The sequence below is a fragment of the Moschus berezovskii genome, chromosome 22 (genome assembly GCF_049115385.1).
Source record: "Moschus berezovskii isolate FMDL1 chromosome 22, NW_MosBer_1.0, whole genome shotgun sequence".
Classification (NCBI taxonomy): Eukaryota; Metazoa; Chordata; class Mammalia; order Artiodactyla; family Moschidae; genus Moschus; species Moschus berezovskii.
In genome coordinates, this window is record NC_142481.1 from 10,869,718 (window position 1) to 10,940,725 (window position 71,008).

Consider the following 71,008-nt stretch of genomic DNA (forward strand, 5'->3'; position numbering starts at 1 on the left):
AACAGGTTTTAGGATTTAAGGATTTCTTTTTCGGGTGGTGAAAATGCTTCCTTGTGAATATACCAAAAACCATTGACACGTGCTTTAAAAGGGTGAATTTTATGGCATAAGAATTATAGCTCAATAAAAAATTAAGTTAAAAAAGAGAGAGCGATCCAACAGTGTCCATGGCCCATGACAGATGCTTGGTTCCAGCCCGGTCTGCCTTCTCATTATCTTGGGTCCACACTGACTTGGGGGGGACAGAGCCTGTTTCTCCCCTTGCCCTCTCAGCCACCACATCAGCCCCTTCCCTGGGGCCCTCTGCTGACAAATCCAATCCTTGAATGGAGGCCCTCAGACCTTGGAATCTTAACCCCTGATGCAGTGATCCCAGCCGAATGTCCACAGAGCCCTCTCTGGGGCCGGGGGAGAAGGAGTGATCCCTGAGTCCAGCTCCTGTCCCTAATGTCAGCCCTACCTCACCCCAACCCCAATCGAGCTGCCACAAGTGACCATTCTCTCAGGCCAATCACCTGCGATACTATGCCTGGGAACGCGAAGGGCCACCTAAGCCTAAAAGCCAGCCTTGCAAGTAACCCTAATCCTGCATCTCACTCCATCCACCGCAACCCATTTCTAGCCCCAACCCACCTGCCATCCTCATCCACAATGTCCCATCCTTAGCGCTGCTCTATCCCCACTGGTGCGTTCCCTTAACAGATCTTTGCTGAGCACCTACTGTGTGCCAGGCATGTGTTTAGAGTTATCACGGTGAACAAGGTAAGCAAAATCTGCACTGAATTTACGTTTGATTGGGACAGTCAGAAAATCCACCAGGGAGACAGGGATTTGATCGTTTCAGATTGTAGAAAGTGCTCTAAGGAACTGACAAATCTGAGCAATGTCTCCGAGGGAGAGAGGAGAGTACAGGACGGGCAAAAGTGCTTTTGCTGGTAGGAACCTCTCCTTGGAGGAAAGGAGCTGAGACCTGGGTAATAACGAGAAGGCAGGCATATGGAGACCTGGGGACAGGGGCTTTTAGGCAGAAAGAACCACCAAAGCAAAGCCCTGCCCAGGGCCACCCCCTGAGGCCTCCAACCAGCCCCTGGTCCCCGCAGAACCTTCCTCTATGTCTTTACCCCAGAGCGGGGAACCCAGGAGAGAACCAGCCAGCATGGGGTGTCTGGGGGGTACCCAGGATGGTGTTGTCACCTTGGGAGGTGTGAAGAGAAGCATGGGCGGGGTTGCCAGTTCCGGTCGGGGTGGATGAAGGTGGGGCCTGACTGCAGCCTTGTCCCTCTTCCCAGCCCAACCACAGCCTGGCCTAAAAGGGCAGACAGATAACAAGTCCTTCCCGCCCCTGGCCCCAGAGAGGGAGGGGTTTCCTGGCAGGAAATTGACCTCCTCTAACCCCCCCTCCTCAGATCCAAGCTCTTGGCAGTCCTGGCTGAAGTAGCCTCAACACAGGACAGCAGCGGAGACAGAGGGACACCGACAAGGAGGTGAGTGTGCAGGAGGAGGGGAGTCTCATGCCCCCAGCACCTCTGAATTGGGGGCTGGACCAGAATTTGGGAGAACATGTGCCCTGAGGCCAGGAGAGGCTAGGGGCAAAGAGAAACTCTAGGGCCTGACCTGGTGGGGGGGTGTCAGCCAGCAAGAGGCTGGAGGGAGGAGAGGGGCAGCAGGAGGAGGAGGGTGCAGGGCACGCCGTGGGGACTCTGATGATCCAGGCTGCCAGGGAGTCATGGAGAGCTTGGAAGCACCAAGGGAGAAGAGAGACACGATGTCACTGGGTCGGAAGCTCTCTGAGTTCAGGTGGGAAGGCTGAGGCCAGAGAGGGATGGGCGGTCTGCTCCGTCCCCAAGAGGTGGGGTCCCAGAGGTGGGAGAGGTGACCAGGGTTGGGATGGAGCTAGAACAGGAGGTGGGACTAGGCTGGGATTGAAGATGTAGGTGAACCTGGAACAGGCAGGGCTGGTGACGGAGTTGTTTGCGGGCAGGGTCTGGATTGGGGTTGTGTAGGACACAGTGTTCTTGCCTGGAGAATCCCAGGGATGGGAGCCTGGTGGGCTGCTGTCTATGGGGTCGCACAGAGTCGGACACGACTGAAATGATTTAGCAGCAGCAGGACACAGCTGGTCAGGGCAGTTCCCTGATCATGGGCATGGGACTGGAGGTGATAACTTCTGCAAACAGGCCGGCTGGCCTGCAAAAGGTTCAGGGCACTGGGGAAAGGCTGGCAGCAAGGAAGAGGAGGAGGAGCCCAAAGAGGGAAGCTCTGGTGGCCAAGACATCCTGCAGGGGCCCAGAGGCTGGGGGGCTTGAGGGATCCCTCGGAAGTGAGTCAGGGGCCGGGCACCCGGAGGCCGACAAGGGGGCTGGAGGGCGCAGGAGGGGCCAGGATGTCGGAGTCAGGTTGCAGAGGTAGGCGCTGGAGCCAGGAAGGGGAAGGACGTCGGGGTCAGTTTTGGGAAAATGTTGCAGACAGGTCTGAGGATGTTGGAAATGATCTGGGGGGAGAGGGGTCCCAGTTTAGGGGTGGATGTGGGAGCTGGCGTAGGAATGTCAAATCTCGTTTGAGTGAAAAAAGATCTAGTTTGAGTGGTGTTGACTACTGTTGGAGGGAAATCAAAGGCCCGTGTTTTGAGGGGGAGGGGAAGTTTTTGCGGGGGAGGAATGATGGAGCCAGTTCTAGGGGATGATGGAGCCATTTTGGAGATGAGGCCTGTGGAGCCCTGGTTGGAAGATGCCAGAGAATCAGTATGTGGGGTGTGTGTGTGTGTGTGTGTGTGTGGAGGGGCTGGCACCAATTGCCCACAGCCACAGGGGTTCCAGGCAAGGGTTGCCATGGTGACTGCCTCCCGGGGGGATCGGAGAACATGGAGACTAGAGAGAGGCTAGGATGGTGTTTTGAGGAACAGGAGGCTTGAGAGACAACGGCTAAGGTCTGGAGACTGAAGTCAGGGAGGAAAGAAGTGGGGTCACCACCAGCAAAGGAGAGGCTTGTGCCCACAGCCCAGCCAGCTCAGGGCCCCTTCAGCATTGGCTTCCTCCCAGTGCCCCCATGCACCCCTACCCCCAGTGCCCCATCTTGCCCCTGTCCCTAACCTGCTCCGACCCTGTCCCGGTTGAAAACAGCCTATGTGTCTGGCCAGAGGAGGATGTGGGGACATCTGAAACTTCACACATTTTGTCAGAGTTGCACAGTGAAATACAGCATGCAGTATTAGAGCCACAGAGACAGGCACGAACAAGTCTCACACGAAAAATGTGAGGAAAGGAAAAGCAAGCTGCAGGGGATACATGTAGTCAGGTAGTGTTTACAGAGAGTTTGGAAACCACGCGAAACAATGTGGTATTTCTGGGTACTAGTCTAGGTAGGCAAAGGGATGGCGTTCCTTGGGAGAGGGCTAGAGCAGGCGGGATCGGGGAGGGGTGTGGGAGGCTCCAGTGCATTTGCAGCACTTGAGTCTTAGTTCCCTGACCTGTGTCTAACCTGTGCCCTTGGCGGTGAAAGCGCAGAGTCCTAACCACTGGTGCATGCTAAGGCACTTCAGTTGTGTCCAACGCTTTGCAACCCTTATGGACTGTATAGCCTGTTAGGCTCCTCTATCCATGGGATTCTCCAGGCATAATACTGGATGCAGTGGGTTGCCATGCCCTCCTCCAGGGGATCTTCCCGACCCAGGGATCAAACCTGCGTCACTCACATCTCCTGTGTTGTCAAGCGGGTTCTTTACCACTAGCGCCACCTGGGAAGCCCCCTAACCACTGGACCACCAGGAAATGCTCTGCAATGCTTATTTCTTTAGAAAACAAAAAACTGAAGCCAAGAGAGCATATAATTGCGTTAGATGCAGCTAGGATCGTTAAGCACAAGGGTGTTTATTTGTTTTCTATACTTTTCTGAATGTTTGGACAACATTCAGAATGTTTCATTGTTTTCAAAGTTCCCTTCCAGAACTTCCCCAGCGTTTCAGCAGTTAAGACTCTGCCTTCCAATGCAGGGGGTGTGGGTTCAATCCCTGGTTGGGGAACTGAGGTTCCACACATGGCCAAAAGTTAAAATAAAGGAAAAAGAGCCCTTCACAGCTCCCCAGTGCCCTCGGGAGAAAGCTCAGGCCCTTCCTTATGATTTTTGAGGCCCTGCCTAGCCTACTTCTTGCTGACCTCTCCAGTTTGACTTATCATTCTTCCTCCCCCATGAGAAATGAAGTCCTTGCCCCATTCCTTTGTTTCCTGTTTGGCCCCCATTCATTCCGAGTGCCTGCCCTGGGAGCTGAGGACGCAGTGGTGACCCAGACAGTCCTGACTCAGCCCTCTCGAGGCTCACAGACCCATCCCGAGACAGTGATGACCCAGAGTGGGAATATCAAGGAGGGGAGCACCTGATTTAGCCTGGGTATCCTGGAGAGCTTCCTGGAGGTGGCAGCATCTGAGCTGGGTCCCAAAGCCTGAATGGACCATGGAGAACAGAGTTCCATGGACAGAAGCAGATGTTGAAGCCCAGAGGGGCCTGGAGGAAGAAGGAGGAAAATGTGGGATAGTGCTGATGAGGGATACAGCTGGCCAGCCTGAATTTTGTCCTGAGGGCACTGGGGAGCCATGGAGGGTTAAGAGAAGGGGAGGGGGGGTTTGAGCCCTAACGAGGTCCTCAAAGGTGCACTGGAGGACTAGAGGCTGGAGATCAGGGAGGAGGCTGAAGTAGAGAAGCAGGAGGGGGCTTGGACTAGGGTAGGAGCCATGAAGAGGGAGGAGACAGGGATATAGGAGATGGAATGGGCCAGACTCTGGAAGTTTCCAGTCCCACAGGGGCAGAGACTGGGTCTGCCTTGTCCACTGCTGTGTCCTCAGTGCCTGCACAAGGCTGGACTGATACAAATACCTAAGAAGTGTGTATGTGTGTGTGTGGTAAAATCTGTACAGCATTAAATGTACCATATTAGCTGTTTTAAAGTGTACAGTTCAGTGGCACCTCATGTATTCACAAGGGTGGTCAAACATTACCACAAATTCCAGAGCATCTCCATCCCTCTAAGAGGAAACCCTGTACCCATTAGGTGGTCAGGCCCCGTCCCTTTCTCCCAGTCACTGGCAACCACTAATCTTTCTGTCTGTATGGATTTGCTTGTTCTGGATCTTTCCCAGTAAAAGCTGGAGGAATGAATAGGGTAGAGGCGACAGGAGTACTGACTGGATGGAGAGGAGACGAAGGCGCCCGAGAGTGTGAGCAGGATGCCTGGCTAGATGGTGGGGTGCGGTCAGGGTCCCCACGTAGGAGGGGACCTTCCCCTCTCAGCCTGTCTTCTCCTGGAATAGGAGGGTCCCAGGGCAGGAGTGAGGAAGGGGAAGGGGCTGAACGCCAGTGCTCCAGGGAACGAGCCCAGGATGTAGAATCAGACAGGGCTGGCTCTGGATCCCAGCTTCGTCCCTGAATCACCGTGGCATGTTAGGCTCTCATGAGCCTCAGTTTCCTCATCTGCAAAATGGGCATAGTGACAGCGCTCACCTCGTGAGGTTGTGCAGGTTCCAGGGGTGTGTAAGTGCTCAGGCCAGTGCTTGGCACACATGCTCCAAAATGCTGGGGACACAAAGGCACTGTCATCAGTGCCACCTGTCACCATCAATACCGACGGTCCACTCCCCCCTCCCCCAGGTCCTCTCCTGTCAAAATGCCCATCCTGAAGAGTCTAGGGGTGGCAGACTCTAAGGTGCCCCGGGCAGGGACGCTGCCTCTGAGGTCCTCTCAGAACCCCTTTGAGGAAGTCTCAGGACTGGAAGAAGAGGAGGCTGGGGAGCTGGGGGCTCTGCCCAACGGAACGTCATGTCGTCGTCGAGCCACCCTGGAGAAGCTGGCAGGCCTGTCCCCCTTCCGGCTGGGCAAAACCCCCGGCCGGCGGGCAGGCAGCCCCGGGGATGGGCAGCCTCGCTCTTTCCTGGGCCGGGTGCTGTCGCCAGGGATTCGCAGGAGCTCAGCAGATTTCGGCCTCCTGGCCAGACTTCAGGGGATCCGAGCCCAGGGCGACGAGGAGGCGGCTGGAGAGGCTGCAGGGAGACTGGCCTTCCTGAGGCTGGGGCGTGCGCCCAAGCCCCGGCGGGCGTCCCTGGCTGAGAGGGTGGTGCCCGCGGGTGAGGCGGCTCCCGAGCCCCCGCCCAAGGTCCCAGAGCCCCCAAAGGTGAAAGAGCCCTTGTCAGGTGAGTTGGGAGCCCTGGCTAAAGACCTGGAGAATCACGGTGTCTCTACCTGTGACATCATTGCCATTCCCATCTCCAATTTCCATCCGCCCACCTCCATGGACAGGGCCAGCCCGTCCCTCCTGCAGTCCTAATCTCCATCATCAAGCTCCAGCTTCAGCCCCATCTCCACCCCCAGGCCCTTTCTGTCCCTTTCTCCACCTGCCGCCTTCAACCTTGCCCCGTGGTCCAACGACAATCAAATCACCAACTCTGGTCTCATCTCCTCCAACCCCATCCCTGTCTCCATTTTCAATCCTCTTTCCCTTACTCCCCTCAAATTCAGCCTCAATACCATCTCCTTTCAAAGTATCCACATTTGACCTTGACCTTAGACCCCTCCCTAACCTCCACAGTCCACCCCGTTCCCATTCTTAGCCCTAATTCTGGCCCCAAACTCCAACCCTCACTTCAACCTCCTCCATCATCAATCTCTTCTCTTCTTCCATTCCACTCTGAACCCCAACCCTAACTCCACCCCAATCCTAAACCCCCAGCCTCAGCCTCCACCTTCAACTTCATCCCTACTTCCACTTATGCCCAAGTTTCATCTTCAAGGTCACCCCCATGCCTGATGTCTCCCTCCATCTCCCGGCTACATCCCCCCAAACCCATCACCACCTGGGTTAGTTTCCTGTTAGTACACAAACTGGCTGACTTAAGACCAGACGTTTATTCTCTTGCAGTTGAAAAGGTCTGAAATCAAGGTGTTGGCAGGGCCACGCCCACTCTGAGACCTGCCTGGCCCCTGCCAACCTCTGGCACTCCGCTGGGTGTTTCCGGCTTTGTAGCTGCATCCCTCCCGCTTCCATCGGCTGTGGCCTTCTCGATCTTCACCTCGTCTTCTCCTCTGTGCCTATCGGTCTTGGTGTCCAAATTTCCCTTCTTACAAAGACAACAGTCACACTGGATCGGGGCCCACCCTGTTATCCCATTTTAACTTGATGACCTCTGCAAATGACTTATTTCCAAATAAGATCCCATTCTGAGGTCGTAAGGGTTAGGGCTTCACATATCTTTTTTTTTTTTGAGGTTGGGGGGACAAACACAATTCAACTCACAATGCCACTCTGGCTGTATCCTCAACACCAGCTGTACCCCAAACCCCAGTGTCTTCCTCGGAGCCTTTCTGATTTCCAGTCACACTTATTCCAACACCATCATCTGTCTCATCCACACGCTTATTCTCAACCCATCCCTTTTTCCAAATGCCATCTTTAACCTGAGAGCTATGCCCAACACCATGACAACTGCCAAGCGGTCCAGTCCCGGGCCGAGGCCCGTTCCTTTCCTCTCATCCCAGCCTCAATCCCGCCCCTGTGTGCAACTCTTTCCCCTCTTCCATCTCACTCCCAACCCCCAACCCCAGGTCTATCTCAGTGTCCCCCCCCCACACCGCAACCCCACTCACCTACCCAACTTCCTCGTTCAGGTCGAGTCACATTCCCAGCCCCCATTTTCACCCTTAACCCAAATGCACCCTCTCAGTCCCAATCCTAACCACCCACTTCCAACCTCCAACTTCAACTCTCCACATTGCTAACCCCAGCTCACCTCCAGGCTTCTTCAAACTCACCTCCTTCTTTCCAAACTCTGCTTTCACCTAAACCCATCTCCAACCCCATCCTTACCCCAAAGCCCAGACGTCATCAATTCCTTCCCCACCTCCCTCTTCAGATTTTAGTACTAACCTCGCTCTCATCCTAAATTCCTGCACCCCAGCCCCCACCTTCACCCCATCCTCATCTCCAGCCACAATCCTGACACTCCATCCCAGCCCCAACCCTGTCCCAACCCCCAGCTTCATCCGACCCCGCCTCCAGCCCTGTCTCTGTTCCCCGACCCCCACCCCTGGCCTCCCCCCACGGACAGCCCTTGCTGCCCCAGCACGGGAGTCCCCTTTCTTCATCCTCTGATGCCTTCCACATCCTGCATCAGAGGCTATTTCAGCCTGGCGCCCTAGGGACTGGGAGGGCACTGCAGGGAGGTGCAAAGCGGGTGAGTGGAGCCCCCGCCTTCTGGAAACGGATGGGCAGAAATAGCACTAGCCAGGAAATAGTTTCTCTGCCAGGGAGGAAGGGGGGTGGGGGGAGGTGTTGGGGGTAACCCTGGGCCACTGGGACCCTGATTCTGCCTTCACTCAGAGGCCTCTCAGCCCCTCAGAGGACTCCCCTCTCCTGGGGGAGTGTGAAATCACCAGAGAGCCAGATCACCCCCACAGTTGCCCACACCCCAAAAGCCCCACCTCTGGTCCTCACCTCCTCCTCCCACCTCCAAGCCCCCATCTCTTCCCTCACCTGGACCTGACTGTCGTCCCTCAGCCTCTCCACTTTCTCTGATGCCTTTTTAAAAAATCTTGATGCATGTTTTCTATCCTCTCCGCCCTCAGCTCCCCGACCCCTCCCCATATCCTAACCCACCCCCTGATACTCTCTTCCCAGCCCTGACCCCTTACCCAAGCTCTAATCCTTTCCTTCTTCCTCAACCCCTACCCCCATCTTACTCTGACTCTCCCATCTTATCCTCTTCCTGAGTAGACACCCTCTGGTCTTTTGACCTTCCCATATCCAGAGTCCCTCTCCCATCACCAAACCCCCTCTTCCCTCCCCAGCCCTCTCCCGTCTCCTCCTCGTCCTGACCCTCTCCCTCCCTTCTTCATCCCCTCTCCCCCATCCTCCCCTCCCCAAGTCCTGACCCCCCTCCTTATTCTCTCCATTCTCCTCACCTTCCTCCCCAGACCTCCTCCTCCACCTCTGCCCCGCCCCCTCACCACCCTGAACCTTCTCCCCTTCGCCTCCCACCCTTGCCCATTCTTCGCCCCCTTCCGCCCCGTTTTCCAGCCCCTGATCGCCCGCTTTGCGCCCACAGTGTTGGAGATCCTGAGCTTGATCCAGCAGCGTGAGCTCGCGCGGGCCGACGAGCACATCTTGGAGCTGGAGGCCGAAGAGCTGGCGTCTTCGGGGGGCGGCGCGCCCGGGCCGCCCAAGGCCGAGGGCACGGGCGGCGGCCGCCGGGCGCGGGACGTGGCTCTGCTCTACGAGGCCCTGCAGCGCGAGATGTGGGCGCTGGTGCGCGAGACGCTGGCGGGCCCCGGGCTGGGCGCGGGCTCTGGGGCGGGCGCCGTGGCGCAGCTGGGCCAGGTGTTGGTGCAGGAGGAGGCGGCCGACGGGCGCCGGGGACCCGAGGCTGCCCGCAAGCTGCGCGCCCGCTGGGCCGAGGCGGTGGCGCGTGCGGCCCGGGAGCGCTTAGAGGCGGCGGCGCCGGGGGCGCCGGGGGGCCTGGCCGGGCAGCTGGAGGCGCTGCGGGGACGGCTGCTGGAAGACATGGGCGTCGTGCGGGGCCGCCTGGCGCCCTCCTACCCAGCCGGCCTGGGCGCCTTCGGCATCTACCTGCGCGGCTACCACGACGCGCTGGCCGAGTGGATCGGGGCCGCCGCCCGCCGGAGGCTGCCGCTGGCCGACCGCTACGCGCTGCTGCACTGGCACAACCAGGTGTACCCCAGGTGAGCCGGGACCAGCGGTCAGCGGCCGAGGCCGCGCAGGACGCGCCTCCCTGCACCCCGTCCAGTCCCGGCCTTTTCAGACCCTAAGGACCCTGGACTCTCGATCCTAGAACTTGAACTTCTTTGACCCTTCCAGACTGGGCGCTGGTGACATTGACAGTCCGAGGACCTTATGGCTCAGCACGCTTTCCACCTAGAGCTCAGCAACAGGAAGCCTTCTGATCCTAGAACCTTAGCACCATCCACCTTAGAATCCTCAACACTTGCACTCTTAGAATTCTAGCACTGCCCACCCTTCTAATCCGAGAATCTTAGCACCAGTGACCCTTGTCCTCCTGAAATCTTGGCACTGTTGACCCTTAAATTCTAGAACTCATACAGCGCTCTAGCCGTCAACCCTAGGGCACCAGCCCCAGTGACTCTTCCAGTCTTAGAACTTTAGAACTGATGACGTTTTCAATTCTAGAACCTTGGCAGTGATGAGCCTTTTGAGTCCTATACCTTAGCTTTTTTTCTGGTCTGCCATGTAAGGCTTGTGGAATCTTAATTCCCCGACCAGGGACTGAACCCACCCTCAGCAGTAAAAGCTCAGAGTCCTAACCACTAGACCACCAGGAAATTCCCTATCCCCTCTTTGGATCCTAGAACTTTGACACTGTTGATCCTTCACAGTTTTAGCCTCTTGAATTCTATAATCTTAGCATCTAGAACCTGAGTACCATTGACACTTCCAGTCCTAGAATTTTATAACCATCGAGCCTTTGGACCTTAAAACATTCCATTCTTGTGGCCAGAGGATGGAATACCATGATTAGCAATAACTGGGTCACTATGGGCTCCAGGGAAAAGGGATCAGCCACACCCAAACCACACACTGGAAGGAGAGGGAGTGGGTGGTTCCTCCTCAAAATCAGGGTGCTGACACCAGAAGAATAGTAAGGCAACAGTTACCCCCAACCCACATCCCATTTGGGAATATCTGCTCATGACACTCACATGCCGACTATCAGAGGGGGAGGCAGAATAGGGAGCCTAGGATGTGAGAAGTTAAGTCTGACTTTCAGGGAGATGGGGCTTCTGGCTGAGGGGATGCCATGAGCCAAAGGCTGGTGTCGGGGTCGGGGGGTAGTGGGGAAGTGTGGGGAAAGTGATGGCATGGTACAGGCCGGGGCACGCAGAAGGGCAGGAGCCAGGGATGAGGGCTGATGGAAGAGGCCTACCAGGCGAGGCGAGGCCCTAGGGACTAGGGGCGGAGGTGGAAGGGAGCTTCTGTCCTGTGAACCTCTGGTGGGTGAGACCTTGCGTGCCAGATCGTTACGTCTGGACTTGATCCCACCAAGTCTTGCCCGGACACCATCCATCAGGGAGCTGACTCAGAGAGTTGGAGCCAAGGGAGCAACAGTTCCAGAGACTTCCTTTGAGGGATGAGCAAAGCTGGCCCCGAGGGAGGAAGGGAGCGGCTCAGGTCACAGACACGGACAGCGTGGAGGGAGGGGCTCAGTCGTCCAGCCCCGGCTCTCACAGACCCCTGTCTCTTTCCCCCACCCCTAGAGAGGTCCTAGGTCTGGTGGACATGGTTGCTCTGGAGAATGGGGAGCTGGGGCCCCTTCTGTCGCCCGGCACCCTTCGTGGCTTGGAGGATGAATGTGTCACAGACGTGAAGGTACCCAGAACTTGGCATTGGTGATCAGGAAGTGGGAGGCACTCTGCAGAGAGGGAGGGGTTACACCGGGCTTGGGGGGCCTCTCCCCTCCCCCTTTCCCTATTTCCATCTCCCTTTTCCCTTTATGGACTTCTGAGTTTTGTCCAAAAGAGAGAAATGTAAGCCCATACTGATCAATTCTGTCTCATGTTCAGTGTATCTCAAGCACCCAGCCAGGCATAGGGACACTCGGTAAACGTTCAATATATTCAGACACTTCAAATCTTACAGCAAGACAGAGTCGGTCCAAGACCTCAGCTCACAGACCCAGGGACTCACAGAAAGAGGGCATCAAAACATCTTTGCATATAAGCAGGGTTGATAGTAAATAAACATGCTTAATAACTGGCCGGGCATAGTTACCACTAAGCAGAATGGCCCTGCTGTAAACACCCATCCCAGCCGTGGCCGTGTTTCTGGTCTAAAAGCCAGTCCTGCCTCAGCCACAGAAATCAGAATAGTTGCAATTCTGATTCTAATTAGTTTGGTTCTAAACTTGAAGCTTTGAGGTTTAGACTCCAACAAGTCTAGATTGTCAGACTCACTGAACTGAAGACAGGGCAGGACTGGATAATCAGAGATGTGTAAACCTGGGAACCTCAGAGTCTTGGAATTCTTGACTCACAGAATTTGGAAACCCTGAGTGAACTGTTTTGTGGAACCTGAGAGCAGTCTTAGAATCATCAGATAATGAGAGAATAAACCCTCAAGCCCTCTGGCTATCAGATGGAGGTGCCTTAAAACCACAGACTCTTAATATCAGGCGTCAAATTGAAGGCTTAGGAATGGGAAGGACTGGGGCAGTTTTCTGGGCCAGCCCCTCTCCGGTGTCACCTTGATGAGCTCACAGGTAGACTCCAGACCTGCTGGGGCCTAAAGTATGGGGATTGTGGTAGGAGAGGCTCCAGGGGTTCTGACTCCTGCCTCTACCCTCCTCCAGGCTCAGACTCGGGCAGCCCTGCTTCGAGTGCTGCAGGAGGATGGGGAGCACTGGGGGAGCACGGAGGACTGGTCCAGCAACCTGGCCCAGGATGTGTGTGAGGTATGGGGCGGGGAAGAGGAGGGAGAATCAGCTGGGGTGGGAAATGGGACCTGGCTCCCTCCTCACCCCCTCCTCACCCCCCTGGACCACGCAGCTGCTGGAGGAACACACAGAGCGAGCGCCCCGCATCAGCCAGGAGTTTGGGGAGCGGATGGCCCACTGCTGCCTAGGAGGGCTGGCAGAGTTTCTGCAGAGGTACGGAGGACGGGGGCTGGCGGGGTGGGCTTCTGGACCCGGGATCCAACAGAGAGAGGACAGATGAAAGTGAATCGAGTCAAGATGGGCAGCGGCGCCTCTGTAGGGATCACAGGTTTTGCAGGACTGACTGCCCAGCCGGGGACCCTTATCCTGCGGTGCTTCCAGCTGTCTGCCATTTCCCCTTTCTCCTCCCACCAGCTTCCAGCAGCGCGTGGAGCGATTCCATGAGAACCCAGGAGTCCGCGAACTGCCACCCGACACCTACATCAGCAGGACCATCTCCCTGGTCAACTGTGGCCCCCCTCTGAGGTGAGAGCATCCACAGGGTATGGGGGAGACGCCAGTCCAGGGTGACAAGCTCAACTGGGCTGCCTGGATCCCAGGTGGGGACTGCACACCTGGCCCCGAGAGGCATATACAGGAGACCTGAGAATCCTAAAACCTGGGAGTCTTAGAACCACAGCATCACTAGATTATAGACTAATGAAAACCTGGGGGTGTTGGAATTACAGGAACCTAGGAGCCAGGCTCTAGGAGTTACATTTTTTAATGTTTTTATCTTACTTGCATAGTTGATTTACAATGTTGTGTTAATTTCTGCTGTACAGCAAAGTGATTCAGCTATATCACTTCCCTTTTTTTTGACTTATTTTTAACTGAATTTTTAAAGATGGGAATGCCTTCCAGATACAATAGGGCATACAGTGAAAAGCTTCCCTCCATTACTCCTCTGGTCCATTTATTACTAATGTCTCCCATATCTTTGCAGGGTTATTTGATACATTTACCAGTAAACATGCAGAGGCACAGTTCATGCATATGCAGAGATGTCATGCATATGCATATTTCATACATACACAAGTAAATATATTACTATGTACATACATATTATTTCTTCCCTTAAAAAAAAAAAAAAGAAATACAGGGACTTCCCTGGCAGTTAAGACTCTGTGCTGCCACTGCAGGGGACGAAGTTTCAATCCCTGGTGGGGAAATAAGATCCCACATGCACATGCCTTGCATCATAGCCAAAAAAAGGGGGGGATGACTCCCCCCAAAATACAAATGGTAAAATATTGAACACACCCTGTCCTTTCCCCTTTTACACCTTGGCCGTCTTTCTGGGAGCACCTGAAGAGTTCTCATATTCCTCTTTCATATCTGAACTGTTGTCCACTGTCCGGATCTGCCATCATTCATTTAATCTGTCTGCAGTGGATGAACAGTGGCCTCCACTCTCCTGTAGAGAAAAACCTGGCACAAGTGTGGGGACTCAGGGATATGTTCTCAGAAGGGGGTCCGCCGGAATTTGGGCAGAAAGTGCCAAGTGCCATCCAAACCAGGTTATTCTCCTTTCAGTGATGGAGATGGTCATCAACTGTTGCAAGGACAGAAGATGAGAAAGGCAGAAATTTTAGAATTATAGTCCCTTAGAGTCACAGACTTTTAGGATGGAGGCATCCCCACTCTCACCCCGAAAGCACCAAGAGAAACAGACCGAGAGAGACCGCTTCCTCCCCACTATATTCCCCTAGACCCCCAGACAGTCCACAGAGCCCCCAAATCCCCAACCCAACAGACATCCCCTGATATTTCTCACCCCAGGCCCTCCCCAGAGCCCCTGACTCCCGCCAGCTCCCCCCTCTGACCTGTCACCCCTGTGACCCACAAAATAGGGCCCGTCTAAGGGGAGACAGGTCCAGACAGTTGGGCTGAGATGTTGGGGTCCATGACTTTTGATTCCATGGACCCCCGCAGGGCTCTGGCGGAGCGCCTGGCCCGAGTGGGGCCCCCTGAGAGTGAGCCAGCCCGGGAAGCGGCCGCCAGCGCTCTGGACCGCGTGACCCGACTCTGCCACCGCATCCTGACCGACCTGCTGTTCCAGGAGCTGCAGGTGAGAGGCGGTGGGCTGGGGTAGGGCCAGGGTAAGGGGGCGCCCCCACCTCATCCTGCAGCTCCTTTTAGCCCATGACTCAGTGTTCGGGAAGCAGAGCGGGTGGGGTGGGGTAACGGCTCTATCTGGGTGGTTTAGTGGGGTGGGGGTGCAGGAAGGAAGAGGCAAGAGGACACGGTCGGGGGAGGATAGCCATCAGCGGGAAGGGGCCTTGGGGACTGGGTGGAGCTCCTCCTCCCTGAGGTCCCCCAAATCCCTGCCCAGCCTCTCCTAACCCCAAGAGCCCCCTTTACTCATCTCTGGGCTCCTGCACATGCGCAGAGGGCACAAGGTTCAGAGGCAGGAATGGGGCTGCTGGGAACACCGGGGAGCAGAGCTGAGAGTTGTGTGTGGCCCTGGTTGCACTTTGTGCTCAGTCCATGCATATGTCAGGTTATGTCCCACCTCTGCTTAGAACCCTCCATGGCTCTCAGCTCACTCTGGGCAAAAGCCAAGGTCCTCGCTGTGGCCCCCCAAGGGCCTAGATGGTCTGCCCTTTCCCTCTCTGACCTCATCTCCTCCCAGTCCCCTCCGTGCTCATTCCGCTCCAGCCATATCCACCCGCCAGCTGCTCATTCCAACTGCAGTACCTTTGCACCTCCCGGTCCCTCTGCCGGACTTCTCTTCCCTCAATAGCCCCAGAGCTCCCTCTCTCACCTCTTTCAAGTTTTGACTCAAATGTCACCTTCTCAGAAGGACCTCCTCTGACAGTCCTATTTAAAATAGAAGCCCCCTGAGACTCCCCCTCCCCCCCAGGCTCTGTTTGTCTCCAAAGTACTTATCACTACCTGCCATGCTGTATCCTTTGCTTTTTTTTTTTTTTTTCCCAATCTGTCTCCTCCCATTGGAATGTTAGCTTCTCAAGGGCAAGGATTTGTTGGAATGCTTCTAAAATAACTTTCTTGTAATGGAAAATTTCAAACATACACAAAAGTCGACAGAATGACCTCTCCAGCAAGTATCAGCTCCACCTCTCCTGCCCACTGGTTTCTTTTAAAGCACATCCTTGACATCCTGTCATCATCCATCAGCACTTCAACCTGTATCTCCAAAAAGATAAGGAATCCGGCCTTTTTAAAAAAACACAATTCACTACCACTCTCCTACCTAACAAATGGAACAATCAGTCCTCAATATCATCACATATCAGATCAGAATTCAGATTCCCCCCAAAGGCTTATGATGATCACGCACTTGGAGTTTTATCTCATTTTGTGCTGTGTCCCCAAGAGTTCTCTGATGTGTTCCCAGTGATCCACACAGGGCTGGGCCAAGCAGGAAAGGTTCAGAGAATGTTTGTTGAATGACTAAATGGACAAGTATGGGAATGAAAGTGAGTGAGTGTGGTGGGGGAATTAGGTACAGTGTTTATTCCAGGCCTGGTGGTACCACTTCCAGGTAGGGGGTCCTGGGCAAATGGCTTTCCCTTTGGGGTCGCTGTTTGCCCATCTGGAAAATGAGCACAGCCTTCGCAGATGGCTGTGAGGAAGCAATGGGCTTGCGGCCATAAAGTGTTTAGCTCTCGGGTACTGATCATTGTGATCTTCGTAAATGTACAGAGTTCATAGCAACAGCAACACTTTCCGAGTCGAGTGCTGTGCTAAGAATAGCGGCTTGTTTGAGTCACACCTGTTTCTAACAAAAGCCCGCAGGCCTCATTTTTGGAGGATCAGAAAACTGGGCTACTGTGGAATGAGAAAGCAGGAAGGGGGTGCAGGGCCGAATGGGATAGGATCCTGCTTCGGGCCCCCATGGACACCAACCTCAAAGGTGTCTGGGGACCTCCTGCTCCCACTGTCCACCCAACAGCAGCATCTCCCCTCGCTCCTCCCAGCCTCCATCTCAGGGACAGACCCACTCCCCGTCCCACCTCCGGGATCCAGATGCCTCCCGCCCCTCCCCCGACAGCTGACCACCCGCTGCATCCTATGTGTCTACTACCTGTATTCTTCTTGCCTTCTCCTCATCCCTTCCCCCTCCGTCCAGACCCCCATTTCTGCCTCAGTCTTGCCCCCTCCCAGCCATCTCGGTGAAGAACAAAGCTGATCTGCTCCCTCTCCTGCTCAGAACCTTCCATGGCTCCCCAGTACCCTCAGGAGAAATCTAGAGATCCTCACACAGCCCAGGAGGCTGGTGTGCTCTGCTCCGTTCACCTGACCAGCCCCATCTGTTCACTGGGCAGTCACACATGACCTTCCCCCTCATTGCTAACCCTAACTCCTTTCCCTGCTTAGATTGGCCCTTAGCTTGGTTTAACACTCTGCTGCCTCTTAAGTAACTATTTTTGAACAAAGGTCTCCCATTTTCACTTTGCTTGTGAATTATCTAGATCGTTTTGCTGTCCACACTGACCTTTCTGGCCCTCTGACCTGCAGGCCCGTCTGAAATCTGAATCTTCTTCAGAGTGGCTTTCCCCTGGATTCAGTCACTCCCTCTTCCGCTCCTCACTTGGCTAAGAGTGACCATCTTCTGGGCCTCAGCTCTGGGGACCCCTCCTCCAGGAAACCCTCCTTGACTCTCTATGCTGACTCAGCCATTCCCCTCTGGATTTCCTAACCCCCTGGGAATGGGTCCGTCTCCCCTTCTGGACTGTGAGCCCCCAGGGAGGCAGGGCTGGACTGTCTCTCGCACTGCTGTGTCCCCAGCACTGTGCGGGAACAGAGTTTGGGGAACAAATATTGAATTGCTAAGTGAAAAAAGAGGGTGGAAAGGAGGCGAGCCTCAAACCTCTGCTCACTCTGTCCCACCCAGCCGCACTTTAGCAAGCTGATGCGCAGGAAGTGGCTGAGCAGCTCGGAGGCCCTGGATGGCATCGTGGGCACGCTGGGCGCTAAGGCCCTGGCGCTGCGCAGAATGCAGGATGAGCCTTACCAGGTGCGTCTGCTTGGGCAGGGGAGGGGTGTGGGATGGAACCCGGGCGGCCGTGGGGCGAGGGCGGAGGGGAGCCAGAGTGTTCGGCCGGGAGAGACCTCTTCTAGGTGGGGAGCAACTCTATCAGGGAGAGATAGGTGGCGCTCAATCTGGGGTCTGCCCGGAGGGTGCCCACGGGTATCGGGGTGTAGCGGGGGAGGGGGTTGCCGGCAAGGTTGGGGCCTCTGGGAGGTGGAGCTCCGGAGAAAGCCGAGAGGGCTGGGATGGGGCATCATTTGGGGGCCGGTGGGCTTGCGGGCTGATTAGGGAGCAATCAGGGGTTCGCCATAAGGAGTCAGGAGAACTGGCAGGGGACTGGGGGCGGGGAGGGGTTCCCGTTGGGTACCCGGAGTGGGCACGGGCGGGTGGGAAGCGCGGAGAGAGGGCCATCGGCGGCTCACACCCCCTCGCGGCTTGCCCGGTCCCCAGGCGCTGGTGGCCGAGCTGCACCGGCGGGCGCTCGTCGAGTACGTGCGGCCCCTGTTTCGCGGGCGCCTGCGCTGTGGCTCGGCGCGGACCCGCAGCCGCGTGGCCGGGAGGCTCCGGGAGGACGCCGCGCAGTTGGAGAGACTGTTCCGACGGCTGGTCAGTGCGGTCAGAGGGCGGCGGGAGGGCGGGAAACCAGGAAAACCCTGGCTTCCGGGAATCTGGGGACTCGATAGCTGGGAGTGGGGGCTTAGAATGAGACCCTCACCCAACTTGTACCCAACTGTAACACTGTGATCTCTGCCCTCTGCGGGTAAAAAGTCAGCTTTCTCCCCGCGAGAGCTCACTCTGGGCTCAAATGAGAAAAATGATCCCTATGCGTTGTTGTGGCGATTAGATCAGTTAAAGGGGCTTAAGACCTGGAATACACCAAAATAAACTCAAAATGGATTAGAGAGCTAAATGTAAGACCAGAAACCATAAAACTCCTAGAGGAGAACGTAGGCAAAACACTCTGACATAAATCACAGCAGGATCCTCCAAGACCCACCTCCCAGAATATTGGAAATAAAAGCAAAAATAAACAAATGGGACCTAATTAAAATCAAAAGCTTCTGCACAGCAAAGGAAACTATAAGCAAGGTGAAAAGACAGCCTTCAGAATGGGAGAAAATAATAGCAAATGAAGCAACTGATAAAGGATTAATCTCCAAAATATACAAGCAGCTCCTGCAGCTCAATTCCAGAAAAATAAATGACCCATTCAAAAAATGGGCCAAAGAACTAAACAGACATTTCTCCAAAGAAGATATAAAGATGGTTAACAAACACATGAAAAAATGCTCAACATCCCTCATAATCAGAGAAATGCAAATCAAAACCACAATGAGATACCATTTCACACCAGTCAGAATGGCTGCTATCCAAAAGTCTACATGCAATAAATGCTGGAGAGGGTGTGGAGAGAAGGGAACCCTCTTACACTGTTGGTGGGAATGCAAACTAGTACAGCCACTATGGAGAACAGTGTGGAGATTCCTCAAAAAACTGGCAATAGAACTGCCATATGATCCAGCAATCGCACTCCTGGACATACACACTGAGGAAACCAGAATTGAAAGAGACACATGTACTCCAATGTTCATTGCAGCACTGTTTATAATAGCCAGGACATGGAAGCAACCTAGATGTCCATCTGCAGACGAATGGATAAGAAAGCTTTGGTACATATACACAATGGAGTATTACTCAGCCATTAAAAAGAATACATTTGAATCATTTCTAATTAGGTGGATGAAACTGGAGCCTATTATACAGAGTGAAGTAAGCCAGAAAGAAAAACACCAATACAGTATCCTAATGCATATATATGGAATTTAGAAAGATGAAAATGATAACCCTGTATATGAGACAGCAAAAGAGACACAGGTGTATAGAACAGTCTTTTGGACTCTGTGGGAGAGGGTGAGGGTGGGATGATTTGGGAGAATGGCATTGAAACATGTATGTTGTCATATGTGAAACGAATCACCAGTTCAGGGTTGATGCATGTTACAGGATGCTCGGGGCTGGTGTGCTGGGATGACCCAGAAGGAGGATAAAGGGAGAAGGGAGGTGGGAGGGGGGTTCAGGAGGGGGAACTCATGTACACCCGGGGCAGATACATGTCAGTATAGGGCAAAACCAACCAATATAATATTGTAAAATAATTAGCCTCCAATAAATAAATAAATAAAAAGACCTGGAATCCTGAACATTAGCACAGAGAGTCGCTAAATGCAACAGAGACTCAGAACTTGAGCGCTCCCAAATCCAAGCATTTAAAATCAGCAAATCTTATTTGTCCCCAGTTATAATCAGCAAGACCGGAAGGGTCTCACTCAGGCTATCCCGGGAGTTTCTAATCTAGAGTCCTTGGACTTTTCTTGTTAATTTGTGGGGAGATAACTGTAGATGCACATGTGGTTATAAGAAAGTGCAGAGAGAGAGATCTCTGGCATACTTTGTCCATTTCCCCCAATGGTAACATTTTGTCCCTGAGCCCCAAATTATCTACAAACAGTAGATTATATTACGGATTTTCCTTCAAATTTCCAAAGGTTCCAGATAATCTCTGACTACAGCCCGCCCTCTGCCTGGTTTTACCGACGAGAAAACGGCGGGGCCTCTGGAGAGGGTGGTTTCGAGCGGGTAAACGTTGACTGGGGACGAGGGTGTGAGCCCGGGGTCCTCTCTTAACTGCAGGAGTCCCAGGCCTCGTGGCTGGACGCCGTGGTGCCCCGTTTGGCCGAAGTTCTCCGCCTGGAAGACACGCCGAGCATCCAGATGGAGGTGGGGGTGCTGGTGCGAGACTACCCGGACATCAGGTGAGATCCCCACCCCCAACGGCCGCCCCGTCCCTTTCTGCCGCCGAAAGGGCCGAGGTCTCCCGCGAGCCCTGGCATATCCGTCCGTGCGTTTCCTGCCTCTTGGGCGAGGGAGGGAGGCGGCGAGCGTGTCTGACGGCCGTTTCCTGCTGGAAACCAGGGCATTATTAATACGATTTCCCTCCTTCTGCCGCCGCCGTCGCTGCCGCCGCCGCCACCAGGCCTCACAAACAAACAAGCAGTGACAGGAAGCCCGGGGCAGGCGGGGCGCGGGGCCGCCTGGCCGGCAGGAAGGGCCAGCCCATCAGGGGAGCCGCGGGGGACTCGGGGACACGCAGGGGCGCACGGGCGCACACGCACTGGGATAGTGGCAGGGGCCGTTCAGGTCCTGATGGACTCTCCTTTCTCTGTGATCCTCTCTGGGCCTCAGTCTCCTCCTCTGATCCATAGGGACAGTAGCTCTCTTTTCATACGATTAGTGGGGTGTGACTTGCCTGGAGAATCCCAGGGCCGGGGAGCCTGGTGGGCTTCCGTCTATGGGGTCACACAGAGTCGGACACGACTGAAGTGACTTAGCAGCAGCAGTGGTGACAGCAGTAATAACACCAGTTCTTGCTTACTGAGTCCTTAGGTCAGACCTAAAACAGCATCGCACACACCCACTCTATAAGTAAGAGTTATTTTAGAATGAAAGCTATTTTAGAAATTCTTTGCAGGTAAAAGGCAAGCACTGTTCTGAGAGCTTAGCACCATCGGAGGCAGGCAGAGATTAGCTAGCTGACCCGAAATGTCACAGCTAGCCAGCAGCAAAGTTTGGACTTGAACCCAGGCAATAGGCTCTAAAGCTGGTACTCCTGACCACCACACAACACTGCCACTTGCATAAGGTGGTGGTGGCAGTAGTCCTACAGCATTGGTTGGGCAGACAGACATTCTGTATTCAGAGAGACACACCCCACAGGACCCGGGAGTACCGCTTCAGCTGGGTTTAGGGTCAGAACTTGGGGCTGAAGGTAAGAACTCTGGAGCTGATTCAGGATGAATAGTTCTGGTTGTGAGGTGTGGGACTTGTGTCCTTGGGAAAGCACAGCATTCCAGAGTTGCATGGCAGTAGGGGTCCCAGCCGGAGAAGGCAATGGCAAGCCACTCCAGTACTCTTGCCTGGAAAACCCCATGGATGGAGGAGCCTGGTGGGCTGCAGTCTATGGGGTCGCTAGGGGTCGGACACGACCGAGCGACTTCACTTTCACTTTTCACTTTCACACATTGGAGAAGGAAATGGCAACCCACTCCAGTGTTCTTGCCTGGAGAATCCCAGGGACGGGGGAGCCTGGTGGGCTTCCATCTATGGGGTCACACAGAGTCGGACACGACTGAAGTGACTTAGCAGCAGTAGCAGTAGGGGTCCCAGCATTCCTGCTGGACTGGGGTTTCTGAACTTGAATCTGAACTCGGATATACAGCCCACCAGTTGCATATCCAAGTTTGAAAGGTCTCCAGCTGGCCTGGGAGGAGGGGTTCCAGAGCTGAGTTCGGGGGGCCACGTTTTGCAGCTCACTTGAGCTGGAAGGTTCTTGAGTCCCATTTTAGATAAGTGTTTGGGAGCTATGGGGATTTCTAATTTGGAATGTGGACAGGTGAAGATGCTGAGCTGGATTGAAGGGGGTGGTAAAGACCCCAGAACCTTGTTTGAAATGAAAGTTCTGGAAATGAATGTTGGGTGCAGGATATTGAATTGAAATATGGTGGTTCTGGAATTGAGTTTTGGATCCGGGATCTGGGGCTGAGATTGGGTGAAGGGAAGGTTCCGATGTGTTGCACAGGGGCGAGGTTTGTGGAATAGAGTTAGTTTTGAGCACAAAGTTTCTGGTGGGAGTGAGGGTCCCCAAGGTGAATTTGGGGTTCTGGGGGAGAATTTTGCTTGATAACAATTCCAGGAATGGGCTAGTGGTGAAGTGAGTGTTCTGAAGTTGAATTTGGACGAGAATCCAAATGGCAGTGATGGAGAATATTCTAGACCGGGTGTTGGGGTGAGGTGAGGGTTAGGATAGGGATGGGGGTGAGCACTTCCAGGCTAGATCTGAGTGATGATGTGGAGGCGTGTGAGATGAAAGTGAAGATGAAGTTAAGGGTTGCTGCAGAGTCCAGAGCTGAAACAGGCGTGAGAATAGCAGAATGGTCATTCAGGAGTGGTCTGAGCTCAGCTAGGGGTGAAGATGGAAGGTTATTTTAATCAAGAGCTGAGATGGGATGAAGAGGAAGATTCTTGTGCCGGTTTTGGAGGTGAGGGTTCTGGAATCCATTGTGAGTAGGGGGATTTGGAACGGGTTTGGAGGGAAGTTCTGGAGGGGGGCTGGTGGGATCTGGGGGAGTTGGTGGGAAGGGCATGATCTAGGGGGGCTGGTGGGGAGGGAGGATCTGGGGGGAACTGATATGGAGGAGGGATCTGGAGAGAGCAAAGGGGCTCCAGAGCTAAGACAAGTTCTGGAAGAGACAGCTGAGGGGGGGTTGTCCCAGGTGGGCTGGGAATGTGTCTGGAGGCCCCCATGCACCTGTCCCCTCCTCCTCCACCCCCAGGCAGAAGCACGTGGCAACGCTCCTTGACATCCGTGGTCTGCGCCACACGGCTGCCCGCCAGGAGATCCTGGCGGTGACCCGGGACCTGGAACTCTGCGAGGTGGCAGCCCTGTCCCCGCCTCGGGACCGAGCCTTCTTTGCAGACATCCCCGTGCCCCGGCCACCTATCTGCCTCAGCCTGCCTCTCTTCCTGGGCCGCCTCCCCCTCTCCCGGCTGGCCTGCCTGCCCTGGCCTCGGCCTCCGACTCCATCTCCATTGCGACGGCCCCAGGCCCGACGCTGAGACTCTCCCAACCCTGCCTCAGTGCCCCCCATCTTTGCTGCTGACAGACCATCCCCCCCCACCCCGACTCGACTCCCAGCCTGGCACCACAGACCCTTGGGCTGGCAAGATCCTTAGCTGTCTTCTCCCCTACCCCCAAACTCCCTGTTCCGAGGAGAAACTGGCTAGAAGGAGCAAGGACTTTCCCAAGGTCATGAAACCCATTCCCAGCACTAGCTCCCCAACTCAGCATGGGGTGGGTGGCGTTTTGGAAGGCTGTACACAAACATCCCAGGCCCCCCCCTTTCCCCTCACCTCAAGGTCTGGCCTCAATCCAATGTATTAAGGAACGTACGATACTTAGAATAAAGAGGTTTCTATTTAACACAAGGAAGGGCTGAGTCCCCAGTGTGTGGGGGGAGGAAGGACCGGGGCAGGGCCCAGGGCCAAGGGCTTCTCACACACCCAAGGCTGGGCTAGGGTCCAACTCCTGGGCAGGGTAGTGGAGGCCACGGGAGGCCCTGCAGGACAGAAGCAGCCGTGCCACCCCATTTACACCAGGTCCCCGAGGCTTCGTGACTCTACGGCAGGCCCTCGGCCTCTCTGGGCCAGCAACCCTCATTTTGTCCATCCCCAAGTGCCTTCTCTCCTGGGCCCAGCGCTTCCACCTTGGCACACCCCCCTCCCCCATCCTCAGGCGGGAAGCGGTATCAAGAAAGGAAGGAGGTTGGGGGCAGGGCTGGCGGCATCCAGGGCGCCCTCCTGGGTTGACGCAGGAAAATGTCAGGGTGGGAAAAATTCCAGCCTCTCACCCCCAGCCCTGCCTCCGGATCCTAGTCCCCACGGAGACCTTGAGGTCACCTCCTTGCTGACCCCTGCCCCTCCGGCCCAGTTGGACAGGCTATGATGGATGCTTCCTGGCATGGCTTTTTTTTTTTTTCCTTTCTGCAAAGTCGGAAGGAGGAGGCAGCCAGGGGTCAGAGTGGAGGCTGGGGTTGGAACCTCACGCACATTTGAGCACATCTGAACTCACATGTGACGTCTGATGGTCTCTTGAAGCCCCAGGGCTGTGTGACGCCAGGCAGGCAGCTGACCCTCTCTGGGCTGTCGTTCCTGTCCCTCCCGGAGGAACTGCTTAAGCTCCCTTTGCCCAGGACAAGGTAAGATATCCAGAGGACATATGCCCCTCACTTCACATCCTAAAGTGACACTTCCAGTGTCATGGATATACGAGTGGGGAGCTGAGGAATGAACCGGCTGCAGTTTGTGGGCATTTTTGAACTGTGGTGCTGGAGAAGACTCTTGAGAGTCCCTTGGACTGCAAGGAGATCCAACCAGTCCCTTCTGAAGGAGATCAATCCTGGGTGTTCATTGGAAGGACTGATGCTAAAGCTGAAACTCCAATACTTTGGCCACCTCATGCAAAGAGTTGACTCACTGGAAAAGACTCTGATGCTGGGAGGGATTGGGGGCGGGAGGAGAAGGGGACGACAGAGAATGAGATGGCTGGATGGCATCACCGACTCAATGGACATGAGTTTGAGTGAACTCCAGGAGTTGGTGATGGACAGGGAGGCCTGGCGTGCTGTGATTCATGGGGTCGCGGAGAGTCGGACACGACTGAGCGACTGAACTGAACTGAATGTAAGGTGTATTCATCTCAGTCTGGCAGGATTCTTTGTCAAGATTTTGGTGCCCCACTTAACAATGGCTGTATTGAAATAGAATTTACACAGCAGAGAAGTCATCCATTTAAAGCACACAGCTCAGTGCAGTCACCTCTGCAGTCAATTTTGGGAACATTTCATCCCCCCTAAAGAAACCCTGCACCCCTTTAACCATCAACCCAACCCCTCCATCCCTCTCAGGGCCTGGTGACCACTGGTCTCCATTTTCTCTCTGGAGATCTGCCTGTTCTGGAACGTTTTTGTGTAAATGGGATCACAGAATATGGGGTCTGTGTGTGTGTGTGTATGTGTGTATGGGTGTTAAGAACACAACGTGAGATCTACACACTTAACACATTTCTCGGTGCACGATGCAGTGGTGGTAACTGCTGCCACAGTGCTGCGCAGCAGAGCTTTGAACTCTAACTGCGTGCTCATTAAACAACTCCCGCTCCCCCTCCTGCTTCCCATCTGTTCTCTACTTTGATGAATCTGAACTAATCTTTATTATTTTCTATTGAAGAGTATAGTTGACTTACAATGTTGTGTTAGTTTCTGCTGCACAGCAAAGTGATTCAGTTACACCTATCTATATACATAGTCTTTTCATATTTCCCATTATGGTTTATTATAGGATATTAAATATAGTTCTTTCTGCTATATGGTAGGAACTGGTTGTTTACCTGTTTTATATGTAGCCATTTGTATCTGCTAACCCCAAACTCCCAGTCTGTCCCTCCCCCACCCCCAGAGTTTGAGTATTCTGAATACCTCATGTAAGTGGAATCACGCAGAATTTGTCCTTTTTTGACTGGCTTATTTCACTTCACCTCATGATTGTCACAAATGGAAGGATTTCTTTGTTAAGGCTGAATAATATTCTACTGTATGGCTTTACAACATTTTCTTTATCCACTCATCTGCTGCTGGACATTTGAGTTGTTTCCATATCTTGGCTACTGTGAATAAAGAAGTGTTTTTGGGGGCCTGTCTTCTTTCACTTCGCAAAGTATTTTCAAGATCCATCGTGTTGTATGTGTCAGTACCTCATTTCTTTTCATTGTCAGATAACATTTCACAGTGTGGCTGTACCACATTGTATTTATCCATGTATCAGCTGATGGACAGACTTCTCAGGGGGCGCTAGTGGCAAAGAACTCTCCTGCCAATGCAGGAGATATAAAAGATGAGGGATCGATCCCTGAGTCAGGAAGATCCCCTGGAGGAGGGCATGGCAACCCACTCCAATATTCTTGCATGGAGAATCTCATGGACAGAGGAGCCTGGCGGGCCACAGTCCATGGGGTTGCAAAGAGTCGGACACAGCTGAAGCAACTTAGCACACACGCATGCAGCTGATGGACATTTAGGCTGTTTCTACTTTTTAGTTATGAGTTTTGTGCTCCACGTTTTTTTTTTTTTTTTTCTAGATTACAAACATTTTCTTGGTTCCCTGAGAAGTTCTGACCTTACCCTGAGCTTCATTCCACCGTGTTTGTTTGTTTTTTGACCTTGTTGCATGCTTGCAGGATCTTAGTTCCTTGACCAGGGACTGAACCCAGGTCACAGCAGTGAAAGCCCAGGAGCCCTAACCATTAGGAAACCAGGGAATGCCCTCAGTTTCCACTTTTGTAAAATGGGAGAAGAGTCCTAACAGCAGCATTAATTTGGCACCTACAGCATGCCAAGTGCCATGCTCCCGAGGATTCACTCAGCAAACTTGCAGATTTGGAAACAGAGGCCCAGAAGAAGACAGGAGTGCCACTAAAGTCACCATCCAGGGGCTTCCCTGGTGGTCCAGTGGTGAAGACTCTGCGCTTCCAACGCAGAGGGCATGAGTCAATTCCTGGTTGGTATACTAAGATCCTATGTGCTGTGTGGTGCGGTCAGAAAATTAATAAAAAATGTCAAATCACCATCCAAAGAGTGCCAGGGGTAAGACCCCACCTACTCACCCCAGGCTCCTAAGGAGATTGTGTGCGAAGCATGTGGCTCATATCCTGACCCAGGGGAAGTGCTTGGAAAACCCTTAACTGATTGGATTCACACAGAGCTGATTTCTGGACTGTGGGACTGGGGCAGGGTGGTAACTGTTTACTGGGTACCTACCTATTCTGTGTCAGGGGCTCCCTGAATGTATCTTACATGCAGAGCATCTCGGGACTTCCCTGGTGGTCCAGTGGGTAAGACTCCCTGCTCCCAGTGCAGGGGCCCAGGTTCAACCCCTGTTTGGGGAACTAGATCCCACATGCCGCAACTAAGACCCAGTGCAGCCTAAACAAACAAAGACATAAATAAAGAAAATATTTTTAAAACGCAGAGTGTCTCATGGCACCATCCCCCTGGCCCTGGGAGAAGGGACTGGTCCTCTCAGGCAGGAAGCAGTCTCAGAGGTTAGGACAGTTAGAGGCGGTGGCTGGGATTTAAACCCCGATCAGACAGATTCCAAGAGCTCTCGGTCACTGTCTGCCGGCCCTGCTGTGCGCCAGGCCAAGCACGTGCCTAACTCACTGTACCCGTGCCTCGCTGCCTGGTCCTGGGCCAGCCTCCCCGTCAACCCCTGGGAGATGGATGGTGTTATTGTTCCTGGTGTACTGATGAGGTCCCCAAGGCTCTGATGGACACTCTGGCCACACAGCCAGGAAGTGGCTGAGCAGCGCCTTCCTGGGAAGGGGAGAAAGGAGACGACGCCGGCTGGGGAGGGGACTATCCATATGGGCCACAGCCATGGTCCAGATGAGAGAAAGGGAGGCAGGCGGCCTCCAGGGGGCCATGCCCTCCCCTCGGACTGGGCTTGGTTCAGTTGGGACCAGGATCATTCGGCTTCATCAAAATGTGAAATTGCAGCCAGGACCATAAAGGCACCAGGGCAGGAAATTCTGGGAAAGGAGAGACCCCGGGGTCAGTAGCCACCCCCACCCTGGGGCTTCCTGCACCCGCCCCTCCATACCCACCCAGAGTGGGTGGGGACCCTCCTTCTCTGCCCAATGCCTTTCTGATGAGCTGCCCACCCAGGTCCGGTCATTTCCCACTGAGCCCTGTGTCTAAGGCAGCCCCAGCAAAGCACCCAAACAGTGTGAAAGAGGCCCCTGAGGTCTGGGGGAGAGACCAACGGTGTCCAGTGCTGACCTAGCAAAGCCCTTGAGCCCTTCCCAATCCCTCCACAACCGAGCAGGTGGTCAAACTGGAGGAGGCAAGCCTGGTTGTCGCTGTCTGCAAGAGGAGCAGGATGAAGGTGGGAACCTACCGAACTCCCACCCTGCCTAGGGGCCTCAGTTCCCAGGTCTTCTGCAACCTCCAGCCCCGTCGGAGCACCCATCATCCTTGCCAGCCTTAACTGCTCTCTCTAATCCCCAGTCACCACTGAGTCCCCATGCCTCTTCTTGAGATGCCACCCCTCTCTGGCTATCTCTTTCTTAGAGACTTTGTTTCCTTCTGGAAGCCCCCTTCCAACCCTCAAGTGTCCATCTCTCACTCTGAGCCTCCCTACCACCTCTCTGAGCCCCTGGAAGCTGAGTCCTGTCCCCATCTTGGGTCGCCTCTCTTTTTGTTGCTATAAATTCACTCATTCTATCCATTCATCCACTGAGTTCATCTTGTACACCCAACCTTGTACAGGGTGATGCTGGGAACACTATAGTGACCTCAACAGCCTTGGCCCTGCCCTGACAGAACTGACAGTCAAGGGGGGAGACAAGTTTGTCATCCAAAATGGTCAAGGCTAGAGTCGGGGAGCTCAAAGGGCTGGGGAAGTTCAAAGTTTCCCTGACTTTGTCTGGGAATCAGGAAGGCTTCCTGGAGGAAGAGGCACCTGCTCTGAGATCCAACCCTCCACTGGACCACAGATATCATCTGGCAGTTCATAATACCCCAGAGGGCCCAAGGAAGAAAATGGAATCAATAGATTCCCCCAAATTTTCTTGTAGTCTTGCCTAAAGAACTTTGTAATATATGGAATGATTTTCAAAGGGAAATTTAAAATGCTCATACCCTTGACTGCAGGAACCCCACTTCTAGGAATGTGTCCCTCTGCAGACACTGGCAGGTGCAAGGCAGACACTGCTACGCTGTTCAAAGTGGCGACGACGGAAAACAGTCAATAGGTGATAGTTTAATTGAGTCCAGTAGGTACAGTCCCCAGTGGAATACAACGTAACTAATAAAAGATTGGCAGTTGACACACTCATCTTATTCCCAGGCTCAGAAGGGAAGCATTTCAGTTCAGTTCAGTTCAGTTCAGTCGCTCAGTAGTGTCCGACTCTCCGCGACCCCATGAATCACAGCACGCCAGGCCTCCCTGTCCATCACCAACTCCCGGAGTTCACTCAGACTCATGTCCATAGAGTCAGTGATGCCATCCAGCCATCTCATTCTCTGTCATCCCCTTCTCCTCCCGCCCCCAACCTTTCCCAGCATCAGAGTCTTTTCCAGTGAGTCAACTCTTTGCATGAGGTGGCCAAAGTATTGGAGTTTCAGCTTTAGCATCAGTCCTTCCAATGAACACCCAGGATCGATCTCCCTTAGAATGGACTGGCTGGATCTCCTTGCAGTCCAAGGGACTCTCAAGAGTCTTCTCCATTTAGTCTTTCATTATTAAGTATCGTGTCGTTGTTGTTCAGTCAATAAGTCGTGTCTGACTCTTTGCGACCCCATGGACTTGCAGCCTGCCAGGATCCTCTGTCCATGGGATTTCCCAGGCAAGAATACTGGAGTGGGTTGCCATTCCCTTCTCCAGGAGATCTCCCAACCCAGGGATGGAAGCTGATTCTCCTGCATTGGCAGGTGGATTCTTTATTGCTGAGTTATCTGGGAAGCCCAAATATCATGTTAACTGTAGGCTTTTCATAGATGCTCCATATCAAAAGGAAGAAGATCCTTTCTATTCCCAGCATGATGAGAGTTTTTGTGTGGAAAATAAAATTTGCTTGATGCTCTTGCTGTATCTTTTAGGGTAATTAAACTATTTTCTTCTTTATTCTATTAATGGAAGATGGATTACTTAGATTGGTGGTTGATTGTTCAAACAATCTTGAAAATTTAAGGTTAAACCCACTTGATCATGATGTATTATTATTATGTACTGCTTGCTTTGCTTTCTTAATATTTTATTATTTTTGCATTCATGTTCATGGGGATATGAAAAAGAATTAGACATGAACTGACACCTTTTATGACAAAAAGCAATAAATAAACTAGGAATAGAAGGGAAATTCTTCAACATGATAAAGGCGATATATTAAAAAATAAGTAATATTACATGCAATGGGGAAAGATTGAAAACTTTCAATCTTTTTGAAACTCCCTAAGATCAGAATCAAAATGAGAATATTTGCTTTCACCATTTCTATTCAACATAGTACTATAGTTCCAGCTTCTAGAAAAAGGCAAGAAAAAGAAATAACTGGAGAAGAAATAAAATCTGTTTGCAATAGCATGATCTTATAAGTGGAAACTCCTAAAGAATAAAAAAAAAATAGAACTAAAAATGAATTCAGCAGTGTGGAGGATATAAAATCATCACACACAAACCAGTTGTACTTCTGTACACTAGCAATAAACAGTCTAAAAGAGAAATTAAATAATTCCATTTACAAAAGCATACAAAATAATAATTAGGAGTAAATTTCACCTGGGAGTGAAATTAGGAGCAAATTTTCACTGAAAACTAAAAAAACACTGCTGCAATGGAGAAGGAACTGGCAACCCACTCCAGTATTCTTGCCTGGAGAATTCCTCGGCCAGAGGAGCTCAGCAGGCTACAGTCTATGAACTCGCAAGAGTGGGACACAACTTAGCAACCAAACCACCACCACCATGCCCCACCAGGGCACCCCGGGCCACAACAGATTGCTGCTCCAACACAGCTGACCCAACCCCTCAGGCAGGGCTCACATCAGGGATCCAGAGGTGGGATATAAAAAACAAAACACTGCTTTAAGAAATTACAATTTGAAAGATACATGTATTCCTATGTTCACAGCAGCACTATTTACAATAGTCAAAACATGGAAACAAGCTAAATACCCATCGACAGATGAATGGATAAAGAAGATGCAGTATAGATACACAATGGAACATTCAGTTCAGTTCAGTCGCTCAGTCGTGTCCGACTCTTTGCGACCCCATGAATCACAGCACACCAGGCATCCCTGTCCATCACCAACTCCCGGAGTTCACTCAAACTCACCTCCATAGAGTCGGTGATGCCATCCAGCCATCTCATTCTCTGTTGTCCCCTTCTCCTCCCGCCCCCAATCCTTCCCAGCATCAGAGTCTTTTCCAGTGAGTCAACTCGTCGCATGAGGTGGCCAGTGTATTGGAGTTTCAGCTTTAGCATCAGTCCCTCCAATGAACACCCAGGATTGATCTCCTTAAGAATGGACTGGTTGGACCTCCTTGCAGTCCAAGGGACTCTCAAGAGTCTTTTCCAGCACCACAGTTCAAAAGCATCAATTCATCGGCGATCAGCTTTCTTCACAGTCCAACTCTCACATCCATACATGACCACTGGAAAACCATAGCCTTGACTAGACGGACATTACTCAGCCACAAAAATGAATGAACTAATGCCATCTGCAGCAACATGGATGCACCTGGAGATGACCATACTAAGCGAAGTAAGTCAGAATGACATGATGTCACTTATATGTGGAATCCAAACTATGACACAAATGAGGATATCTGTGAAACAGAAACAGACTCACAGACCCAGAGAACAGACATATGGTCGCCGAAGGGGAGGAGGGGTGCAGGAGGGAAGGGCTGGGAGTTTGGGATTAGCAGACACAAACTAGTATATATGCAGCATGGTTAAACAACAACGTGCAACACAGGGAACTGCTTTCAATACCCTGTGATAAACCATAACGGGAAAGAATATGAAGAAGAATATGCATTTATAACACTGTATATCACCTACCCTTCAGTAATTTCTTTAAAGCTACAGTAATCAAGACAGTGCGGTACTGGAGCTTCTCTGGTGGCTCACTGTTAAAGAATCTGTCAGCCAATACAGGGGAGACGGGTTTGATCCCTGGTCCGGGAAGAGCCCCCATACCGAGGGACAACTAATCCCCTGTGCCATAACTATGCAGCCCATGCACGTGCCTAAACTAAGGAAGGCTTAGCGCCTAGAGCCTGTGCTCTGCAACAAGAGAAACGACGGCAGTGTGAAGCCCTTACACTGCAACTAGAGAGTAGTACCTGCTCGCTGCAATTGGAGAAGGCCTGTGCACAGAAATAAAGGCCCGGTGCAGCCACATATAAACAAGTAAATAAATCTTTAAAAAAGACAGTATGGTATTGGAATAAGGATATATATCATACAAACACAATAGTGCAAAAATAGACCCAAAGTTGATTTTCTATAAACATGTAGTACAATTCAAAGGGAGGAAAGTCTTTTCAATAAATGTTCCTGAAACAACTGGATATTTGCATGAATAAAACTGAACCCAGTTCACAGTGCACACAAAAATTACCTTAAATGAATCACAGACCTAACATATAATCACAGACCTAGCATATAAACTCTAAAGCTATAAAATTTCTAAAAAAGAATTGGAGAAACTTTTCATAAACTTGGGGTAGGCAAGGTTTTTTTAGACACTAAAAGCACTAACCATAAAAGAAAAAAAAAAGATAAATGGGACGTAACAAAACTTAAAACTTCTGTCCTTCAAAAGACAAAATTAAGAAAATGAAACTGTAAGCCACAACCTGGGAGAAAATATGTATAATATGTTTTCCACCAAATTGGTTGAAATCAGAACATATAAAGTATCTTTACAACTTAATGAAAAAAATTTTAATTTCCAACTTTAAAATGGGCAAAAGACATGAACACTTCCCAAAAGAAGATATATTAAAGGCCAACAAACATCAAGACACTCAGCATCTACAATCACCAGGGATTTTCAAATTAATGCCACAAAGAGATACGACTATACATTTAGAAAGGCTAAAATTTTTAAAAGACTGATAATACCAAACACTAGAAAAATATGCAGCAGCTAGAACTCTCACATAGTGTTGAAGGGAGTCCAAAATATTGGGTTGGCCAATAAATTCGTTTGGATTTTTCCTTAAGATGTAATGGAAAAACACAAATGAATTTTTTGGCCAACCCAATAGTACCCCCACTTTGAAAAACAGATTGGCACTTTCTTGTCAAGTTGAATATACATTTACCCTGTGATTTAGAATCCTCTTGGGTATTTATTCAAAAGAAATATATATATATATATATAATATATATATGGCTTCCCTGGTGGTCCAGTGGTTAAGAATCGCCTGCCAATCCAGGGAAATGGGTCACATCCCTGGTCCAGGAAGTTCCCACATTCCTTGAGGCAACAAAGCCTGGGAGCTGCAACTACTAAAGTCCAAGAGAGCATGCTGGGCAACAGGAGAAGCCACCGCAATGAGAAACCGGCACACCGCAACTAGAGAGTAGCCCCCACTCTCTGCAAGTAGAGAAAAGCCCAACAAGCAACAAAGATCCAGCATGGCCAAAAATAAATAAAATTATTTTTTAAATAATAGTGTATGTCAATTATAAGCTTCCTGAATTCAATCACTGAATTGTGGTTATTAGAACAATGTCTTTGTTCTTGGGAGTTACCTGCTAGAGCATTTAGGGGTAAAGAATCATAAGGTCTCAGATTACTTTCAAATGGCCCATTCATTAACAACAACACCACAACCATCATCATCACATATACACAGAGAGAAATAAAAGCAAGTTAAACAAACATTAATGAGCAGTGAATCTAGATGAAGCAGTGAATCTAGATGAAGCAGTGAACAAAGATACTCGTCTTGTAATTTAAATAGGCTTAAAAATGTTCAAAATAGAAAAGTAAGAATGGCCCAGCCTGTGATACCTGTTTCTGTTCTTTGAAGGTTTTCAAGCTTGACGCCAAGCTGCAGGCTTGCTCTTTCTGTGGAGATGGGTCTGCAAGGTATATTCCTGGGAGTGGCATTGCTAGGTCTAAGAGTAAAGACATATGTTGTTCAGTTACTTAGCTATCATCAGATTTGCCCACGGAGTTTGTATCATTTTGCATGTCCACCAGCAATGCATGAGAGGGTCTTTCCCACCTTAGAAATTTTTGCCAATTTCATAGGTGAAGACTGCCACTTCAGGGTAGTTTTCATTGGAGTTGCTCTTATTATGAGTGAAGTTGAATATCTTTTCATATAGTTAATGATGCCTCATATTTGTTTCTCTGTGATCTACTTCTTCTGCACATTTTAGAACATTGGGCTTTTAGTCTTTTCCTTATAAAGAGGTAAACATTTTGTGTGTGTGACATAAGTTGTAAATATTTTCTCTGAGATCGTCACAATTTTACTTTGCTTATAGCATCATCTTCTTTTTCAATAATCTCAACACTCCAATGTTGTATTAACTATTTTATGTGCATTGCTATCCAGTCTTGAAATCTGATAAAATATGTCCAGAGTTTCTCATAAAGACAAGTGCTCATTTACATTTTGCACATTAATAACAACAATGAAAATGACACAACAGTTATAGTTACATAAAAATATATACAAAGATTTGGAAATTCCGTGGTGGTCCAGCAGTTAGGACTCAGCACTTTCACTGCTGTGGACCCAGGTTTGATCCTTGGTCCAGGAATTAAGATCCCACAAGTCATTTGACAAAGGTCTGTCTAGTCAAAGCTATGGTTTTTCCAGTAGTCATGTATGGATGTGAGAGCTGGGCCATAAAGAAAGCTGAGTGCCGAAGATTTGATGCTTTTGAACTGTGGTGCTGGCTGGAGAAGATTCTTGAGAGTCCCTGGGACTGCAAGGAGATCAAACCAGTCAGTCCTAAAGGAAATCAACCCTGAATATTCATTGGAAGGACTAATGCTGAAACTCAAGTACTTTGGCTACCCGATGTGAAAAACTGACTCATTCTTCAGGAAAGACCCTGAAGCTGGGGAAGATTGAAGGCAGGAGGAGAAGGGGATGACAGAGGATGAGATGGTTGGATGGCATCACCGATTTGATGGACATGAGTTTGAGCAAGCTCTGGGAGTTGGTGATGGACAGGGAAGCCTGGCGCATGTTGCAGTCCATGGGGTCCCAAAGAGTCAGGCACTACTGAGTGACTGAACTGAACTGATATAATAAAAGTATAATATATATTTATATGGATTCAAGATAGACTTAATGTTATCTGACTTATAAAACAGGTAGATACTATACAAAAAATGAGGATGTAATTTCCAGAGAAGTAAAATGTCACTTTTCTTCTTAAAATTTAACAATAAATTTCCTGTCGTAATTACTAATTCATAGCCAAATGTTAGACTAATTCAAATTAGCCAGGGTTAGACCAACCTAGATAGCATATTAAAAAGCAGAGACATTACTTTGCCAACCAAGGTCCGTCTAGTCAAGGCTATGGTTTATCCAGTGGTCATGAATGGATGTGAGAGTTGGACTGTGAAGAAAGCTGATTGCTGAACAATTGATGCTTTTGAACTGTGGTGTTGGAGAAGACTCTTGAGAGTCCCTTGGACTGCAAGGAGATCCAACCAGTCCATTCTAAAGGAGATCAATCCTGGGTGTTCATTGGAAGGACTGATGCTAAAGCTGAAACTGCAATACTTTGGCCACCTCATGCGAAGAGTTGACTCACTGGAAAAGACTCTGATACTGGGAAGGATTGGGGGCAGGAGGAGAAGGGGACGACCGAGAATGAGATGGCCGGATGGCATCACCGACTCGATGGAGGTGAGTTTGAGTGAACTCCGGGAGTTGGTGATGGACAGAGAGGCCTGGTGTGCTGTGATTCATGGGGTCACAAAGAGTCAGACACGACTAAGCGACTGAACTGAACTGAACTGAGAGTTAAATACTCTGCATTAAAAAAATAAGGTTTTCAATTTAATAAACATACATAGGGTTTCCCTGGTGACTCAGATGGTAAATTTGATAACATTTTGTCAAAATTAAGAACTGCTTATCCATGTCATTCTAGATCCTGGAAACACACTAGAAAAAGTGAATACTGAACAACTGATTCTTTGGAAAGCTGTACCCCTAGCCCTGGAAAACATTCTTAAGGGGCCCAGGGATCACACCCTAATGGGGGACTTCCCTGGTGGTCCAGCAGTTAAGAATCTGACTGCTAATACAGGAGACACAGGTTCAATCCCTCGTCCAGGAAGATTCCACATTGCCGCAGGGCAGCTAAGCCCATGCACCACAGCTACTGAGCCTGTGCTCTAGAGCCCAGGAACCGCAACTACTGAAGCCCTTACACCTACAGCCTGTGCTCCACAATGAGAGAAGCCAACACAATGAGAAGCAGCACGCTGCAACTAGAGAAAGCCCTCACACAGCAACCAGTGCAGCCAAATAAATGATTAAGAAAGAATAGGGCGTTTGGGAAGGTCATATACTCTGTTGTGTTCAAAATGGATAACCAACAAGGACTACTGAACATACACATGACATGAAACTACTCAATGTAATATGCCAGTCTGGATGGGAGGGGGCTTGAGGGAGAATGAATACCTGTGTACGTATGGCTGAGTTCCTTGCTGTTCGCATGAAACCATCACAACATTGTTAATCAGCTCTGTGTGTGTGTGTGTGTGTTAGTTGCTCAGCTGTGTCTGACTCTGCAACACCATGGACTGTAGCCCATCAGGCTCCTCTGTCCATGAAATTCTCCAGGCAAGAATACTGGAGTGGGGTGCCATTCCCTTTTCCACAGGATCTTCCCGACCCAGGGACTGAACCTGGGGCTCCTGCACTGCAGGTAGATTCTTTACTGTCTGAGCCGCTAGGGAAATCCATTAATCAGCTATACCATAATACAAGACAGAAGTTTAAAGTCTGAAAAAAAAAGAACTGCTTTATAAAAACCCAGATGGGAAACTTACAAAGTAGCAATGATGCTGAGAACAAAGAGAGCGGAGTAATACGCAGATGTTTCATTGAGGTATATAGTATAATTAAAAGGTATGAAGTGATATTACTGTGGTTCTGGAAAAGGTTTCAACTATTCTAAGGGGATCAATTAGACACTGAGAATGAACAATCCTATTAAGACCTCAGAAAGAACAACTCCCCTATTATGGTATTATCTCACTAATAGGAAATTCAGTTTCTAACAATTCTTTTCTGTATTTTACTCTACTGGCTTGGGAAGCAGCTTCCTATTTTGAGAATTATATGACATAATATAATCATATATAATTAAGTTAATGGCTTAGAAAACAAAATGATAGTAATTTTAAAAAGGAGCAAGTATCTCTCGTGCTAGGTTGTGACACCAGGCTAAGAGGGCTTAGGGTTGGAAAGTAAGTCATGGGGGTTATGAGGGGGTTCAGGTATAAATCTACCTCCATTCAAGGAGAGGAAGGGCATAGAAGAGTCTGGACACCCTAGAATGGTCCTGGCACCTGGATGTACAGTTACCACGCTGGGTCAAAGACAGGCTGGTGCATCTCCTCTGCCCTAGATGCTATGGGACCCAACTCCTGCTCAACATTAAACTGGGAACATAAGTATCTCAAAGCATACTTGCCAAAAACAGATTATTCACCCTTATAGTGTAAAGCCTAGAGGAGAAGACATTTGATTATTTTAAAAAGTGGCCTAGAAAATGATGAAATTTCTCCTTACTTCATCTGAAAAACCCGAAGAACAAATATGTTAAAAATTTTGGGACTTCCCCGGTGGTCCAGGAGTTAAGACTTCCTGCTTCCACTGCAGGAGCCAAGAGTTTGATCCCTTATCAGGGAACTAAGATCCACCCCTTCAGGCCACATGGTGCAGCAAAAAAAGACAAACAGCTACGACTATTAACATGCTTAGAAGGTACTTCAAACATCTGTTTGCAATCCAACTCAAATATATCTGCAACTACATTTTGGACAAATGTTTAAAAAAAATCCACTTAATTTTGATGCAAGTTTTCTTGTAACTCAGTGATATTTACTACTTACAAGAGCTGAATGTTTTGAAAAACAGAGCCCCAACTTTCTGCGAAACATCCTGAAAGTGCTTTTATCATAGAAATGGGGAGGGGCTAATGATCTGCTCTTTCACTGACAACATCCTGTAGTTATTTAAGTAACACATCATCATTTTCTTGATGGTTGGTGATTCTGCACCATCGATAGCTATTGCTTGCTCCTTTTATATTTTTTGGCCAAGGCACGTAAGACCTTAGTTCTCCAACCAGGGATGGAAACTGTGTCCCCCGCAATGGAGGCACAGAATCTTAATTGCTGACCACCAGGGAAGTCCCTATCGCCCATTTCTTGGTTCTCTGCTCACCTGGCTTTAGCATGTTGTTGATATCTTTCAAACTCTTAGAGGCGATGCACTGAATTTAGACAGTAGAGCACTCCCTGGCATAAGAACTGACCCATTCATGGAAACTGATATCAGTGTGATCGATCCAGCATCATTTGCTGGATTGTATGCAATAGGATTGTAATTTTATGTCCTGTTGTCCCTATTCTATATCTCTGGCCATTAACAGAAGACTCTGTCCCTTGTACTGCAAGGAGATCCAACCAGTCCATTCTAAAGGAGATCAATCCTGGGTGTTCATTGGAAGGACTGAAGCTAAAGCTGAAACTGCAATACTTTGGCCACCTCATGCGAAGAGTTGACTCACTAGAAAAGACTCTGATGCTGGGAAAGGTTGGGGGCGGGAGGAGAAGGGGACGACAGAGAATGAGATGGCTGGATGGCATCACCGACTCTGTGGACATGAGTTTGAGTGAACTCCAGGAGTTGGTGATGGACAGGGAGGCCTGGCGTGCTGTGATTCATGGGGTCGCGGAGAGTCGGACACAACCGAGCGACTGAACTGAACTGAACTGAACTGTCTGGGTGAAATTGACATATTTTCAGTGGTAATGCTTGAAGAAGGAACAAATTTCAATTTTGTTCCCTCTGTTATGATCCTGTCCTTAAGCATTTCCTTTAGGGGGAGTCTTCCCCACAAAGTCTCTTAGCATTCCCAGCCGTAGGAGAACTGTAGCTTTCGTGGACAGAAATTGGAGACAACAGTTCCCTACCCCTTTGAAGACTTCCACTGTCAGTCCAAATTTCTTTGACCCTTGGATGACAAGGTCATCCATTTCTTTGACCCAGAAGACACTGGCATCATGGGAAAGATGCCCTTGTACATTTCCCCCTCCTCCTGTTTCAAAGTTATTTGGGAATGTAACTTCTTCACAGGCAGGAACTTTGCAGAAGCATGGAGAGCCTCCCACAATGCAGAATCATGACTCCATACTAAATGTTTTAATATCTGTTCTTCGATGCTGCTCAGGTGTTTCACCATATCCCTGGAGAGTCCCTCTTCTGAGCAGATCACCACCTCTATCAGTTCAGTTCAGTCGCTCAGTTGTGTCCAACTCTTTGTGACCCCATGGGCTACAGCATGCCAGGCTTCCCTGTCCATCACCAACTCCCAGAGCTTGCTCAAACTCATGTCCATCAAATCATTGGTGATACCATCCAACCATCTCATCCTCTGTCATCCCCTTCTCCTCCTGCCTTCAATCTTTCCCCAAATAAGGGTCTTTTCCAATGAGTCAGTTCTCCGCATCAGGTGGCCAAAGTACTGGAGTTTCAGCTTCAGCATCAGTCTTTCCAGAGTACTGATTTCCTTTAGAACTGACTGGTTTGATCTCCTTGCAGGCCAAGGGACTCCCAAGAGTCTTCTCCAACTCCACAGTTCAAAAGCATCAATTCTTAGGCGCTCAGCATTCTGTATGGTCCAACTCTCATATCCATACATGACTACTGGAAAAACTATAGCTTTGACTAGATGGAACTTTATTGGCAAAGTAATGTCTCTGCTTTTTAATATGCTGTCTAGGTTTGTCATGGGTTTCCCTGGTAGCTCAGACAGTAAAGCGTCTGCCTATAGTGCAGGAGACCCGGGTTCAACCCCTGGGTCGGGAAGATCCCCTGGAGAAAGAAATGGCAACCCACTCCAGTATTCATGCCTGGAAAATCCCATGGACCGAGGATCCTGGTGGGCTACGGTCCCATGGGGTCGTAAAGAGTCGGACACGACTGAGCGACTTCACTTTTCACTTCACTAGGTTTGTCATAGCTTTTCTTCCAAGGAGCAAGCATCCTTTAATTTCATGGCTTCAGTCACCATCTGCAGTGATTTTGGAGCTCAAGAAAATAGTCTCTCACTCTTTCCATTGTCACTCCACCACCTCTATAACCTTATAAAAATAAAATGGCCACAGATTAAAAACTTCAGTAATCCAGAGAAAAGTATGAAGTGAGCTATAGGCAAAGAGGACAATTTCCAAACAACAGGCCATCAAGGAATGATGAAAAATATATATCCTGCTCTAAAATAACTGACATGTCTATTCCATGAAGTCTTTGTGTTGTCTGAATGATTGCGATCTCTAATATTTTATAATATAAAATTTCTGCAAGTTCCTGTTTGTTCACAGCGAAGTCTATGCAAGATTCTGGCTGTTTATCTGTTGATTGAGTATAGTGTTGGCAGAGTCTCTCTCACTAGTTTCATTATGTTTTCCCTAGGATTACAAAAACAAGACTCAAAAATATTTATAACTTGGTTACTTGGTGCATTTTTCAATCTGGCCACAACACTCTGTAATCAGCTCACTCTCGAGTGACTGAAGCGACAGGAGTTAACGACTGCTACTTTTTCTCTTAAATACTGATGTCCTGTCAGTGGGGTAGAAGGTATAAATAATGTTTGTTTCAAAGTATTGTTGAAGGTTACACTCCACAGTAGTCTGGGTTGTCAGTTTCCTGAACAGGGCATCACCAGTGAACTTCCCAGGAGTTATTTCCTCTTCTGCATATTCTCCCCAAAAGAGTTTCTCATCATAACCACCAACAGTTAAAACATATTCTTCACACTCCGTGTTCACTGGTTTGCTAATGTCGGTAAACTGGAAAGGCCCAGGAGGCATTCTCTCCTTTAAAGTCTTCCTGTCAAATAGTTTTGAAACATACGGTTTAAAGTAGTGCTCCTGTATCCCTCGGGCTATCGTTCACACAGTACAGCAGTGATGCAGCGAGGCTATACAGAAGCTCTAATATCAGCAATATGAAAATCAGGATGGTAAACCTTTAAAGATGAGTTCAAGGAGTCTCGTCTATTTGGGCATATAATGTCACTGGCGAAAATCAGATCCAAGCAGCACAGAAGGAAATGATAAGAGTTTATTAAATCATCTCCAATCATATGGAAATTATCCTCAGTATATACAAAGTGTCCAGAAGAAATTAAAAAGCTCCTTAACACTGCAAGGAATCCTCTGCTTCCTGCTTCGTGGTAACTTTGGTGGCTCTTCATATGGATTTTGAAACACATCTTTAAAAATTGGCTCAAATTTTTTGAAAATTACAGTAGACACCTCACAATTGCGTTTCGCTTAATTTCTTTCCAAGGTACGGTTTCCAACTGTGGGGACAATGCTTCTGAGGCAGGCGACAGATAACGAAGCCGACCAGTGTGTAACTTCCTCTAGGCTGTAGATGTCCTGGATGGCGGCGGAGTCAGCTTGTGCTCCCCTCCTCCAGGTTCAGCTCCCGACACAAGGCCTGCAGCGCCTCCCAGATCTCGCGACCACCGCCACCTGCCTCAGCGTGGTGCCCGCCCTTGTTTATCCTCCTTCCTCTGAGCGCTACCCACAACCTCCCACACCAAGGCGCGCTCTTCGATGGCCTCCATCCGCGCTTCGCCTCAAAAAAGTCCGTTTCTTCTCCAGGGTTCCGAGCCTGTCCTTTACCGGAAATGTGATAAAAAGCTTATCATCTGAAGTGACTTCTAAATCTGCTTAAGTCGTTTTATTTATAAATTTAATTTCATTGCTCCTGGATTTCTCCCAACATTTTATTATGGAAAATTTCAAACATGCAAGAAAGTTGAAAGAGGTGTACATGTGTGTACCACTTAGATTGTTACCAATATTTTGCCACACTTGTCTAACCGCATTTCTATTTACTCTATCCACTAATTTTTCAATGCATTTCAAACTAAATTGCAGACATCAGTACACTTTTCCTAAATAATTCAACCTGTATGTCATTAACTACAGCTCAATATTTTTTTTTTTTGCTGCTTTTAATTTTCAGCATTAATAATTAAAGACTCTCCTACTTTCAAGATAGAAAGAAATTCAATCATGGATTCTTCTAGTTGATGTGTTTCCACTTTCACACAGCAATTTAGGGATTTCTAATTTATTTGGAGTTTATGCTGGTACATGGTGTGAGAACTAAATCCAACTTTATACATAAATATATATATATATACATACACAGTTTTAAAACATACTGTTTTAAAAGTATTTTTATTGAGATTTAATTCACATACCATAAAATTCACTTTTTAATTGTGTACAATTTAGTGGGTTTTAGTATTTCACAAAGTTGTGCAGCCATCATTGCTACAAGCTATATTTGTACATATATTACGTATGTTTGTGTGTATATTTGTTTTTCTCCAAATGTCTAGTCTTAGCGGCACATATTAAGAGCTCCATCTTGCTGCCAGAGATTTGAGATGCTGCAGTTGTCACTAATGTCCGGGTATTTGGGAGACCAATTCCGTTCCACTGGTCTGTTTTTCCGGTGGGAGGTCTCCCTAACAACGGTTCTGGTCTAAGACTCGGGTAAGGGGCGGGGGACGACAGACATGCGGTCACGCCTTCAGGGCCTTTAGTCAAATTCTTCTAGTAAAGAACCCTGCTTCAATACAGCTCTCCAACAGAGCAAATGCCCTAGGACTGATAAACCAACTGGGCAGAAGCTTGGAGATCAGGAAATCCTGGGAAGGAGAGGTACCAAGGATCAAGACACGCCCCATTCTTGAGTCTCCCCTCTCCTCTCCCGGCTTCCCAGCCCGGTCTGGGGGTCCTCCCCTTCTCTGTCCGTCTCCCCCTTTCTGAGGACTAGTGGACCCACACCAGGGGCTGTCCCATCCAGCTCGCACCCTAGGACTGCCCCCAGCAAAGCACCTGCACAGCGTGGCTGAGGCACCCAGGGGTTTCGGAAGTGAGGCCAAGCGTGTCCAATGCTTGCCGAGCGAAGTCTTCGGATCTCAGTACGAAAGGTCCCCTTTTCAAGGGATAGGTCATATTTGTTTCAACCAAAAAGGGGCTCACTGTCTGCAGGTAGGAAAGGGGTCGAGATAAGAACTACCTTCCCTCCCAAGCCAAGGCTCCCGGGCCCGCTCCCAGAATCCCTGAATTCCACCTCTTGCGGACCACGCCCCCAGGTATGTGCCGGCCACGCCCCCAGGGCCACGCCCCCTCGGGGACGCACCCTTTGCGACTTTCGCGCCACGGAAGCGTTTTCTTAAAAAAGGTTCTTCCTTCCTTCTTCCCCCTTTCTCTCTCTTTTCCTTCCTTCCTCCCTTCTTCTCTCTCCCTCTTTTTTTTTTCCCCTTCCCTTCCCTTCCTTTCTTTCTTAAATTTTACTTAAGTATAGTTGATTTACATCCACCGAAGCTTTCTGAGACTGAGTCGCGGTCCTCGTTCGGACCTCACCCCACCTCATTCCCAGCCCGCCCCTGCTCCTAGGAGCCTCCACTGAATCCAAGCTCCTCCTCCCTCAGAGCCCTCCGCTCGTGAGTTGCCACTCCTGCCCCTCTCGAGCTCCTTCCCCGCGGAGTCGGGCACCTGCACGATGACACCTTTGGAGCGGTACTCTGCGCCCACGGCCACGGAGAAGCTTCGCACAAAGGCCTGCGGAGGAGAGGAGGGTCCCAGACCGCGAGCTTTCCGCGCGGAGTCCTCCAGCCCGCCCCCTGCCCCGGCGTGCCGCCCGGTATCCTAGAACATTCCCCCGCTCCCGGAGGGGCCCCTCCCTCAGTTCTCAAGTTCTCACCCTAACACCCGAAAGTTTCTTTGCTCTAAGCCCTCCTTTTGTTCCCGCACACTCCCTCTCCACTCCAGCCGCGCTAGTCTCTGTGTATTCCTGACCTCCTCCCACCTCACCGGTTCTCGAAATCCTAGCTTTTTTTTTCTCTTAAAAAAAGAACACAGACTTGCCCACTGGACTGTGCCCCAGACGTCTGACCTATTAATAGCCTGACTCTGGTGATACATCACACACACACACACACACACACGCATTCAGGTCTTTTCCGCCATAACCTTCAGGGCGCGCACACACACACACACACACACACACACACACGCATTCGGGTCTTTTCCGCCATAACCTTCAGGGCCAGAATTAAGGGCTACTGTAGGAATGACAGCATGGCAGCCAGCCTGTGCCCGGTCTGTGGGTCTGGATACCTTGGTGGCCGCATACACTGCTAAGTATGGATAGGGCTTCCTGTCAGCTACTGAAGATATGTTGATGATGATGCCTTTGCCCCTGGAGGAGGAAGCATTAGTTGGAAGGCAGTCACTGCCAATGGGGAAGAGAGGGGCTCAGTGATTTACCCACCTCCTCGCCCTTTAGTCGCTGCGCTAATCAGAAAGATCAGAGAGATAGGGAAGAGTTGGAAGTGTGAATGGGAGAGCTGGGGAACAGAAATAGCCAGAGGCTGGATGAGGAAAGAGCCAGAGTGAAAGACAAAGAGACTGCCTCTTACCTGCTAACCATTTGGGGCAGGAGGATTCTAGTCATCTGCAGGAGGAATGAAGAGGATCCTGTCTTTTCTTCTTTCCACTGTTTTCACCTGCCCAGACTCCTGCCCCCTCCTCAAGTTCACTCCTATCCCGCACTTTCCATCAGGGACTATTCCGCTAACACTGCCTCCATGCCAAGTCCAGTACTGGGGGATACTGAGAGCCACCCAGAGTGGTCAGAGCTACGCTGGCCCTGAACCCAGTCTCTCCTAGCCCCGACTCACCTGGGCCACAGACATCATGTTGCAGTTTATAATATCCTGGAGTTTCTAGGGCAAGAAAATGGAACCAATCAGTCCTTTCCTTCACCACAACTCTGCCACAACTCCCATATTTTCTAGCTTACTTTTCTTTTCATGTGGAACACAGTTTTTAAATTTTGCATCTACTAGAATTTAAAATACACATAAACTTCGATGCATCGACTCCGCTTCTGGAAATGTATTCCTTTCTAAGATCCTCACATATATGGGGAATGCATATGTCCAAAAATACACATTATAACACAATTTGTAGTCAGATATACCAGGAAACATCCTGAATATCCATCAATACTGAGATGACTAAATAAACACTGGGTAGCCAATGGATAGACCACTGAACAACAAGTAAAAAGAATAGATCAGCTAATTATTCTGATTAAAATGATCCCCAAGATACATGCCTACTTGTGAAAGGTAAAGTGCAGAACAATAGGCTGCCACCATTTGGATAAAAATTATATATACATCCTTTTGTAGGCATAGAGAGAAAAACCTATCACTGTTTTAAACTGGGGGGCACTTTTGGGGAATAAGATTGAAGGGAGAAGGGAGATTTTCACCTTCATTTCGTAAACTTCTCTCTTTGGATTTTCTGATCAGTAAACTATTTATAAATGCATACCATATACATACCAAAGTGCACAAATCTTAGAGTAAAAACTAAACACAAATCTTTAGCTTCTATCCACATAAAGGAAGTATTGGGACTTCCCTGGTGGTCCAGTGGCTAAGACTCTACACTTGCAATACAGGTTCAATCCCTGGTCAGGGAACTAGAACCCACAGGCCGAACTAAAAGATCCCACAGCCGCAACTAAGACCCAGCACGACAAAATAAATAAATAAAATATTTTTTAAAAGATTCAATGCAATTGCTATTAAAATCCTAGTAGCATATTTTGCAGAAAGAAGAATCCTGCCCAAAATTCATATGGAATCTCAAGGGACCCTGGTATTAGCCAGACTAATCTTGCATTCATCATTTCCACTTCTGGGTATATGCCCAAAAGAATTAAAAGCAGGTATCCAACAGTGCTGTATTTAAAATGGATATCCAACAACGACTTATTGTATAGTACGCGGAACTCTGTTCAATGTTATGTGCCGGCTTGAATGGGAGGGGAGTTTGGGGGAGAATGGATACATGTATATGTATGTCTGAGTCCCTTCCCTGTTCACCTGAAACTATCACAACATTGCTAATCAGCAATATAAAATAAAAAGTTTAAAGTCTGGGGAATAAAAAGCAGGTACCCAAACAGATATTGGTACCTCAACAGTTCATAGCAGCATTATTCACAAGAGCCAATAGGTGGAAACAACCCAAGTATCTATCAACAGGTGAAGAGATAAAGGGTGATTATTTATTAATACATATGATGGAATATTATTCAGCCTTAAAAAGAAAATTGGGACACAGGCTGTGACATGGATGGACCCTGAAAATACTATGCTAAGTGAAATAAACCAGGCCCAAAAGAATAAACAAGCTATGATTCCACTTATATGAGGCACCTAGAATAGTCAAATTCATAGAGACAGAATGGTGGTTTCCAGGACCTGCAGGTAGTTAGGAATTGGGGGTTACTGTTCAACAAGTAGAGAGCTGAAAAAGTTCTGGAGATAGATGGAGGTGATTGTCTCACATCAATCTGAGTGTATACAATACCACTGAACTGCACACATAAGAGTCAAAATGACAAAATTTAAGTTATATGTATTTGCCATAACTTAAAAGCAAAGAAAAGAAAAACAATGAAATTCTGATATTTGCTAACAACACAGATGAAGTTGAAAACATTATGCTAACTGAAATAAGCCAGACACCAAAGGAAAACTAATCTGTGACTTCTCCTGTATGAGGTATCTAGAATTAGCAAGCTCGTAGACACAGAAAGTAGAAATAGATGTTACCAGGGAATAGGGAAGAATGTGGAGATACTGCTTAATAGGATCTGTTTAACTTACAGGTCCTATATTTAACTTATACTGCTTTATGAGTTTCTGTTTGGGATGATGGAAAAGTTTTGGAAATACACAGTGGTGACAGCTGTACTACATTGTGAATGCATTTAATGCCACTGAGTTGCAAACTTTAAAATGGTTAAAATGGCAAGTTTTATGTTATATATGTCACAATTTTTAAAAAATTTATGCTGATATTTCCATTACCCTGGCTCCATGTGGATCTTGTTACATTATCTATTATTTCTCTTGTGTCCAATCATGAATTTTCTTCTAATATTCCTGATTATATTTTTTGAGTGCTGGATATTTAATATTAATAAAATTTAACTGCTAATTTGAGTCTCTGGACTACATAGTTTTTCTCTAAAAATGGTTTGATTTTGAGTCTCCCAGGTAGCTAAACTAGGGGGTGCTAAAATATCAGATCCACATAATCCCAATGGAATTAAGATCATCTGAAAATTGGCTTCAATTCCTATGAAACCTGCTGCTGTGCTGTGCTTAGTCACTCAGTCATGTCCAAGTCTTTGCGACCCGCTGGACTGTAGCCCACCAGGGTCCTCTGTCCATGGGATTCTCCAGGCAAGAATATTGGAGTGGGTTTCCATGCCCTCTTCCAGGGCCTATGAAACCTACTTTACCCTAACTCCTGGATTACAGTGTTCAGGATTCCAACCTAAAACCTGAGATATTTTCCAAAGCTTTGTGCTATGTTATTTGTTGCAGCTCCAACACTATCCACGTTGAAGGGAAATGTTGCTTCAAATGTCAGATTTCACCTCTCTTGGATTCTCTCTTCCCTCAAATCTTGATGTGACAATTCCTCATTGCCTTAGTAGGTTGATGCCTTCAAACAGTTATTTTAAAACTATTTTATCCAGCTCTCCTACTCGTTTTCATTTGCAGGGTTAGTCTTCAGTCACAACTTCCGCTAATACCAGAGGCAGAATACACAGGCTGATTCTCCTTGCATTTTCTAAAATGAGACTATACTTTCTCTTTTCTGACTTCTGTTATCACAGATTAATTTTTATTGGAGCATAATTGCTTTACAATGTTGTGTTAGTTTCTGCTGTACAACGAAGTGAACCAGCTCTGTGTATACATATATCCCCTCCCATTGGACCTCCCTCCCACTCCCTTATGCATTCCTTTTGAAATGATATTTAGAATTGATTTATTTATTTTTGTTTGTGTAGCAAAGTTTTATTAATGTGATAAAGGGACAGGGAAAGCTTCTGACATAGACATCAGAAGGGGGATGGACAGTTCCCCCAGTCCCTAGTCTTATCAAGGCCTTAGATACTTTTTACCAGACCCACAACATAGGTCTTAAACTAACATGATTAGAACTAACAATAGAGAATTTAAAAGCCATCCTGATCTCCTGTTTTGTCTATGTCTAATAATAATAGCCCTCATTTATGGAGCACACAACTTAAGTTTATGTGCATTATGTTGTCGTATCAGCTGATACTGTCTTACCAGCTTTCCGAGGTCAGCAAAAAACACTGATTCCCATTTTATAGATATGAGACTGAGGCGCTGACTTTCCCACGTGGCTCATTCCCCGCCCCCTACTCTTTTTGCGGCCACACTGTCGACCATGTGGGATCTTATTTCCCTGACCACAGACAGAACCCACTCCCCTCTTCATTGGAAGCACGGAGTCTTAACCACTAGACCGCCAGGGGAGTCCCTCATTTCTCCAGAAAGTTAGCACCGGAGAATATAAAACGGGCAGAACCAGACTCAGTTTAGACAGTGGTCCTGGTTGAGCACTGCAGAAGGGCGCCCCATGGACGCAGAGCACGGATTCCCCGCTCTGCAAACGCTTAATCAAGCTAGTGTACCGCGCGGGGTTTTCCAACAGAGGGAGCAGCCTGAGGCAGCGGTCCCGCGGTCTAGCTCTCGGTGTCACTCACTTTGGCGATGTCCTCCTCACAGTCGAGCAGTTTACTCAAGTGGGGTGTATATTTCTGTCCCACGTTGTTTACTGAACGAGAGGGGACAAAGTGCTTGTGTCACTCCAACAGTCCCAGGCACACCGGGCGGGGGCAAAGCGGAGTGTGTGCCAGAGAGGGCGACCAGGAGACTGTTCCGGGGTCAGGACAGCCCGGGGCGGTTGAGAGCAGCGCTTCTCCCACCGGGCACGCGGACATACCCAATACGCCGATCTCCAGGTCCTTCAGTCCTGCCTCAATGGTCTCGTAGATTTCCAAGCCCCCGGTGAAATCCACCTGAATCACTCGTGTGCTTTTGCCGTAAAGCCGCTCTGGGAAGTGTGTCAGGGGTGGAGGGGGCGAGGCGGAGAGGCGGAGTGGAAGCCAGGCTTTTGGCTGTAGCTCGTCTCCGCCTGCATCTCACTCCAGTCTCAGTTCAGCCCCAGGCCCTTACCCCATCCTTCGGAGACCCCAGAGGCAGTGGGAGCGTGCTCCCTGCACCCGCCTCGACCACGCCCCCGACCACGCTCCGTCAAACCCCAGCCCTTGAGCCAGGAGGGCCACGTTTCCGAGCTCCCCTGCTTTCCTCTGCTCACCTATCTCCTTTGCCTCGTGCTGCAACTTGCTCAGGTCTCGGCTGATGAGGACGACGTTCAGACCCCTCCGGGCGAGCTGCAGGAAATGCATTCGCTTATTTATTCACGAAAGCCACAAATATTTACTGTGTGCTGACAGCGTGCTGCGCTGTTGTAGGCGCTGCCGATGCAGAGGTGAACAAAAGAGAAATAAGGGAAGTCGGCCCTCGCGGAGCATGCATTCTGGGGCCAGAGTATTCCAGGCAGAAGGAACAGCAAGTGCAGAGGCCCTTGCAGAAAGGCTGGCTAGCTTAAAGGACAGCACACAGTCCAGGGAGCACTGAATGAAGTATTCTTGCCTGGGAAATCCCATGGACAGAGGGCCCTGGAGGGCTACAGTACATGGGGTCACAAGAGAATCGGACACGACATAGTGACTATACAACAACTAGCCTCCCCTGCCTTCGTGCCCACTCAGGGACATCGCTGCAGCTTTCTCCCATCTTCCCCTGCATCACGGTCTCTCTTCTCTGGATGATTCCCATTCAACGTGCAGACCTGCCAGAAAGTCTTCTCTGTTCTGGAGTTGCCCCATTTCTCATCACGCCACCCCACTTTACTCAACATTCTAAGAGCTGCTTACCCCGGCTCTCTCCCGGCCCGCTTATACCCATTCCAGTTGGACTCCCAGCCCACTGTGCCACCCAGACCACTCTGGTCAACAGTAACTTCCATGGTGGTAAACCCAGTGCTGCTCTCAGCACCTCCCAGCAGTAGCTGACACGTTCATCACCCCCTCCTCCAGGCAATGTTCTTTCCCCGGCTCCCAAGACATCTCTTCCAACTTTGGTTTCCTTCCTGCTCTGGCTCAGTTCTTGTGCCTTATCTTCTGTGCTTCTTAACTTTGAGTGCTCCAGGGAGCACTTTGGGGGTGATTCAGACTGTGCTCCCCTTCTCCATCCACACCCACTACCATGGGCATCTCATCTAGTATTGGGACTTTATTTTTTAAAAATATTATGTATTTCTTTATTTTTGGCTGTGCTGGGTCTTCATTGTTGTGTGGGCTTTTCTCTAGTGGTGGCAGGCAGGGGCTACTCTCTAGTTGCAGTGCTCGGGTTTCTCTTCGTGGTGGCTTCTCTTGTTGGAGAGCACGGGCTGCAGGCACGTGGGCTTCAGTAGTTGCAGGATATGGGCTCAGTACCTGTGGCTCCCAGGCTCTAGGGCACAGGCTCAGTAGTTGTGAGGCATGGACTTAGTTGCTCCTCAGCATGTGAGATCTTCCCATACCAGGGATCAAACTCATGTCTCCTGCACTAGCAAATGGATTCTTTACCACTGGATCACCAGGGAGCCCCCCTAGTCTTAGGACTATAAATGGCCTTGTTATGATGTTGATGCTTCAATTTCTATCTCCACCCATTCTGAACTCCAGAATGGCATTTCCAACTTCTGGAACTTCACAACTTGGATACCTAACTGGTATCTCAAATCTGTGTGTTAGTCGCTCAGTCATGTCCAATTCTTTGCAACCCCATGGACTATATAGCCCACCAGGCTCCTCTGTACATAGGATTTCCCAGGCAAGAATACTGGAGGTTGCCATTTCCTATTCCAGGGGATCTTCCCAACCCAGGGATCAAACTTGGGTCTCCCACATTGCGGGCAAACTCTTTATCATCTGAGCCACCAAGGAAGATAGAATGTCCAAAATGTCAAACTTAGAATGTCCAAAGCTAGACTCCTTTCCACTTCCCCCAAACCTGGTCCTCCCCTCAGTTCAACTCCATTGCAGTAATGGCAGCTCCATTATTTGAGGTATTCTGGTCACAAATTCTGTAACTTATTTTATGAGGTCAGCATTATCCTAATAGCCAAAATCAAACAAAGATGACAAGAAAACTACAAACTAATATCCTTTATAAACTTAGACACAAAAATTCTCAATGAAATATGAGTAAATCAAGTCAGCAATATAGAAAAAGAATAAGAGGTAATGCTCAAGATGGGGTTTATTGCAGGAATGCAGGGTTAGTTCAACTTTTGCAAAATCAATTGATGTAATTTACCATATAATCAGACTAAAGAAGGAAAACCATATGATCACCTCAACAGACAGAAAAATTACTTGACAAAAGTCAACTATCCATGATAAAAAACACTCTTAGCAACCTAGGTATAGAAAGGGCCTCTCTTGACCTTATAAAGGTCATATAAATACACACATATACATAAACATGAATTTTAAAAACCTAACATTATGCTGAATGGTTGAAAACTGAATGCTTTTCCTCTAAGAACAGGAACAAAGCAAGGATGTTACCTCTTACCACTTCTCTAAATGTCCTATTTAATTTCCTGGGCAGTACAATAAGGCAGAGAAAAGAAATAAAATGTATGCAGGTTGGAAAGAAGAAATAACATTGTCTCTGTACATGGATGACACGTCTGTCTACATAGAAAATCTCAAGAAATCTGCAAAATGGTTACAAGAACTAAATGGGTTTAGCAAATTTTCAGTTTATATAAGGTCAGAGGTTTGGAGTCATACTCTACATCCAGTCTTTAGAATAAATCTTGTCAGTATAAGGCTTCCCTTATAGCTCAGTTGGTAAAAAATCCACCTGTAATGCAGGAGACCCTAGTTCGATTCCTGGGTTGGGAAGCTCTGGAGAAGGGATAGGCTACCCACTCCAGTATTCTTGGGCTTCCCTTGTGGCTCAACTGGTAAAGAATCCGTGAGTACTAATGTCAAAATCAATCCAAAATTTGGGACTTCTCTGGTGGCCCAGTGACTAAGACTCTGTGGTCCCAATGCAGGGGCCCCAGGTTTGATTCCTGGTCAGGGAACTAGAGCTCATATGCCGCAACTAAAAGATGCAGCATGCTTCCATGAAGATTCCCTGTGCCACACCTAAGACCTGGCACAGCCAAAATAAATGAGTCGATAATTCAATAAAACCAAGATGCAAGTACTTCTCATGCCCGGATACTATCACACTTGGATGAGTCATCAAGATCTCTTGCTTGGATTTTGCAAGAGCCTGCATAAGCAGGATCTCCCTGCTTGCATCCTCACCTCCTATAGTATCATATCCCCCTTCAGAACCCATCTCACTCAGTAGATGTTAAAGTCTCCACAGTAACCTACCAGATTCCCTATGATCTGTCCTGAAATTGCATTCTGCCATCATGTCCTACTGCTCCTCTCTCCTTGTGACTCTGAAACAATCACAGCAGGCCTTTTCCTGCTTCTCCAACGAGTGATGCTCCCTACCGCAGGGCTTTGCACTGGTGATTTCTTCTCCCTGGAAATTCCTTCTCCCAGTTATTCCCAAGACTTCATGCCTCATCTCCTTCTCATGTTTGCTCAATGCTGCCTTATCAGTGACATATTTGATTATCCTATATAAAAATTGGAACCTGCACATCTCCAGGGGTCCCTCTTCTCCTTTCTTGATTTATTTTGCTCTTTAACTCTTTTTTAAATTTTAAATCTATTTCTTTCTTTCTTTTTTTGGCCACACCGTGTGGCATGTGGGATCTTAGTTCCCCGACAGGGACCAGAGATGGAATCCTTGCCCCCTGCAGTGGAAGCACAGTCTTAACCACTAGACCACGACAGAAGTCCCTCTCTTTAACTCTTATAACCATTTGATGGGCTTCCATGGTGGCTCAAGCAGTAGGGAAACCACCTGAAATGCAGGAGACCTGGGTTCAATCCCGGGTCAGGAAGATTCCCTGGAGAAGGAAATGGCAACTATTCCAGTATTTGATACACTATACATTTCATTTGTTTATCTTACACCTATCTCCCCTCACTACAAGGTAAGCTTTGAGAAGACGAGGTCTTCTGATTTTTTTTTTTAATCTATTTAGTTTACTGTTGTACCCTCTAGCATCTTGAAGATGCCTGGTGCATGGAGGTGCTATATAACTAGGTTTTGAATGAATAAATCAGAAGAAGCCCAGTGTAAACACCTGCCCCCACCCTGGGGAGCAGAGGAAAGGCTCCCTGGAGAGGATGTCTGCGGGAACCAGAGACAGCACACCATTCTCAGTCTGATAGAGTTAGCTGACAACAGGCAAACAGGAGAAGCCCTCCCACCACTCCCTGGCTCACCTCATGTGCGTAAGCCTTGCCGATGCCGCTGGTGGCTCCTGTCACCACTAGAAAGGAGAGGAGGAAAGGACAGGAGGGGATCCCCACCCTATCCTACCCCCATCATCCACTCCATGACCCTCTTTTCCCTTTTTGCACGTTTTCTGGGAACCCCCTCACTGAGACCCAACCCTCCTGGTTTTCGTCCCCCGCTTCCATCGGCGAGGGGCTCTGACACCTCGCACAGGTTGGAGGACTTCATACATCTCCAGCCTTCACCTGTTATGCTTCCAGGGGTCCCTGGCCTCTGCCCTGACTAGGGGTCCCCACCGGTCATCTGTCCGTGTTCCTGCTGCCCCGCCTCTACCTGCTTAGTGCAGAGCCCTCCTTTCTTACCTGCCCAGGCCCCGTGCGCCCGGAGCCAGTGGTTGCTCCGGCGTGCCTGGGGCAGCAGGTAAACATAGATTGTGGAGCCCACAGCCCAGGTCGCCCACAGCAGCAGGAACAGGGCTGTAACTGCTCCTAGCACTCTCAGCGCATCCCATTCCGACTCCATAACAACCCCAACCAACAGATCACCCGACCTAGGACCAAGGGGCTTTTTCCGGGGGCAGCTATTAGAAGCCTGGGCGTTAGCCCCGCCCACACTGCCAGTCAAGCATTCCACTCCACCTCTCTGTCTAGCTACGCCCAATGAGGGTTTAGTCTAACCAACAGCCACGCCCATAGCCTCAGCACCGCCCCTTGATGGGTCCAGAGCTGAGCTCAAAGTCCACTGCCAACGCCTGCAGAGCCAGCACACATCCAGCCTCCCCTCAACCCACAGATAACTTCCATTTGGGTCACTGAACTCAATCTCGCTGTTGGTGGCTGAAGGCCAGAACTGAAACGAGTGACCAATCACGTGGTTGCTGAGGCGCCAAGTTGTGTGACAGGGGGGTTTTGTCAATACATAGTTTGTCAGAAGAACCTCACCTACAGCTTCTCTGCTGGGGCAGTATAAAAGCCAGAGGCCTTACAATGGCTCTGTGTGACCTTTCTGCTCGTTTCTCCTTTGCAAATTCTGTTTTTTTTTCACTTGTTCTTCGCGTTTATTATTGAATAATTTGTTGTTGTTCAGTCCCGAAGTTAGCATGCTAGGCTCCTCTGTCCTCCACTGTCTCCTGGAGTTTGCTCAGATTCATGTCCACTGAGTTGGTGATGCCATCCAACCATCTCATCCTCTGTTGCCTCCTTCTTTTGCCGTCAATCTTTCCCAGCATCAGGGTCTTTTCCAGTGAGTCAGCTCTTCGCATCAGGTGGCCAAAGTACTAGAGTTTCAGCTTCAGAAACAGTCCTTCCAATGAATATTCAGGATCGATTTCCTTTAGAATTGACTGGTTTGATCTCCTTGCAGTCCAAGGGACTCTCAGAAGTCTTCTCCAGCGCCACAATTAGAAAGCAATTGTTTGACAATAATAAATTGTAATTATCATCTAATAATTATGGCTATTCTTTAATAACATAGATTATAGTTATTATTTATAATAAATAGTATTATTATTTAATAATGGGCTTCCCTGGTAGGTCAGACAGTAAAGAATCCACGTGCAATGCAGGAGACCCGGTTCGATCCTTAGGTCGGGAAGATCCTCTGGAGAAAGGAATAGTTACCCACTCCAGTATTCTTGCCTGGAGAATCCGATGGACAGAGGAGCCGGGCAGTCTACAGTCCATGGGTTTCAAAGAGTCGGACACGATTGCTGTGGTAAAATAAATATACGTAACATACATTTTACCATTTTAATCCTTTTAAAGTATAGATATAATTCAGTGACATTAAGTGCACTCACAAGATTATGCAGCTGTCACCACATCCTAGAGCTATTTCATCACCCCTGATAAAAAGAAAACTGGTCCCAAATGGAGGCAGTTGTATTAACCCTCAGGTCAACAAAACAAGATTTAATAACTAACTTAATGGCAGTTTCAATACCACCAAAATGTAACCTTTAAATATTCAACCTAGGATTGCCTGATCAGTACTAGTGAGGTTTGCTGCTCTTCAGTCACCAAGTCGAGTCGATTCTTGGCAACCCTGTGCACTGCCACGTTTCAGGCTTCTGTGTCCCTTACCATCTCCCAGAGTTGGCCCAGGTTCATGTCTAGTGAATCAGCAATGCTAGTGAGGTAATCCACCCAATAAGCCCTTCCATCCCCTTAGGAGAATAGCCTTGACTCAAACAATGAATTTCTTTGCTGAAAAGACCCTTTTTTCAACTCCCTTTAACAACTTCCCTTTTCTACAGCTCAGTGGAGATCCTTTCTACAGCTAGATGGGATGTAGCCTGATGCATGAATCACTGAATAAAGCCAATGTGATCTTTAGATTTACTAAGCTGGGACTTTGTGTTATTTAGCAGATGTGGTGGCAGCAGCAGAAGAAAGGAGATTTCCGATGGCTTTGGGGACAGCAGGAAATGTAGGTGTGGCACCCCATGAACCCTTCGAGCCCACTGTCTTTCTGGCCATTTCCGGGGATCCTGGGTGAGTTCTTGGTTCTGAGTTCTGTTCTATTTGTGTCAAGTTCCTGACCTAGTGGGCTTTCCAGTTAGTTTTCTCATTTGTCTGGAATTACTAGTTCCATGTCAGGAACAGCCGGTGACCACTGCAGTTTCCCATTCGTCTGGAAGAAGCCTTCAATTCTCATTCTCTGGAGTCTGCTGGCTCAATCCTTTCCACAGCCCCTAGTTCCATGTTTGGAATTGGTCATGGTGTATACAGGACCTTTTCTGGGCCAGGAGGCAGTAACATCTCTTGGTTATCACCGATATACTAAGGTACATGCATTTGCTTGTCTTGTTTTGAATCAATGGGGGCTGTTGCTAACTGGGACCTCAGAGGTCAAAAGCTGCAAAAATTGATGGCTCTGGATAGAGCAAGAACAGAGTTATGACAAGAAGGAATATAAATCCTAGCAGCAAAGACACTATTACCAAGTTTAAGCAATCCCTCCAATGTAGACCTTATTCCTATGGGATCCATGAGAAAATATTTCCTATGAGACCGAATCCATGTTCTTGCAATGACAAGCAATTTTATTGTCTAGTACTACTCTGGCTAATGAAGTTAGGGCTTTTTGCTGGCAGGTTATGGCTTAAACCTGATCTTTTATGTCCTTTACAATCTGTCCTTGATATAAAAGAGAAAGAATTACAACAAAAATTCTCTAGTTTAACAGAGGTGCCCCCAAATATATGGGTTATTTCTCTCTCTTTTTTTCTTTTTGCATTTTAAGCTTTATTTATGAAAGAGTGAGATGCTCTCTTTTATATTAGCATTTAATATTTACGAGAATTGGTCTGTTTACTGTAACTTGCCTTCATAACTAAACCATTTTTATTGTTGTTTAGTCGCTAAGTTGTGTCCGAGTCTTGTGACACCATGGACTGTACTCCGCCAGGCTCCTCTGTCCATAGGAATTTCCCAGGTAAGAATACTCAATCTATGGGCTATTTCTAATCTTGACTTTGGGAAAGCAAAAAGTGCAGAGCCGGTAAAATTTCTGACATATGTGGTTAGACCTCTTTCTAAACTGCCTCAATATTCATTAAAGCCTGAATCCATACAAGGCCTCACACCAACAATAGACAATCTAATCACCAAGGGTTAATCATTTCCTATACAAGCCCCTATAACACTGATCTGGCTGATTAGAAAACCTAATGAGGACTTCCCTGGTGGTCCAGTGGTTAAGAATCTGCCTGTCAGTGTGGGAGACTCAGATTCGATCCCTGGGCCGGGAAGATCCCTCATGTCATGGGGCAACTAAGCTCGTGGGCCACACCTGCTGGTCCCCTCTCTCTAGAGCCTGTGAGCTGCCACAAGAGAAGCCACCACACCACAACTAGAGAGTGGCCCCAGCTCACCATTGCCAGAGCCTGCACACTGCAGTGAGACCCAGCACGGGGTGGGGGCGGGGGGGTGGGGCGCGGAAATCTAATGGTCGGGAAGCTGTTTACAAGATAGTTATTCCCCGCTTCTCAGCTGTTTCAAACACAAACATTCTTTTGTCACTAATTCCACCAGGCTCAAAATGGTTCACTGCTGTAGCTCTTTGCTTGGCTTTTTCTCCCCCAGTATCCCTGTCAGAGAAGGCAGTGGCACCCCACTCCAGTACTCTTGCCTGGAAAATCCCATGGATGGAGGAGCCTGGTGGGCTGCAGTCCATGGGGTCGCGAAGAGTCGGACATGACTGAGCGACTTCACTTTCACTTTTCACTTTGATGCATTGGAGAAGGAAATGGCAACCCACTCCAGTGTTCTTGCCTGGAGAATCCCAGGGACGGGGGAGCCTGGTGGGCTGCCGTCTATGGAGTCGCACAGAGTCGGACACTACTGAAGCGACTTAGCAGCAGCAGCAGCGGCATACCTGTGGACCCCAACCGCCAACATCTATTTGCCTTTACTTGGAACAATCAGCAATATACTTGGACACTCATGTGGTTCTTATTTCTCCCAAGTGCTCCACCAGGGTCTGAGCACCATCCACTTCCCTAGGAAATCGACTCTCTTACAATATGTAGATGAACTCTTGCTGTGCTCAGTTCCCCAAGAGGTGTCTATAAACGATTCTATTTATTTGCTGCAACAGTTAGTTGAAAAGAGACATGAAATCTCTAATGCAAAATAACAACTATCTCTAGACACTGTTTATAACCTAGGTCATAATCGAAGTGCTGAAGGAATCCAATTGTCTCCCAAACAGATTAAGTTAACCCAAGAATTTCCTTGACCCACAACTAGGCAACAGCTTGGTGGATTTCTAATCCTGGCTGGCTACTGCAGATCCTAATTTTCTCCTTTATAAACTTACTAAGGGCTTCCTAGGTGGCATCAGTGGTAAAGAATCCACCTGCCAATGTAGGAGATGCAAGAGATGCGGGGTTTGAACCATGGGTCGGCATGATTTCCCTGGAGGAGGAAATGGCAACCCACTCCAGTATTCTTGTCTGGTGAATTCTATGGATAGAGAAGCCTGGTGGGCTACAGTCAATGGCGTCACGAAGAATCAGGCACAACTGAGCAACTAACACTTTCAAACTTTCATTGCCTTTTATAGCACACAAGTGGATTCAGTGGCTAGCGCCTACCCCAACTATAAGGCTGTAACTAAAACTGTGCTCCACAGGGTTAACAGAAATTGGTGACTAACAAATTCTTGAGCTGGTCTTACAGAACAGCAACTAAGGAAACACCTTGTTTAAAAAAATAAACAAATCTCCACTTGTAACTTGCCTTCACTGACCAAGCTTGCCTTTTTATTTTTATGCCTTAACCACCCCTATAGATAACACTACTGATCTATGGGTCACGATAGTAATGGGGGCTTAAGCCGTTTCTCAGGAACTTGGAGTCAGCTCTTGTCCTGGCCGAGTCAGCTGAGACTGACTGGGACCACTGACGCTAAAACTGGTCCTGCACAAGTGTCCAACAGACGCCCTTTTGACATCAGAGGGGCAAACACTCCAGCCTCAGGGTGCACTGTGTGTGCCAGTTGTGTCCGCCTGTTTGCGACTGTACCCCTTCAGGCTCCTCTCTCCATGGGATTCTCTAGACAAGAATACTGGAGTGTGTTGCCATTTCCTCCTCCAGGGAATTTTCCCAACCCAAGGATCAAACCCTCCTCTCCTGCGTCTCCTGCATTGCAGGCAGATTCTTTACCGCTAGGCCCTTGGGGAAGCCCCTCAGATTGCGCTAAAGCACCTCCATTTTTTAATGCATCTCATGAAGAATTATGTGTTAATAATTAGCATCTCATGTATTAATAATTCAGAGACATCTGTGCAGAATGCCAGTTACTTCACCTTTTCCCCTACCTCCAATCTCCTTTCCCCACACTTATGACCACCCTAACTTTTTCACCCACAGATATTCCAAGATCCTCACCTATGAGGAGCAGGATTTGTGGATTTGAGTTCTCGTTCGGCTGCTTTGTGAATAACCTTTTTCTGTTGCAAACCTTAGTGTCTCGGTCTTTGGCTTGCTTCACCGTGGGCAAATGAACCTGGTTCACTAACAAATTTGGTGAGCCATCCTGGAGATAAAGGTCCAGACGGACATTTTGCCAGATATTCGTTGGCCCCTTGCTGACACTTGTCTGTGGACAAGTCTGAGCAGCTGCCTGGTCCCTTTGTTTTAGGGACTGTTCCCTGGATATCCCTTACCACGGTGCCACTGAACTTCAGAGCTCAGTTGTTTTTCTTTTGCAGTAGAGATGTCTTTTGGTAGCAAGCAACTTTGTTAAAATATATCTGTGCCAGGGACTTCCCTGGTGGTACAGGGGTAAAGAATCCACTTGCCAATTCAGGGTTCGCTGGTTCGATCCTTGGTCCAGGAAGATTCTACATGTCTTAGGGCAAGTAAGCTGGTGTGCCACAACTACTGAAGCCCATACACCCTAGAACCTGTGCTCCACAAGAAGAGAAGCCATCGCCATGAGAAGCTTGCACACTGCAACTAGAGAGTAGCCCCTGCTTGCTGCAATGAGGCTTCCCTGGTAGCGCTAGTGGTAAAGAATCAGCCTGCCAATGCAGGAGCCATAGGAGACCTGGGTTTGATCCCTGAGTCGGGACAATCCCCTGGAAGAGGGCATGGGAACCCATTCCAGTATTCTTGCTTGGAGAATCCCATGGACAGAGGAGCCTGGCGGGCTATAGTCCATGGGATCACGAAGAGTAGGACATGGCTGAAATTACTTAGCATGTTGCATCTAGAGAATGTCTGTGTGCAGCAACAAAGACCCAGTTCAGCCAAAAAAAAAAAAAAAAACTAAACTAAAAGCTTGTTATTAGGTTTAAAAAAAACCTGACTTTCAAAGCAGGGAACTTGGGTTCCATCCCTGGTCAGGGAACTAAGATCACCCATGCCATGAGGCCACTAAGCCTGTGCCCTGCAACTAGAGAAAACCCACGAGCTGCCAAAAAAAAGACCAGTTCATATTTTAGCTGAATATGAAACCCTTTCTTCTCTTTACTCTGGCATTGGCCTAGCGAGATAATGCCCTAGTCATATCTCCCAGGCCATTGCTAAGTGAAGCAACCTTTCAGACTGCTGAATCTGTCATCAAAAACTCACCTGTCCATGCGGCGAGAGATCCCCGCAGATCCTTCCTGTGACCCGCTTCTCTCCTATTCTCAGTGTCACTGTAAACCATGATTGACTCCCTTAGAAGTTTCAGCTGTTGTGGCCAGAATATCCAGTGCCTTGTCTTTCTCTTTCTCTTGTTATGCCGGCGCTTACCCGATGACACAGGAATACCTGTGTAACCTGGAGGAGGGCACTGCAAGATCCTCCAATATTCTTGCCTGGAGAATCCCAAGGACAGAGGAGCCTGGTGGGCTACAGTCCATAGGGCCACAGAATCGGACACGACTGAAGTGACTTAACACACACATACACACACCCCTATGTAAATCTTTGTACACTTGCACCCGCCACCTACTCATGATTATCTAGATCAGATCCACTCCCAGTCACTAAACATTCTCACCAGCAGCTCCCATCTTTGCAAGGGATTTAAAACAACTCTGTTTCAGGCTAGGAGATTTTCTTCCCGCATGCACCAAAAACCTAACTGGCCTCTGGTTTGAATGGGTGAACACAGCCATGCCTTTGAATGGATCTATTTATAGTAAGGGGAATGGTCTGTCCTGCAACAAGTTTTGTCTTTGTCTGTAATGGTTATCATTCTCGTAGGGTGTATGAAGGCCTAGATGACTGGTATACAGCTGGGTAATGCCTCTTAGATTATCTAACTGTGCCCCTAACTTTGTGGACAAAGGAATGAAGACATTTCATTGATTGAATCCCCTTGATCTACACTGTCTAGTTAGAAAGGAACTACCAGGAGGCATTCATGATTCAAGGTTCATGTCCTTTGTCAGGGCCCTACTTTTCCATTTAGGATTAACTGTAAATGGGAATATGACCTCAAACATCTCCTTAACTCTTGAAGATACTGTAGTCTCCATTGCTAAGACCGCAGCTGCCCAACAAAGGTCCTTAGACCCTGGTCAAAGTTGTTACCGGTAACAGGACAGCCCTTGATTATCTTTTAGCTGAGTGAGGCGGTGTCTGTGGCCAACATGACCTGTTTGTTGTACCTGGGTTAACACTTTTGGGGAAGCTGAAACTCAGGCACATAAGATCATCGAAGAGGCCACCTGGCTTAAGAAGATGGTTCTCTGGGCTTCCCAGGTGGCTCGGTGGTAAAGAATCTGCCGCTAATGCACGAGACACAGGTTCAATCCCTGGTCCGGGAAAATCCCACATGCTTCGGAGCAACTGAGTCCATGTGCAAAAACTATCGACCCTACACTTTAGAGGTGGGGAATCCCAACTCTTGAAGCCCAGGCACCCTAGAGCCCATGCTTAGCAACAAGAGGAGCCACTGCAACGAAAAGTCTGTGCATTGTAACTAGAGTGTAGCCCCTACTTGCCGCAAGTAGAGAAAAGCCTGAGTAGCAACAAAGGTCCAGTACAGCCAATAAATAACATTATATAACATATAATCATCTTTATTTATACATATAAAGTTCATTCTTTTAGTGGAGTTTTTCTTTGACTTATTTGATTTGATTGGTTTGGGTCTTGAGGATCATATCTCCAAAGTGCACTCGGAACACTAAGAAATATCCTGCCTATAAAAACCAGTCATCTCCCTGGTACACTGTACCCTCTCATACCCTCTCAAAAGCTTTAATTGCATGTTCATAGCCAATAATCACCAAACAAATGTTCTCTCTGGGATATCAGAAAAGAAACAAAGAAAATGTCCAGCTTAAAAACTGTGAATCTGAAGTTGTGGCTGCGAGTATCATAGATTAAGCAAAAACATCAGGACTTGGGGATACGGCACAGAGGATCAATAGGAGCTCGGAGAACCACAGAGCAGTAGCTTCAAGTGGTGCTGATGCCTTAAAGTTTAATCATATCTCTCAGGCTGAGAATCTAATCAAAATTAGGGGATGGTTAAAAAGAAGACATGCATGCTCAGTTGATTAGTCGAGTCCTACTCTTTTTGATGGAACTTTTTAGGCAAGAATACTGGAGTGGGTTGCCATTTCCTCTTCCAGGGGATCTTCCCAACCCAGAGATCGAACATGAGTCTCCTGCACTGAAGGCAGATTCTTCGCCATTGAGCCATTAGGGAAGCCCCCTTAAAAAGAAGATAGCAGGCTCAAAATGGAGTCACTTGTGCTCAACCCATGCCAGGAAAACAAGACAATATCTAACCCAATTGTAGTCTCAATCTCCAGGAATGTGACCTTTGACCAGTCAACCTGGAATTACCTGGTCAGTACCACTGAGCTCATAGCCCAGTAGATCCTTCCATTCCCATTAGGAGGGTTACTATGTCTGAAAAAAATGTGTTTTTTTCCTAATAACTTTTTTTCCCCCACCCTCTTTCCACCTATAAAAGACTTTTCTTTTGAGATTCCCTGGTGATCCAGTGGCTAAGACTCTGTGCTCCTAATGTAGGCAGCCCAGGTTCCATCCCTGGTCAGAGAACTAGAGCCCACATGCCACAATTAAGAGTTTGCCTGCCATAGCTGAAAGATCCTGCTTGTTGTAACTAAGACCTGGCTAAGTCGAACAAATGAATAAATATTAAACAACCAAAAAAAAAAAACTTTTCTTTTTACAGCTCCATGGAGCACCTTTCTGCTGGTGGATGGAATGTAGTTTGATTCATGAACTGTTGACTAAGCCAAATTAATTTTTTAATTTACTTACCTGAATTTTATTTAACATATCAAATAGAAACTCTGTGCCCATTAAACAATCATTCCCTAACCCACATCTATGGTGATGGAATTCCAGTTGAGCTCTTTCAGATCCTAAAAGATGGCAACCCACTCCAGTATTCTTGCCCGGGAAATCCCATGGACAGAGGAGCCTGGCAGGCTACAGTCCATGGGGTCTCAAAAGAGTTGGACACGACTTAGCCACTGAACAACAACAACCATCCATTCATTGTCCCACCTGTTAGAGGTAATTTGTGTTACTCTTTTAGAGTGACACTAAATAACCTGTTTGTTAACATGTGAGTTCAAAGCACTAACTTATTTGCTCTTGGAGCATCTGAAGCTTCCAGTCTGAGGACTTCTCAGGTTTCCCTGGGAAGAGGCATGATATATGAATCTGGAATGACAACAGCCAAGTCAAGAGGTCCCCCAAGGGCCAAGGTCAGAGGGTGGACAGTACCCCTCCCCCAGCTGTGGCCACTGCAGGAAGGTTCCTGAGAGTCACAGGTCCACTAGCCTCCTCCCCATCCAAGTGACTGCTGTTCTACTGCTTTCTGTGAGAACAGTCTTAAATGGAGTCTCTGTTTCATAAACAATGGAACTCTGTAAAAAAAAAAAAAAATCAAATCCTAAAAGATGATGCTGTGAAAGTGCTGCACTCAATATGCCATCTAATTTGGAAAACTCAGCAGTGGCCACAGGACTGGAAAAGGTCAGTTTTCATTCCAATCCCAAAGAAAGGCAATGCCAAAGAAAGCTTAGACTACCTCACAACTGCACTCATCTCACATGCTAGTAAAGTAATGCTCAAAATTCTCCAAGCCAGGCTTCAACAGTACGTGAACCGTGAACTTCCAGATGTTCAAGCTGGCTTTAGAAAAGGCAGAGGAACCAGAGATCAAATTGCCAACATCTGTTGGATCATGGAAAAAGCAAGAGAGCTCCAGAAAAACATCTATTTCTGCTTCATTGACTATGCCAAAGCTTTTGACTCTGTGGATCAGAACAAACTGTGGAAAATTCTTAAAGAGATGGGAATACCAGACCACCTGACCTACCTCTTGAGAAATTTGTATGCAGGTCAGGAAGCAACAGTTAGAACTAGACATGGAATAACAGACTGGTTCCAAATCAGGAAAGGACTACATCAAAGCTGTATATTGTCACCCTGCTTATTTAACTTATATGAAGAGTACATCATGAGAACTGCTGGACTGGATGAAGCACAAGCTGGAATCAAGATTGCTGGGAGAAATATCAATAACCTCAGAGATGCAGATGACACCACCCTTATGGCAGAAAGCAAAGAAGAACTAAAGAGCCTCTTGATGAAAGTGAAAGAGGAGAGTGAAAAAGTTGACTTAAAACTCAACATTCAGAAAACTAAGATCATGGCACCTGGTCCCATCACTTTATGGCAAATAGATGGGGAAACAATGGAAACAGTGATAGACTTTATTTTTTTGGCTCCACAATCACTGCAAATGGTGACTGCAGCCATCAAATTAAAAGACGCTTGCTTCTTGGAAGAAAAGTTATGACCAACCTAGACAGCATATTAAAATGTAGAGACATTACTTTGCCAATAAAAGTCTGTCTAGTCAAAGCTGTGGTTTTTCCAGGAGTCATGTATGGATGTGAGAGTTGGACTATAAAGAAAACTCAGCACTGAAGAATTGATGCTTTTGAACTGTGGTGTTGGAGAAGATTATTGAGAGTCCCTTGGACAGCAAGGAGATCCAACCAGTCCATCCTAAAGGAGATCAGTCCTGGGTGTTCATTGGAGGGACTGATTTGAAGCTGAAACTCCAATACTTTGGCCACCCGATGTGAACAGCTGACTCATTTGAAAAGACCCTGATGCTGGGAAAGACTGAAGGCGGAAGCATGAGATGGTTGGATGGCATCACCAACTCAACGGACATGAGTTTGAGTAAACTCTGGGAGTTGGTGATGGACCGGGAGGCCTGGAGTGCTGCAGTCCATGGGGTCGCAAAGAGTCGGACAGGACTGAGCAACTGAACTGAAGTGAATGTCTATGTAACCTTTATCCTACTTTCTGTCTTGATTAATTTGCGTATTCCAGATGCATTATGTGAGAGAAATTATACCCATTTGTCCTTTGGTGTCCGTTTTATTTCACTGAGTATAATGTTTCGTGCTTGTGCATGCTGAAGGATGTATCAAAATTCTGATCCTTTTCCAGGCTGAATACTATTTCACTGTATGTACATACCACATTCTGTTTATTCATTCACCTGTTGATGGGCATCTGGGTTGCTTTCACCTCCTTGGCTATTGTGACTAATGCTACCGTGAACATTCATGTGCAAGTATCTGTTTGAGTCCTTGCTTTCAATTCTTTTGGGTATATTCCTAGAAGTGGAGTTGCCAGATCATATAGTAATTATATATTTAACCATTTATTTATTTATTTTTGGCCACACCACATGGCATGTGGAATCTTAGTTCCCTGCCTGGGGATTGAACCCTTACCTCCTGCATTGGAAGTGTGGAGAGATCACATTGGCTAGAACCTTCTGCCCACTCTGGAGGCTGCAACTGAGAGATCCTGGGACCTGACAAAGGCAGCAAAACGTAAGGTTTCTTTTCTGTTTCCTGGACCTCTGCATGTGATCTGATCAAGCCCAGCAGTACAAGTCTCTACTGTATTTCTCCCTCCTAAATTTACATTAGCTGGAGAAAACATTCGCGTGAACTAACTCTTGGAGTCTAGTGACTCTTGTGATTATTGTCTCTTTCTGGGTTTTGGGCTTCCCAGGTGGTACAGTGATAAAGAATCCGCCTGCCAATGCAGGGGACATGGGTTCCATCCCTGGGTCGGGAAGATCCCCTGGAGGGGGGCGTGGCAACCCACTCCAATATTCTTGTCTGGGGAATCCCATGGACAGAGGAGCCTGGCGGGCTACAGTCCATGGGGTTGCAAAGAGTCAGATACAACTGAGTGATAAACACCTTTGAAAATTCTACCCATCAATGGTGAGATAAGGGATTCTTTCATTTGGAAAACATTTATGTTTTTAAAAGATTTTAAAGACTTCTCATCCTAAATAAATGTCCTATTGGAACCAAGATCAGACACATAGAAGGAAGCAAAAGAGCATCCTGGCTATCCTTAGGGACCCCTTCAACGAGATTGAAAAAACAGAAGTCAGACTTAGAACAAAAACCTACAGCCCCCATAAATCCCCCCTTTCCACTCTCCCACATGCCTCTCCATACCCAACTCCCTGTCCCTGACCCTCCAGAAGGTCTTCTGGGTCTCTGGGTCCCTGCTTCAAATCCATCTCCCCCAAATCTAGCCTCACCTCCCCAGCAAATACCTTTAATTTCTAAAATTACCCCAGCTTCCCCAGTAAATCCCTCAAACACACAGCTGCCAGGATTAACTTCCCCTCCTGGGAAAGAATCCAGAGAGCACTTGGGCCTGACCTCTGGACTGGGGGATATAGGTTATTTACATAAATGCTGATATTGAGGAGGAAAGCTTGATAGAGGCTTCAGTACTGGTCTTGCCATGTCTGGAAATCAGGAGGACTTCTCAGGGCTCTGTAATCAAAATCCATCAGCTTCAGGCTTTCCCAGGCAAAGGGCTGGTCAGACGTTTCCTGGACTCAGACTTCCCCAGGGGTCCAGTGGTTAAGAATCCCCCTGCAAATACAGGAGACATTGGTTCGATCCCTGGTCTGGGAAGATACCACATGCCATAGAGCAATTAGGACTGTGCGCCACAACTCCTGAGCCCGGGTGCCTAGAACCTGTGCTCCAAAACTAGAGGAGCCACTGCAACGGGAAGCCCACGCAGCACAATGAAGAGCAGCTCCTGCCCCCTGCAACTCGAGAAGAGCCTCCAGGCAGCAAAGACGCCTCAGTGCAGCCATAAATAAGTAAACAGAGAAAATGTAAGATTATGCTTGGGGTCAACCAGAGCTAATAAATAAATAAACATATCCTGGACGGGGATATCCCTGGTGGTCCAGTGGCGAAGACGCCACGCTCCCAATGCAGGAGCGAGGGTTCAATCCCTGGCCAGGGAACTAGATCTCACATGCTGAAACTAAGGCCTGTCTCAGCCAAAGAAAAAGAAAGATGTACCCTGGAAAGCATCCATGTTCCCTGGATACCAGCAGATCTTTTAAACTTCCACTTCCAGAAGATCCTGCCAAGTGCAGAGAGGAGCTAGAAACCTCAGTGGCCATATATAACCCTGCTTGTAGGGGCAGCTTGTAAGATTTGTTCTTTCCATTGATGATGATACTGTGGTGGTGGTTTAGTCCCTCAGTCACGTCTGACTCTTGCAATTTGGTGGACGATAGCCCGTCAGGCTCCTCTGTCTGTGGCATTTTTCAGGCAAGAATACTGGAGTGGTTTGCCATTTCCTTCTCCAGGGGATCTTTCCAACCCAGGAAATGAACCTGGGTCTCCTGCACCGCAGGCAGATTCTTTACCGACTGAGCTACCAGGGAAGGCCCTCTGATGACACTAAAGCCATATGCCAAGAGCTCCTGCACGAAACTCCCCACATCGGGAAACCGGTGGCCAGAACCCTTCCCAGGTGCTTCAGCAAATGGCCAGGAAATGACCCAAGTGGAGCCTGATATTAGAGGTCTGGTAGGACAGGGGAGCCTGGTGGGCTGCCGTCTATGGGGTCACACAGAGTCGGACACGACTGAAGTGACTTAGCAGCAGCAGCAGCAGCAGCAGGAGTGATGCTAAAGGGCTTTCCTGCAAAGGTAAACTGGTCCCAGGTTGAACAGTGTGCTCAGAAAGAAGAGCGTCCCCAAATCTCTGTGGAAGGTGTTATACAGACTTTTCAAAGACACACTGCATCAAACTCAGATGCCCCAGGACACGTCTGCTTTAGTTGGAAATCTCCCTAACGTGTGTGTGTTAGCACACATGTGTGTGTACTCAGTTGTGTCCGCCTCTTTGCGACCCTATGGACTGTAACCCGCCAGGCTCATCTGTCCATGGAATTCTCCAGGCAAGAATACTGGAGTGGGTTGCCATGCCCTCCTCCAGGGGACCTTCCCTACTTAGGGATGGGCAGATTCTTTACTGTCTGAGCAAATCCAAAATAGCCTAATTGGCCAGGATGGACAGGCTCTCAATGTTATTACAGAAATTGCTTCTCGGTTCTTTTACAATAGCCTTCAGGAAAGCAGGAGGAAAAAGCAGTTAAAATCAACGGTCCCTGCCTTTGTCCCAAGACAATTGTACATTCTGTAAAAAGCTGGAACATTGGGAAAACAGTGGTCCTGTACGTCAAATAAAGGAAAGCTTAAAAAGCAATCATCCTAGAACCCTGAGCCCACAGAGGGTCAAGTTCTCCTCCTTCAGGGGCAATTCCCCTTCAAGGACAAGGTCAGTCCTATCCTGAGTCACACCCTGGCATCCACCATTGAACTTAAGATAGAGGATCAGGAATTGGATTTCTTAAATTCCATTTCTTTTTTTTTGTGATAGGAAGAAGTGGATTTATTCAGAGAGAAACACACTCCACAGACAGAGTGGGGGGCCATTGTAGAGGGCAAGAGCCAGAGCCTTAAATTCCATTTCTTTATTAAAAAAATTTTTTTTTAATTTTGGCATTCGGGCTTCCCTTGTTGCAGAGTTCGGGCTGTAGAGGACACAGACTCAGTAGTTGCAGCACCAGCTCCCTAGATGTGGCGCATGGGCTTAGTTGCCTCGAGGTATGTGGATCAAATCCAGGTCACCTCCATTGAAACGTGGATTCTTTACTACTGGACCACTGGGAAAGTCTCCCTGGATTTATCTATCTTTTAATTTACTTATTTGTTTATTATTATTATTATTTGGTTGCACTGCGTCTTCGCTGCGGCACTTGGGCTTTTCCGTAGCTGCGGAGAGTGGGGGCTGCTTTCTTGTTGCAGAGCACGGATTCCAGGCCCATGGGCTTCAGCAGCCGCACCACATGGGCTCAGTAGCTGTGCTTCATGGGCTTAGTCGTTCCGCTGCACATAGAATCTTCCTGGACCAGGGACTGAACCCATGTCTCTTGCACTGGGCAGGTGGATTCTTATCCACTGGACCACCGGGGAAGTCTTCCATGGATTTCTTAATCGACCCAGGTATGACTGCCTACCCTTGGCACTTCTGACTCCATTCAAGCTGTCAAGAGTCGCTGGGCAACTTCTTCTACTCCCTGATTCCTTTCTGAATCAAACCTGGTAATATGTACAAAGGTGGTAGAGTCATAAACACTTGTCACTCCTCTCCACCTCAGAGTCCCTAACTCTCACATTGACTCCTGCTGACACAGCCTGATTTACAGTGATGGACCTTTGCTCACTTTTCTTTCCCCCCGTTGATTGCTGACTCACCATTTCTCTCTGCAGTTATGTTTAGAGGGAGACAATTAACGTGGACTCACGTGTCTCAGGGATGGCGCGAGATTATTTTCCCAAGTCTTTAAAGCTGACTTCACTTGCAACCTTTACCCCAGACTCCACCTTTGCTCAATACATACGTGGTTTCTTCCTCTGTAACCAGATAAGCAGGGTGATGAAACAGACCCTCTCATTCTTTTAGGCCCCTTCCTCCAGGGGCTCTTCCTGACCCAGGGATCAAGCCCTCGTCTCTTGTATCTCCTGCATTGGCAATCGGATTCTTTACCACTGCACCACCTGGGAAGTCCAGGGCACGAACTGGACAAGACCAGGACGTTTCCAGATCTATCAGTGGCTGCTAACCACTGCCCCCTACTCAAGACAGGAGTTATTGCAGGGAACTCAAAAACTCACTCCCAAACGCCTTAAATCACTTCTGTCCATCCGTCCACTCAGAGCAATAAAAAGCAGACGTGCAAACCCGGGGGAGAAGCTGCCGCTGGCAGATGCCTTTATTTTTGCTGCCTTTCCTCAAGCTTTATTTGCCCTCCTCTCAGATGCTATTTGGAGCCCATGTCCTGGCTCTTGGAGGCATGAACCTCCTCTGAAACTGTTTTTATTTAAATTGAAGCATAGTTGATTTACAATGTTGTGTTAATTTCAAGTGTACAGCATCATGATTCAGTTATACATACATGTATATATCTATTCTTTTTCAGATTCGTTTCCCTTATAGGTTATTACAAAATCCCTGTGCGCTACAATAGGTCTTTGTCGGCTATTTTATATACAGCGGTGTGCTAATATTAATTCCAAATTTCTAATTTAGCCCTCCCCCTTTCCCTTCGGTAATCATAAGTTTGTTTTCTATGTCTCTGGGTTTATTTCTGTTTTGTGTATAAGTTCATTTGCATTCTTTTAAAATTTGATTTATTTTTTAAAATTTATTTTTAATTGGAGAATATTGCTTCATAGTGTTCTGCTGGTTTCTGTCACATGACAATGTAAATCAGTTATTAGTATACATGTATCCCTTCCCTACCCACTCCAGTAATCTTGGGCTTCCTTTGTGGCTGGTAAATAATCCGCCTGCAAAGAGGGAGACCTGGGTTCGATCCCTGGGTTTGAGAAGATCCCCTGGAGAAGGGAACGGCTACCCAACTCCAGAATTCCGGCCTGGAGAATTCCATGGACTGTATAGTCCATGGGGTCACAAAGAGTCGGACACGGCTGAGCGACTTTCACCTCCCCTCACTCCAACCCCCCATTTTACTTTTTTAGATTTCACATATAAGTGAAATCATTTGATATTTGTCTTTCTCTTTCGACTTATTCCACTTAGTATGATCATCTTGTGGTCCATCCACGCTGCTGCAAATGACACTATTTCATTCTTTTCTTATGACTGAGTAGTGCATATATACATACCACATCTTTATCCAGTCAAATGTTAGTGGATATTTTAGGTAGCTTCCATGTCTTGACTGTTGTAAATAATGCTGCAATGAACATCAGTCCCCTGAAACTTTAAAACGAGCAGTGTCCACACTCCCAG

The 71,008-nt window shown here is 48.4% G+C and overlaps 2 protein-coding genes and 1 pseudogene across 2 annotated transcripts; 1 reads left to right on the forward strand and 2 right to left on the reverse strand.

Moving 5' to 3' along the window:
- Nucleotides 1-1,289: 1,289 nt before the first annotated feature.
- On the forward strand, nt 1,290-26,107 carry EXOC3L2 (exocyst complex component 3 like 2). Its single transcript, XM_055411886.2, has 12 exons — nt 1,290-1,484; nt 5,638-6,176; nt 9,084-9,717; nt 11,269-11,380; nt 12,360-12,461; nt 12,556-12,656; nt 12,858-12,968; nt 14,418-14,553; nt 17,344-17,466; nt 17,932-18,087; nt 20,173-20,294; nt 22,872-26,107. Exons 2-12 carry the CDS (start codon nt 5,654-5,656, stop codon nt 23,152-23,154), a joined length of 2,403 nt encoding a protein of 800 aa, XP_055267861.1. The 5' UTR covers nt 1,290-1,484; nt 5,638-5,653; the 3' UTR covers nt 23,155-26,107.
- A 1,200-nt stretch (nt 26,108-27,307) lies between these two features.
- LOC129547299 (retinoblastoma-like protein 1) lies at nt 27,308-41,529 on the reverse strand (annotated as a pseudogene).
- Nucleotides 41,530-42,213: 684 nt separating this feature from the next.
- On the reverse strand, nt 42,214-53,865 carry LOC129546204 (very-long-chain 3-oxoacyl-CoA reductase-B-like). The gene is made up of 11 exons (XM_055411065.2): nt 53,691-53,865; nt 53,316-53,362; nt 49,214-49,289; nt 48,839-48,949; nt 48,600-48,670; nt 44,668-44,712; nt 44,407-44,441; nt 44,105-44,186; nt 43,481-43,546; nt 42,818-42,967; nt 42,214-42,627 (listed from the first exon to the last, which is right to left on the reverse strand). Exons 1-11 carry the CDS (start codon nt 53,848-53,850, stop codon nt 42,523-42,525), a joined length of 948 nt encoding a protein of 315 aa, XP_055267040.1. The 5' UTR covers nt 53,851-53,865; the 3' UTR covers nt 42,214-42,522.
- Between the last annotated feature and the right edge of the window lie 17,143 nt (nt 53,866-71,008).

Bases quoted from the DNA above. Each gene is read 5' to 3' on its own strand.
- LOC129546204 (XM_055411065.2), bottom strand. From the start codon at position 53,850: ATGGAGTCGGAATGGGATGCGCTGAGAGTGCTAGGAGCAGTTACAGCC. The intron at 49,290-53,315 runs GTGAGCCAGGGA...CATTTCCTGCAG, and splicing joins GCAAGGCTTACGCACATGAG to CTCGCCCGGAGGGGTCTGAA. The intron at 42,628-42,817 runs GTGCTTTGCTGG...TCTCCTTCCCAG, and splicing joins GCCTCAGCCACGCTGTGCAG to GATTTCCTGATCTCCAAGCT.
- EXOC3L2 (XM_055411886.2), top strand. From the start codon at position 5,654: ATGCCCATCCTGAAGAGTCTAGGGGTGGCAGACTCTAAGGTGCCCCGG. The intron at 12,462-12,555 runs GTATGGGGCGGG...TGGACCACGCAG, and splicing joins TGGCCCAGGATGTGTGTGAG to CTGCTGGAGGAACACACAGA. The intron at 18,088-20,172 runs GTCAGTGCGGTC...TCTTAACTGCAG, and splicing joins AGAGACTGTTCCGACGGCTG to GAGTCCCAGGCCTCGTGGCT.